General features: G+C 44.5%; 14 protein-coding genes across 14 annotated transcripts; 6 read left to right on the top strand and 8 right to left on the bottom strand.

The window, feature by feature from the left end:
- Positions 1 to 17,266: 17,266 nt before the first annotated feature.
- JN550_013306 (uncharacterized protein) lies at positions 17,267 to 18,497 on the bottom strand (the record flags this gene model as incomplete). Its single annotated transcript, XM_049311878.1, has 5 exons — positions 17,267 to 17,448; positions 17,520 to 17,699; positions 17,765 to 17,889; positions 17,945 to 18,017; positions 18,086 to 18,497. 5 exons carry the CDS (start codon positions 18,495 to 18,497, stop codon positions 17,267 to 17,269), a joined length of 972 nt encoding a protein of 323 aa, XP_049164744.1.
- A 919-nt stretch (positions 18,498 to 19,416) lies between these two features.
- JN550_013305 (uncharacterized protein) lies at positions 19,417 to 21,039 on the bottom strand (the record flags this gene model as incomplete). The annotated part of the gene is made up of 1 exon (XM_049311877.1): positions 19,417 to 21,039. One exon carries the CDS (start codon positions 21,037 to 21,039, stop codon positions 19,417 to 19,419), a length of 1,623 nt encoding a protein of 540 aa, XP_049164743.1.
- Positions 21,040 to 21,592: 553 nt separating this feature from the next.
- JN550_013304 (uncharacterized protein) lies at positions 21,593 to 22,429 on the bottom strand (the record flags this gene model as incomplete). The annotated part of the gene is made up of 1 exon (XM_049311876.1): positions 21,593 to 22,429. One exon carries the CDS (start codon positions 22,427 to 22,429, stop codon positions 21,593 to 21,595), a length of 837 nt encoding a protein of 278 aa, XP_049164742.1.
- A 1,338-nt stretch (positions 22,430 to 23,767) lies between these two features.
- JN550_013303 (uncharacterized protein) lies at positions 23,768 to 26,579 on the top strand (the record flags this gene model as incomplete). Its single annotated transcript, XM_049311875.1, has 6 exons — positions 23,768 to 23,834; positions 23,903 to 24,292; positions 24,341 to 24,465; positions 24,528 to 24,613; positions 24,699 to 24,938; positions 25,001 to 26,579. The coding sequence occupies 6 exons, from the start codon at positions 23,768 to 23,770 to the stop codon at positions 26,577 to 26,579; spliced, it is 2,487 nt and encodes an 828-aa protein (XP_049164741.1).
- A 2,132-nt stretch (positions 26,580 to 28,711) lies between these two features.
- Positions 28,712 to 32,747, top strand: JN550_013302 (uncharacterized protein; the record flags this gene model as incomplete). The annotated part of the gene is made up of 3 exons (XM_049311874.1): positions 28,712 to 28,747; positions 28,858 to 29,368; positions 29,455 to 32,747. The coding sequence occupies 3 exons, from the start codon at positions 28,712 to 28,714 to the stop codon at positions 32,745 to 32,747; spliced, it is 3,840 nt and encodes a 1,279-aa protein (XP_049164740.1).
- A 1,811-nt stretch (positions 32,748 to 34,558) lies between these two features.
- On the top strand, positions 34,559 to 37,656 carry JN550_013301 (uncharacterized protein; the record flags this gene model as incomplete). The annotated part of the gene is made up of 3 exons (XM_049311873.1): positions 34,559 to 34,809; positions 34,888 to 37,396; positions 37,528 to 37,656. The coding sequence occupies 3 exons, from the start codon at positions 34,559 to 34,561 to the stop codon at positions 37,654 to 37,656; spliced, it is 2,889 nt and encodes a 962-aa protein (XP_049164739.1).
- Positions 37,657 to 38,000: 344 nt separating this feature from the next.
- JN550_013300 (uncharacterized protein) lies at positions 38,001 to 40,802 on the bottom strand (the record flags this gene model as incomplete). The annotated part of the gene is made up of 1 exon (XM_049311872.1): positions 38,001 to 40,802. One exon carries the CDS (start codon positions 40,800 to 40,802, stop codon positions 38,001 to 38,003), a length of 2,802 nt encoding a protein of 933 aa, XP_049164738.1.
- An 851-nt stretch (positions 40,803 to 41,653) lies between these two features.
- JN550_013299 (uncharacterized protein) lies at positions 41,654 to 44,287 on the bottom strand (the record flags this gene model as incomplete). The annotated part of the gene is made up of 1 exon (XM_049311871.1): positions 41,654 to 44,287. One exon carries the CDS (start codon positions 44,285 to 44,287, stop codon positions 41,654 to 41,656), a length of 2,634 nt encoding a protein of 877 aa, XP_049164737.1.
- Positions 44,288 to 46,026: 1,739 nt separating this feature from the next.
- On the bottom strand, positions 46,027 to 46,808 carry JN550_013298 (uncharacterized protein; the record flags this gene model as incomplete). The annotated part of the gene is made up of 3 exons (XM_049311869.1): positions 46,027 to 46,095; positions 46,171 to 46,341; positions 46,410 to 46,808. 3 exons carry the CDS (start codon positions 46,806 to 46,808, stop codon positions 46,027 to 46,029), a joined length of 639 nt encoding a protein of 212 aa, XP_049164736.1.
- Positions 46,809 to 49,692: 2,884 nt separating this feature from the next.
- JN550_013297 (uncharacterized protein) lies at positions 49,693 to 51,068 on the bottom strand (the record flags this gene model as incomplete). The annotated part of the gene is made up of 2 exons (XM_049311868.1): positions 49,693 to 49,817; positions 49,874 to 51,068. The coding sequence occupies 2 exons, from the start codon at positions 51,066 to 51,068 to the stop codon at positions 49,693 to 49,695; spliced, it is 1,320 nt and encodes a 439-aa protein (XP_049164735.1).
- A 3,728-nt stretch (positions 51,069 to 54,796) lies between these two features.
- JN550_013296 (uncharacterized protein) lies at positions 54,797 to 56,162 on the top strand (the record flags this gene model as incomplete). Its single annotated transcript, XM_049311867.1, has 2 exons — positions 54,797 to 55,135; positions 55,203 to 56,162. The coding sequence occupies 2 exons, from the start codon at positions 54,797 to 54,799 to the stop codon at positions 56,160 to 56,162; spliced, it is 1,299 nt and encodes a 432-aa protein (XP_049164734.1).
- A 2,326-nt stretch (positions 56,163 to 58,488) lies between these two features.
- On the top strand, positions 58,489 to 63,834 carry JN550_013295 (uncharacterized protein; the record flags this gene model as incomplete). The annotated part of the gene is made up of 1 exon (XM_049311866.1): positions 58,489 to 63,834. The coding sequence occupies one exon, from the start codon at positions 58,489 to 58,491 to the stop codon at positions 63,832 to 63,834; it is 5,346 nt and encodes a 1,781-aa protein (XP_049164733.1).
- A 732-nt stretch (positions 63,835 to 64,566) lies between these two features.
- JN550_013294 (uncharacterized protein) lies at positions 64,567 to 69,162 on the bottom strand (the record flags this gene model as incomplete). The annotated part of the gene is made up of 2 exons (XM_049311865.1): positions 64,567 to 68,658; positions 68,722 to 69,162. 2 exons carry the CDS (start codon positions 69,160 to 69,162, stop codon positions 64,567 to 64,569), a joined length of 4,533 nt encoding a protein of 1,510 aa, XP_049164732.1.
- A 491-nt stretch (positions 69,163 to 69,653) lies between these two features.
- JN550_013293 (uncharacterized protein) lies at positions 69,654 to 69,995 on the top strand (the record flags this gene model as incomplete). The annotated part of the gene is made up of 1 exon (XM_049311864.1): positions 69,654 to 69,995. One exon carries the CDS (start codon positions 69,654 to 69,656, stop codon positions 69,993 to 69,995), a length of 342 nt encoding a protein of 113 aa, XP_049164731.1.
- Positions 69,996 to 70,452: the final 457 nt, after the last annotated feature.

Here is a 70,452-nt window from a genome sequence, read left to right as displayed (position 1 = left end):
GTATCTTTATCTTTACGACCCTTATCGTATCTAATCGCGTCGAGGTCTATTAATCCGTTATAATGTCCGTAAAAGGTTCTATTCTACCATTTTTAATTATGTGGGTGTCGGTTATCGTTACCCCGGTAGTGGTTTTATCGCGGTTTCCCGGTATTTATTTTAATACGTAGGGTGTGTGGCTCGCTCTTAAATCCTCGTTTCTCTTATCTTCTTTTATATAAACGGTTATCGATTTTAACGATTCTTTCGATATAGTTATCGAATTCGTCGGGTTTATCTTCCTTTAAAACTTCGTTTTTTACGTTTTTTCGTAATCCCGCGTAGAAGAGCGTTATGAATATATTGTCGTCGCTCTATTCGGTTTTAAATACGATTTATTTAAATTCGGATACGTATTTAACGGCCGATTTACGTTATTTAAGTTATATAAATCTTCGTTTAATAATACGGATTTCGTCCGGGTTACCGAAGGTTATTTGTAAACGTCTTTTAAATTCGCCGTAATCGTTAAACACTTTTTATATATCGTTTTTTTATCGGTCCTCGTTATTATTAAAGTAATCCTTTATAGTTAATTTAAATTAATTAAGGGCGTCTTCTTTAAAGAATCCGGCGATATATAGGATTTTATCGGGTTCGGTAATAATAATCCCGTTATAAAAGCGTAGATAGGTTCGTGTTTAAATAAGGAATCTTTAAATACCTCCGTCCTTCCCGTTATAAGATTAGGGAGGTGCGAATTTATAACCTCCGTTACCGCCTCCTCGTTACGTATTATTAACGGCGATGAGTTACGTAGTAAATTATTCGTTATCACTTTTAACGGTATCGAGGGCTTTTTATAATTACCGTATTATTTTAAGGACGTCGGGTCCTCCCGTAGGGTTATCTACGGAGTTTCTATTAGGGGTGGATAGTACTATTTTACTTAATAAAGATATTATTTAATTAATTTAAAAGTAACGTATTTAAATAAGAGTAATTAAAATATAACGAATATACTTTTTAAAATAAACCGTAAAGAGATATAAATACGTAGGTTTATATTAATAAGGGACGTTAATTTCGAAAACGGTTATAATTTATAATTTACGTATTAAATAAGGTATAATAAAAGGGTTTATAAACGAAGTTATAAATATAGTCGTTAAGGTTTAATAGGTTTTATTTATAAGTAAAATAGATGTTTAAATTAATTATTAAGGTAATAATTATTTATATAGTTAAGAAATCCCTTTTATTATATATCTATTTATTCCTTTATTAATATTAATTAAATTATTATAATTATAACGATCTTTTATCCTGGATTATTTAAATCACCCTGATCCCGGTGATCCTCTATCCGGGCTCACCTACCAAAACCGTGATCTATGTTACGTGACCTTCTCTGTCTTATTAATCCCGTAGTCTTTTTGTCCTAGCGGTTATACGCCAACCGTTTAGTGGGTTTTAATTATTCCTTTCCGGGGTTAGGGTTCGTGAGGCTATGTTCGTAATATTTATAATTTACGTATTAATAAATTTAAATATAATTAAATTTATAAATTTAATATATTATTTTTCGTAAATTAACTAATTTATTTTAATTTTAATTTAAATCTCCGATGAATTAAATATAAATTATAAATATTAATTTATTTAAAATAAAAAAAATTAAATAATTAAAATAAAGTTTAAAAAATAAAAAATAAATCTGTTAATTTTTATTTTTATATATTTAAATTAATAAGATTGAATAGTAAATTATTCGTTTTTTAAAATATATAAAACAATTATTTATATTATAATGAATTTGATTTAAATGAATTATTTATAATTTAATTTAATATATATTTATTTAATTTATAAAGTTTGAAATATAATTAAATTAAATAGTAAATTAATGAATTTAATTTAAAACTTTTTAAAATTAATTAATTTAAATTAAAATTAAAATTAAATCCAAAATAAATAAATATAAATTAAATTAAATCAATCACAACTTTAACCGTAATTAAGGTTTTAATTAAATAACTTTAAATATATATTTAATAAATATAAATAATTATTTATTAAATTTAAATATAAATAAATATTTCTTAATTATTTCACTTTTAATATTTATATATAATAAATATATATTAATATTTATAAATATATTAAATATATTCACGATAATAACTTATATTCACGTTTAAATTAATTAAATTAATTATAATTAAATTTAAACAATTAAAAATAACCGAAACGGTTTATATTTTATAAAATATTAATTATTTAAATGATTATAATAGTTATAAATAAACTGTTTCATACGTTTTAAAGTGTAGTTAATGTTTGTATAAATATAATTTTTAATATAAATATAAGTATTAAATATAATAAATAAAACTTAAATAATTATAAATATCGTTAAGTATTTTAAAATCGAATATTTATATTAATTTAAATTTAATAAATATTCGAAAATTCGATATTAATATTTAATTTAATATTAAATACTTAATATTAATTTAATAAATATAAATATATATTTAAAGTTAATTAAGGAATTAAATATTTAATTTATATTTTATAAATTTATAAATTAAAAGTATTTTATATTATTATAATTAAAGTTATAATTGATTTAATTTAATTTATATTTATTTAATTTCGATTTTAACTACTTGAATTTAATTATATTTTTAAATTAATTAAACTTAATTTAATTAAATTTAAAATGTTTAAATTAAAATTAATAAATGTTAAATTAAATTATAAATAATTCATTTAAATTAAATTTATTATAATATAAATAATTATTTTATTTATTTTTAAAAACTAAATAATATATTACTAAGTTTTATTATTTTAAAGAAATAAAAATAAAATTATAATATTTATTTTTTAAACTTTATTTTAATTATTTAAGTTTTTTTATTTTAAATAAGTTAATATTTATAATTTATATTTAATTCATCGGAGATTTAAATTAAAATTAAAATAAATTAACTAATTTACGAAAAATAATACATTAAATTTATAAATTAATTTATATTTAAATTTATACTTAAAAATTATTATTTATTTTATAACTTTAATTATAATAAAAATAAAGTTTTTTATTAAATTTATTTTTTTAAAAGTTTAAATAAATGATTTTATTATTTATTTTAAATAAATAAATTTAATTATAATATATATTTAAATCATTTAAAATTAAAATTAAAATTTAATTTAATTAATTTATTTATCTATAAAAACCGGTAAATTATAATTATAAATTTAATTAAATTTAAATTTATATTTAAAAAATATTATTTATTTTATAATTTTAATAATGAAATGTTTAAAAAAATATTTTAAATTTAATTATATTATTTATTAATTCTTTTAAATTTTAAGTTTTTATTATTATAATTTTGAATTAAAAGTTTCGTTTTATATTATTTAAACGGTATATTTACTTAAATATAATAAAAAGGTAAATATAATAAAGAAGTAAATATAATAATATTCGATTTTAAACTTTTAAATTATTAAAAAAAAGTTAAATTATAAAACTTTATTAAATAAAGTTGTTTTTAATTTTATATATAAAAGAATTATTAATAAAATTATAATAAAATTAATATATAAATTATAAAATTATAAAAATAATATATAAAAAGTTACTTTTATTAATTTTTTAAAAAAGTAAATTAATTTTAAATATTTTATTCTTATTTTATTTATAATAAATTATTTTAATATAATTTTAAAAATATATATTAAAAAATAAATTTTATAAAAGTTATTATAAAACGTTTTATTTTTAAATATCACGGTATTATAAAAAGGATTAAAATTATATTATAAATATTATAATATTATAAAAAATTAAAAATTAAAAAAAAATTAAAAAACTCTTTTTATAATTATAACGTTTATTATTTATAAATAAAATGGATTATATTTTATTTTTATTATAATAAATATTTATATTAATTAACTCGTAATATTACTCTTTTTAAAAAAAAATAAACTCTTTTTAAAACTTTTAAAAAATCGGGGGTTAATTATTTTAAATGTAATACTTTTTAAACAAAAAAAGGTTATTTTCGGATTTATATTATTAATTATTACGTTATTAAATTTTAATATTAATATTTTTTAATTATATATTTTATATATTAATAATTAAAGTTACTTTATTATCATTTATACCCGTTTTTTAAACCGTCCCTTTTTATTTTTTATTTTTGATATATTAATCGTTTTATCGTTATTTTTATAATTTTTATTAAATTAATCCCTTTTCACCGCCTTTTTTATTATTATAATTATATTAAAAATCCCGTTTATTTTATTATAATACCGTTATAATATTATCGTATTATTTTTAAAACTATTAATATTATATTTTTTAAAATTAAAATTTTAACTTTTTTAATTTATTTAATAATAAAAACGGTTATAATAAAATCGTAAATTAAAAATCTTATTAACTTTTTATTCTTCGTTATTATTTAATTTTACGGTTTTATTTTTAAAAATTTTTATAATTTATTTTAATAACGGATTAAAATATTAAAAAATCAATTAATATTTAAATTATAAATAAAAAAAGTTTAAATTTAATTTAACCGTTAAATAATTACATTTATATTTAAAACGATATATAGAATAAAAAACATATTAATTATAAAATTAATTTTAATAAAAAAAACGTTAAAAAGAAAAGTAATTAAATAGTAAACGGAAATTAAATTAAATTAAAAATTAAAATTTAAATCGCGATAAAAATAAGTTTTATATTTTATAATAAAATATTATAAAATAATATAAAAGTCGTATATTTTTTTATTAAAAAGTTTAAAAAATCGATAAACCGTTTATAAATTTAATTAAAAAATCAACCTTTTAATTTTTTAAATAAATATAAAACTACGTTTAAAAAATTAAAATATTAATTAATATATACTCCGATTTTAATTTATTTTTTATATAAACGGGATATTAAAATAAAACTAAACGTATTAAATAATATATTAATAAATATAATATTTTAATAAAATAAAACGACGGATATATAATATCCCGTCGTATATTATTTAAAAATATATATTAAGTTTTAAATATAATTATAAAATTTACGATAAAAAGTTTATAATAATAATTAAACTTTTATAATATTAACGAACGGAATTAATTAAGTTATAAAGCCTAAAACTTTTTTTTTAATAATTATCGATTATTAAATATTAAAATATTTTAATAATTATCGATTATTAAATATTAAAATATTTTAATATAAAACGATTATTTAATTTTTAATAAATAAAATAAATAAAATTATTATCGTAATATAACGTTTAAATTAAAAAATATAATCGTAAATATATTTTTACGTTTAAAAAAGGGTAAATAAATATAAAAAGTTAAAATAAAAAAGTTACGTATTATAACCGTCTTTAAAATAACGAATATAAACGAAGTATTTTTATTAAAATTTAAAAAAAAAACGTTAAATAATACTTATATTTTAAACGAAGATTTACTTTTTTTAAAAAAGTTAAAATACTTTTTATTAAATTAGTTATTTAAAATTAACGTTAAAGGTAAAGATTTAAAAATGTATAAAAAAGGGTTAAAAATTAAATCAAAAATTAATCTTTTTAAATAAATAAATAATTAATAATATATTAAAATAAATTTATTATACCGAAAATAAATAATTTACGTATTAAAATAATATAAAAAATATATAAACGTTTTATTATAAATTACTTAAAAAATGAAACGCGTAAATTATTAATTATTTATTATTAATAATTTAAATAAAATATAAAAATAAATACGTTTATAATAAATTACGATTATAAACCTTTTAAAACTTTTATTTATATTATTATAAATTTAATAATATATTATATTAAATTTTAAAACGATGTTTAAAAAATAAATATAAATATAATAACGCGTTAATTATAATTTATCGGTTAAAAAGGCGTTTTTAATTAATATTATATTTAAAAAAACGCGATGGTGAAAAACGTAATTTAAATATATTATAAAAGCTTATATAAAATTTTTAATTTACTTTTAATTATCGGTTATAATTAAAGATTTTAATTTATTTTTTAAATAACCGATAAATTATTTAAAGTTTTTAATATTAAAATTAAATTATTATTAATTAAATATTTATAAATTATAAAATAATTAAATATTATAAATAAATATTATAAATAAATATATTAATTAAAAATTACGTTTATTTATTAACCACTTTTAAAATAATTAATCGTTCGCGATATCCGTTTTAAACATTATTTAAGCCTTTTTAATTTATAAATTTACCGGTTTCGTATTATATCAAGTGAAACGCGGGTTTTTAATTAAAATACTAAAATTACGGATTTTACGGATATATTATTTAAAGAACGGTTTAATAAAAAGGAAATTTAAATTATCGCGAAAAAGATTTAAAAATAATTAAAAAAAAAAAGTAAAGAAAATTATAAAATTAACGTAAAAACGAATATATAAATACTTTACGATTTATCGCGTAAAAAATAAACTTATAAAAAATAATTATTAACTTTTATATTATTAAAAACGAATTTTATATTTAAAAACAATTTATTATTTATTATTATATAAAAAAATAAAAAAGGTTTACTTTTTAATATAAAATTAAAAAATTAAAAAATATTTAAATATATTCACGATTTTTAAATAATGTTAATTTTAAAAAAAAGGTTAATTTTTTAAAGTTTTTTATTTAAATTTCTTTTCTTTTTTAAAAGTTTAAAATAATTTACATTAATTTTTTTATATTTATTTATAATAACCGCGACGCGAATTAATTTAATTTTTAATAAAGTTCCGTCGGTTTTTTTATCAAAAACTTTTAAGTATTAAAAAGTTTTATATCCCGCTTTTTTATAAATAAAATATCGGTTTTATTTAATTAACTTTTAAAGTTTTTTTAATAAATATTTTAAGTATTAAATCGCGTTTCCGGTAAATTTATTCGTATAATACATAAATATTAAAAGTTAAAATAATAATATATAAAATAATAAATTTTAAACTTTTTAAATTTACGTAAAAAAGTTAATTTATATTATAAATAAAAAAAATAAATTTATTAATATATTTTATCTTTTATTTATTAATATATTTTATATTTTATTTATACGTAATATTTTATAATTTATATTATATTTTATAATTCACGTAATATCGTAATTCGTAAAATTTTAATTAAAACTCGTTTTAATAAAATAAACGGTGTTTTATTTATTTTTTAAATTTAAACGTATATTTATTTTAAATTTAACGACGTTTTAATAATTTAAATAATATATTTATAAAAAGTTATACTTTTATTTATATATATTTTAATAAATATTAATTAAAATTTAATAATTAATTTATATTTAATTTTTTTAAAAATATTTTTAATAATTTAACCTTTTTAATAAAACGAATAATTTTATTTTCATTATATATTTATAATTCTCGGAAAGCGGTATTTAACTCTTTTTTAATTTAAATTATAATATTTTTATTATAAATATTTTATAAATACCTCCGAAGTTTTAATTTAATTAAAATAATTTATTTTTAAATAAAATTTAAAATTTAAAAACGTGTCGTTTTTTAAACGTAATTTAATTTTAATTAATTTTATAAGATCGTTAATAAAGTAATTAACGTTAACGATAAATTTATTTTTTATTTAATAATATTAATATTTGAAAATAACGGTATCGTTTTTATTATTATAAAAATCGGGGACGTTAATCTTTTTAAATTTACCGTTAAAGTTTGATAACGTTTAAATAAAATTAATATTAATAATCGTAATTTTAAATCGTTTTTTTAATAACGTAAGTTTTTATTATTAAATTTCGATTATTTTTATAAATATATTAAAATCGTTATTATTTATCGCGGAAGTAATTTTAATTATATAAATAATTTATTCGGTTTATTAACGGTAAGTTTTTAATAAATAAATTTTTAATTTAACTTCGTTAAAAAATACCTTTAAATTTATATTTATTATCGTTTTATTTTTCAATTTCGATTATGTTATTAAATTAAAATTATATTTAACGTTTTATTTTTAAAATAAATGTTAATTTAATAATAAATAAATAAAGTTAATTATTATAATACGCGGTAAAATGTTTAACCTTTTCTTTAATATTTTATTTAATAAAGGTTTATATAATATAAAAACCGTATATTTTTAATACGTTTATAAAAGAATATTTTTTTAAAAAAATATCTTTTAAAAAATAAATATCTTTATCGTTATTTTTATTTTATTAAATAATAATTAATTCCGTTAAATAAAACGCGAACGTAACGTGAATTCGCTTTTTTAACGTCGATTTAATATATTTATTATTAATAAATGTGATTAATTAAATCTTTCACGAATATAATATATTACGTTTTAAAAAGAATTAAATTTTAAATTTTATACGTAAAACTATGAAATGAATAACGATTTTTAAATATAAATTTAAATATAATTAAATTTATAATTTTAATTTACCGGTTTTTTATAAATCAATTAATTTAATTTAACTTTTATTTTAATTTTAAATGATTTAAATATAAATTATAAACATTAATTTATATTTAAATAAATTAATTAAATTAAAAGAATTATAATTATTTTTAATAATTAATTTTTTTTAAATTTAATTAAAGTTTATTAAAACTTTATAAATTAGTAATTTAAAATAATAATTATTAATTTATAAAAATTTAATATTATAAAACTTTAATTGTTAATAAATTAATTAATAATGTTTTTTAATCAAGTTTTAATAATATAAATTACCTTTAATTTTTAAATTTATAAAACGTAATTTAAAGTTATTATAATATAAATAATTAAAAAATTATTAATTGTTTTAAAGTGGGCGATTTATATAAATAATAAAGTGATAATTTTTAAAGTCGTAAAACTTTAATTGTTAATAAATAAATTAATATAATTCTTTTTAAATAAGTTTTAATAATATAAATTACTTTTAATCTTTAACTTTATAAAATAAAAATTAAATATTTAATAAATAAATTAATTAATTTATAAAAATAAATAAAAATAAATAAAATAAAAATAATAAGAACAATAATAAATATATAATAAAAAGATAAGTAAATTAAAATTAAATTAAAAAGGTAAGACATCGTAAATATATAAAACAAACTATATAATAAATTATAAAAAGTTAATTTTAAATTATCGGACTTAAAACATTGAAATCCATTTATAAAATAAATACCGTAAATTTAAACTTTTACCCTTTATTTTAAAACCGGTATAAATAATACACGGTATTTAAAAACAATTAATTAAATTTATTATATTAATTTATCGGGTTTTAAATCCGGTGTTAAATTTTTAAATCTTGTTTTATAATTAAAAATTAAGTTTAATTTTAAATTACGGTAATTGTAATAATTAATTAAATTTATTATATTAATTTATCGAGTTTTAAATCCGGTTTTATAATTATAAATTAAGTTTGATTTTATATTACGGTAATTATAATAATTAATTAAATTAAATTACGTAATTTTTAAATTTTTAAATAACGGATTTAATTTTAATTTCATTCGGACGATATTTTATATAAATTACGATTCCTCGTAATTAATTTCCTTTCCTTTTTTATTTTATATTTAATATTTAATATTTAATTACTTTAATTAATTAATATGTATTATTGTTGTTTAATTTATTTATACGATTTACGTGTGTTTTATTTTTATTTACACAATTTAAATGCGTTTTATTTTTATTTATTAGGGTTGTGAAATGAATAATGATTTTTAAATATAAATTTAAATATAATTAAATTCATGATTTTAATTTACCGTTTTTTATAAATCAATTAGTTTAATTTAATTTCAATTTGGACCTCCGATAAATCAAATATAAATCATAAATATTGATTTATATTTAAATAAATGAAAATAAAGAAAATAAATAATTAAAATAATTAAATTAAATGTTTAAAAATATAAATTTAATTTTAAAATTTAAATTATTATTTATTTATTTTTATTTATTTATCATTTAATTTAGTCCTTTATTTATAAATTATAAAATAAATTGTTTATATTATAATGAATTTAATTTATTTATAAATTCATTTATTATTCATTGATTTTGATTTGATTTTTTAAAATTAATTAATTTAAATAATAAATCAATGAATTTAATTTAAGATTTTTAAAAATTAAATGATTTAAAAATCAAATCAAGTTTAATTCAATTAAATCAAAATCGAATAAATATAAACCAAAATAAATTAATTATAACCTTGTTATTTATACTTATTTAAAATACGGAAAAGCCTTTTTAAAATGGATTTTAATTTATATTCGGATTCTATTTTTATTTTTAAAGAAACAACCTTTACAATTTTAATATCTTAATCCAATTCAATTTTTAATAAATTTAAAGATTCACTTTTTAATAAAGATTCTTTTAAATTAAAACCCGACGATAAAGATTTTTGTATTTTTAAAAGTAAATTGTTTACCCGTACTTTATTACTTATTAATTATAATAAAAACCGGGGAATGGAATTATAATATATAATATAAATAATTTATCTATTTATTATTATTATTTATTAATTTATTAAAGGTCTATTAATAAAAAAATAGATTATTATAATTAAAAACTACCGATTTTTTAATTAAAATGTTTATTATAAAATTACGTGGTTAAAAATAACGTATAATTAACAAATTAAAAAGGAAGGAAACATTAAAAGTAAGTTATTTAAATATTTAAATATTTAATTATTTATTAATTTATTAAATAAAAACCGATATTCCTATTATAATTATTATTAACTTTTTCGATTTATCTTTTCGAAAAAGGTAACGAATTAATACTTTATAAACTCTCGAATTCGAAACCGATGAGTTTTATAATAAAATTTTACATTTTATTATTAAAAACAATTTACCTTTTAATATTTTAAATTTTAAATCGTTTAAAATTTTAATTACTTATCTATATAAGTAAATTATTTAATTAATTATATTTAATTAATTATTTAAAATAATACATATTAAATCGATCGTTAAAAAATTAAAACCATTTTATCTTTAACTTTTTCAAATTTATTATTAACTTTTAATTTAATATTAAAATTTAATTTTAAAAATAATGTGAAATTTTCCTTTATTATCGATACTTAAAAATTTAATAATTAAACCTTGTATTTAAAGGTGATTATTTATTTTATCGATTTTAATTTTAATTTAAATTATAAATTAATCGGATCTCACCCTTTATCGGAATTTCACACCGGAGTTTATTTATATAAGAAATTTTTTAAAACGTTAAAAGAGTACTTTATAATTAAACTCGAAAATATTATAAAGTATTTATTTTAATTTAATTAATATTAATTCTTTTATTTTATTTTTATTTTATTATTTAAATATTTATTAACCTTTAAATTTATTAATATTTAATAGTATTACTCGAGATAATATATAAAATAACGATACTTTTTTAAAAGTCTTATATAATAAATTTTATAATTTATTACGATTAGATTTTTTAAGAGATATACGTTATATTTCTCACATTATTAATATTATAATTAAGATATATTTAAATAATAAGGTTATAATTAAGTAACTTTAAATATATATTTAATAAGTATAAGTAATTACTTATTAAGTTTAAATATAAGTAAATATTCATTAATTATTTCACCTTTAATACTTATACTTAATGAGTATATATATTAATACTTATAAATATATTAAATATACCCACGATAATAACTTATATTTAATATTATATTAATTAATTTAATTTTAATTTAAATTATATAATTAAAAATAATTAAAAGGTTTTATATTTTATAAAACATTAATTATTTAAATAATTATAATAGTTATAAATAAACGGTTTTATACGCTTTAACGTTAAATAAAGGGAAATATAAATATAATTTTAATTATATTTTAAGTATTAAGTATAATGAATAATACTTAAATATTTATGAGTATCGTTAAGTATTTAAAAATTTAATATTAATATTTATAAATAAGGTTGTGATTGATTTGATTCGATTTATATTCATTTAATTTTGATTTAATTCAATTGAATTTGATTTGATTTTTAAAAATCTTAAATCAAATTCATTAATTTATTATTTAAATTGATTGATTTTAAAAAATCAAATCAAAATCAATGAATAATAAATCAATTCATGAATAATTCATTTAAATCAAATTTATTATAATATAAATAATTTATTTTATAATTTATGAATAAAGGATTAAATTAAATGAAAAATTAATAAAAAGAAATAAATAATAATTAAATTTTTAAAATTAAATTTATATTTTTAAACATTTAATTTACTTATTTCAATTATTCATTTTATTTATTTTGATTTATTTAAATATAAATTAATATTTATAATTTATATTTAATTTATCGGAGGTCAAAATTAAAATCAAATCAAATTAATTAATTTATAAAAAACGGTAAATTAAAATTATAAATTTAATTATATTTAAATTTATATTTAAAAATCATTATTCATTTCATAGCCTTATTTATAAGTTAAGTAAATACTCAACTTAATATTAAATACTTAATACTAATTTAACAACCCTATTAAATAGTATATTTTAACCGATTTAAAAGAGAATACGATTAATTAATATATTAATCTTATAGTTTTTAATTTAAACTATACGGATTTAATTTAAATTATTAAAATAAAGATTTTTTAAGTAAATTAAATTTAATTAATCGAGTTTAAAAAACTATAATATTAATTAAATATACTCGCGAAATTAAAAGTTTATTAATAAATGGGATTAATAAAACGATAATAAAATTATAATATTATTAAAATTCTAAACGGTATGTTTTATATTATTTTTAATTATTTAATTATTTAATTATTTAATTATTTAATTATTTAATTATTTAATTATTTAATTATTTGATTATTTAATTATTTAACTATTTAATTATATTAACGTTATAATAATTAACTTTTTATATTCGTTAAAATTTAACGTATAAAATGATTAAAATTGTTTTAAAATTAAAACAACCGTTATTTTATATAAATTAGAATAGCGACCACCGTGAATTTTAAAAGATCTTTTTTTTCTAACGTTGATTGATTTTTATTAACCTTATTAAAACGAATATTTAAAGTATTTATTAAACCCTTTATTAAATTATAAAAAGAGGTGTGTACCATTTTATTTAAAGATTTAATAAATTAAAATATATACGGTTAAATTATTATAAATAAATTTAAAACCATCTAACTTTAATAAATAATTTTATTTTTATTAAATTTTTAATTATAAAATCCATTATTAATTCCTTTAATTAATGTAATTAAAAATGGAGTTAAAAAACTAAACTATTATTTCCCTTTAAAATTAAAATGGGATAATATTTAAGAATATAAATTATTCTTTTTAAGTTTAATTTTAAATCCTCGATTTAAATTTTCACACTTTAAAAATAATCGTTTATTATTATATTATAAAGGTATTTATAACGATGTTAAATTATTATTTCGAAGGGAATTTAATAAATAAGTTAATTTAATTTATTAATTACTTAATATAATTAAATTGGAAATAAATAACGATTTATTTACGGGATCTTTTAACGAATCACACGATAAAAACTAAGTTTTAAAGAGTTTACCGGAACCCGATTTTAACGATGAATTATTTTTAAATCAAAAATTAATTTAAATATAAAATAAAATAAAATTTTATATAATAAAACTTATTATTTCTTAAAAAGTAAGTTAATTAATTAATTAATATATTAATAAGTTTATAAAAAAACTATTAAATTATTAAAAAAATAATCGATTAAAATATCTAATTTTAAGTATAATAATATAAAGATATTTATAAATCTTTACCATTTTAGTTTTTTTAAAACGGACTTTTTTTATTTTTAATTATATTATAATTAAATCGAGGAATAGCCTTTTATTAAAAACGGTGAAATAATTAACGTTATTAAAAATCAGGGAATTAAAATCAATATAAAATATTTAAAAACGGTATAATAAAGAAAATCGGTTATTTAATAACGATAAAAAGAATTAATTAAAAAGATTGTTTTAAAACGTTATTATTTATTTAAATTTAATAAATAAATCTATAAAACTTTTTAATATTTATATTTATAAACTTTGATAATTAATATATATAAATTTATATTAATTTAATTAAATTATTTAAATTATTTATAAATTGATTTATTATTTAATAATTTTAATTTAATTTTTTAAAAAATAATTAGTTTAAATAATAAATTAATAAATTTAATTTAGGATTTTTAAAAATTAAATCAAATTTAATTAATTTAAATCAAAATCAAATAAATATAGATTAAATCTAATTAATCACAACCTTAATTAATTTAATTTAATTTTAATTTAAATTTCGGATAGTTTAAATATAAATTATAAATATAAATTTATATTTTAATAAATTAATTAAATTAAAACCATTATAATTATTAATACTAATTATTAATATTAAAGTTTATTAAAGTTTATTAAAACTTTATAAATTAATAATTTAAATTAATAATTAATCATTTATAAAGTTTTAATAATTATTACGGTATTATATACGAAATATTTAAAGTTAAAAAAAGGAAAAAAGAGTTTTTTTATAATTATAACGTTTATAATTTATAAATAAAATGAATTAATATAATAACTATTTGTATTAATTTATTTATAATAATAATTAATAAAGTTTTAAAATTATAAAACTTTAATTACTTATTAATTAATTAATTAATTAATATAACTCTTTTTAAATAAATTTTAATAATATAAAATACTTTAAATTTTTAAATTTATAAAACATTAATTAAACGTATTATAACGTAGATAATTAAAAGATTATTAAACCTTTAATTATTAATAAATTAATTAATATAATTCTTTTTAAATTAATTTTAATAATATAAATTACTTTTAATTTTTAAATTTTTAAAATATAAATTAAGTTTATTTTAATATAATTAATTAAAAAGTTATTAATTATTTAAAATTAAACGATTTATATAAATAAAATGATAATTTTTAAAGTTATAAAACTTAAATTATTAATAAACTAATTAATATAATTTTTTTAAATAAATGTTAATAAAATAAATTACTTTTAATCTTTAAATTTATAAATTATAAAATAAAAATATAATAATAATAATAGTAATAATAAATATATAATAAATTATAAAACATTAATTTTAATAAATTTAAAAAATTTAAATTTAATTATAAAATAAATACCGTAAATTTTAATTTTTACCCTTCATTTTACTATTAATATAAATAATACACGGTATTTAAAAATAATTAATTAAATTTATTATATTAATTTATTTAATTTTAAATCCGGTTTTAAATTTTTAAATTTTTAATTTTTATTTTATAATTAAGAATTAATTAAATTAAATTACGTAATTTTTAAATTTTAAATAAAGAATTTAATTTTAATTCATTCGGATAATATTTTATACCGATTTATTTTATATAAATTACGATTTTTTATAATTAATTTCTTTTTTTATTATATATTTAATATTTAATATTTAATTACTTTAATTAATATATATTATTATTATTTAATTTATTTTTACGATTTATATATATTTCATTTTTATTTATATTTATTTAAAATACGGAAAAAATCTTTTAAATTAAACTTTAATTTATAATCGGATTTTATTTTTATTTTTAAAAAAAAAACTTTTATAATTTTAATATTTTAACCTTTAATAAATTTAAAGAGTCTTTTAAATTAAAACCCGAGGAAAACGAAAATATTTATATTTTTAAAAATAAATTGATTTCAACGTACTTTATTATTAATATATTATAATAAAAAACGTTAAATAGAATTATATTATATAATATAATTCATTATTATTTATTCATTAACTTTAAATAAATATATTAAAAAATATTTTATTTTTATTAAAAGATATTGTCTTTAAAATTATTTTAAATATTATAAAATTATATATTTAAAATTATAATAAATAAATAAAACAAAAAAATTAAAAGTAAATTATTAAAATATTTAATTATTAATTTATTAATTTATTAAATAAAAACCAATATTTTTATTATAATTAATATTAACTTTTTCGATTTATCTTTTCGAAAAAAGTACCGATAAGTTTTATAATAAAATTTTACATTTTATTTTTTTAAAAAAACAATTAAATTTTTAATATTTTAAATGTTAAATCGTTTTAAAATTTAATTATTTATTTTTATAAACACGTTGTTTATTTTATTTGAATTTAATTAATTATATTTAATTAATTATTTTAAAGGATGTATTATAAATATATAAAAAAATTAATAATTTTAAATTTATTTACGGTAATTTAACCGTATATTTTTTTATTATATCTAATATTATTAAATATATAATAAACCTTTAAATAAAATAATATAAACCTTTATTTATAATTTAATAAAAGCTTTAACGAATATTTTGAATATTTATTTTAATTTAATTAATAAAAATTAATTAACGTCGGAAAAAAAGATTTTTTAAAATTCGTAATAATTAATATTTTAATTTATATAAAATAACGGTTATTTTAATTTTAAAACAACTTTAATTATTATATACTTTAAATGTTTATATTTATTAAAATTTAAAGTAATATAACGTTAATATAATTAATTAATTAAATAAAGAATATATAAAATATATTATTTTAATTTTTAATAATATTATAATTTTATTAAATATTTTTACTTCTTTTTACTTTATTAATATTATAATTCTTTAAACTTAATTAATTAAATTAAATCTTTATTATTTAAGTTAAAAACCATAAGATTAATATATTAATTAATTATATTTTTTAAATTAATGAACATATATTTTTAAATATAAATTTTATTTAATTAATTAAATAAATTAAATAATTTTTTAAATTAAAATTAAATTTTAAATTTTTTTAATATATTTAAATAATTAAATTTATTATATTGTTTTTAATTAATTTAATTTAATTTATTTAAAATTTATATTTAATATTATTATAATAATTTGATTTTAACGTTAATAATAAAGCTTTAATTAAATAGTATTTATAAAGCCGTTATAAAATTAATAATGTTATAAATCTGTAACTATAATTTGCATTCAGTTCTGGCGCCGCGACAAAATCCCTCCCTCTCTGTATTTCACCCACTTCGGTAACTTAGGTACTTGTTTACCATCTTCCCAAGTCAATCGGCCCAGTACAAGTCCAGTGCTTCCAATTCAGCTGGTTCTTTTCAACCTCGTCAACAATTGCAACCGCCATATCTTCGTTGTATATTCCTCGCTCAGTGGCTTCCACTGCAGGGTCCTCTGCGGTATCGACGTACACACGGTACTGTCCGGTTCTGACTCCTGCTCAGTTCCCATGGTTGTCAGTCTTTAAGGCACTTTATCGTCTGAGTAGATGGCAGGTTATCTCGCACCTTTGTCGCGAAGTTGGCCTGGTGGTGACAAGAACGTCCACGGCTTTTCCGTAACGCCTTGCCACAGGCGAAGAGCAATTCTGGACTGTGTAATGAGCGAGATGGTTTCGTTGCTGGTTAGGAATTTCTTAGCCCATCGCAAATACAGCCGTGCGAAAGGACGCAGAACTGTAGAAAGCACTGCGACGTATGCAACCATTAGCAAACCATGTGTAGTATTGTTGACCTCTTCCGGGTATTCTTACAGCCAGTCTTCTCCACGGTTTGTCTGGCCCAAGCAAAGCCCCCTATGAACCGCGAGAAGAAAGACGCGCCATGGTCTGAGGCACGCACACGCATATACTCAACGTGTTGGCTTGGCCAGGTGTACCTATGAATGCATCAGTGCCCAATGATATCTGTCCAGCTCCCAGTGACTATCTTACCACCAGCCAAAGGCAAAGTCCGGCTGGTCGACCAGCTGACGTCTGTCGGCGCAGTGAAGCGACCCAGCGCCCCCTATTCCAAGGTCAGCTTAACCGGCAGAACAAGGCCGAAGGCGGTGTTGCGTTTCCTGCGAGCCATACCAATTACCACGAAAGGCCCCTTGTGGTCAGAGGCAAGCAGAGCTGTCTTGATCTTTGCATGGCCCTCGACACCAAGCTGGTACAATTTCGAAAAGTCGCCGAGGGGCGGTGCGTACGAGCATACTATAGCATCATAGCCCTTCGAAAAGGCTCGGGCAAGGCTTGAGTCATCGAAAACATCAACAGATTCGGCTGTGTAGGAGCCAGTGTTGGTTGTTGAGGTCCAAGTTTTTGGTGGGTTGCGAGATAGTCCGACAACATCATGGTTGCGAGATAGAAGCTCGTTGACCACACTCTGGCCACATTGGCCTGATGGGCCCAAGACCGCAACTTTGAGCTTCTTAGGGGTCGCCATGGCTGTGAAGCAGGACTTGCGGGATAGCGAAAGGAGAATGCTGGAGAAGTTTTTCATGATGGATTGACTGTGTCTTCGGCAGCACTCCCGTTGTTAGTCAGCGGAACACACAATATTCTCAGTCCTCCGCGCTCCGACGACAGGGGTCCTAACTATAACTGCCGCGTCGACGTTGGTACCACAGTAGATCCAGAGGGAGCCGTCACGGCCCCACAAGCCTGCGCCAGGCTATCTCCAGGGATCTGCATCTACGGGGAATTGCAGTTACGGGCTGGCTCCCCCAACGCGGGGTCCCGGCTTGGCTTGGAACCCAGAGAGGTATAGGGCCCAAGAACTCGGCCTTCGCGACTCGCGTGACCCCTCATCGCGAATCCGATCCCAATGATGGATGCCCGTGCTCCCGCTCGTCCACCAGTGTGACGGACAATGCACACGAAAACTCTCCCAGTTCCGGAGGTTAGCTGTGATCCAATGAGTATGAACTCTGGGCGTCCTGAGAACCCGCCTACATGGCTTAGCATAGTTACCTGATTCATATCACGCTTACTGGGGCCTCTATAAGAGATCAGACCCCTGTCTATTGCTTTGCAAGGTAATAATATACAAGAAACCTCACACAAAAGATACTATCCCAAACCCCTCAAGCTGCAAACCTTGCATGTCGTTTGCGATTTCGCGAACTTGGCTGGCTTTTACGGATTCTTAATTTGACCTGCCAAAGGGTGCTCATTATCCACCATTGCAGCAAGAAACCTGTTGTCGCCCTTATGGACTTTGGACAACCGTGGAAGACTTGTTACAGAACCCCTGCACACACATCAGGGGCCCACATGGAATATTTCCCTACCTGTACGTCTTGGGCCATAGCAAGGCAACACTTCTGTCCCGTCTATCTGGAGATAGATCAATCGTGGATTAAGGGGCGAATATATCTCATTCAATACGGCGAGAGGTACATGTTCAGACTGCAAGGGACTCACAGTCGAGAAGACTTCTTCACAAACTCAGCATCGAAATCTAGACCCAAGTCCTCCATAACACGCCGCGCCACCGGACGACCTCCACCCCAGACCCCCCCACCGGGATGCATAAAGGGACCACAGAGGTATAGACCAGCGAGGCCAGGGACTCGGTACTGAGCAAGAGCAGGCGTCGGCCGGTTCAAACCCAACTGATCGCCCCCCATGCTAATGCCACATATGTCACCCATGCGAAAACTAGGACTGTCATTCATGTGGTCTGCGGGGGTTACGACCACGTAGGACCGGACGAGCTCCGGGGTGAGGTTCTTTACAAAGCGGGTGAGATAGTGGAAGATCCTCTGGACATAGTCTTCCTTGACTTCTTCCCAGGCCTCGAACTCCTTGCCAGGGAGCCTGGGGCGCACCATGACTACAGCATGAAGCAACGCCTTCCCCGCCGGCGCACGCGTAGGGTCGCCCAAGGAAATGGTTGATGCCCCAATCATGATGTTTTCAGGCAGCTCACCCCGAGCCATCGTGTCATAACTTGTGATCAGCTCTTCTAGGCTGTTCGGACAGACGGTGTTCATGATGGTGTAGTTCGCTGCACCGCCAGCATTGAAGTCGAGTGGTCTTTCCAAAGCAGCGTGGATCACGAACAAAGTGAACTCGCTAATCTTTGTCTTCTCAGCATCCGAGATGATCTGGGCATCTAGACCTTTGACCATATGGCCGAGGTTGTGGGGGTGGATTTGGGCAACAACGCCGTCTTTGGCACGTAGTTGCCCTCGACGAGTGCCAACCCCGACAGCCCGGCCGTTCTCCGTGATGATCCGGGTGACCTCTGTGTTCAACCGCACCTCCCCGCCGTGCGCCTCTATGCACTTGATGACAGAGTTGGTAAAAGCTGTCCCGCCGCCCTCTGGCACCCACTGACCAAACTTTTCGAGTGCTCCAAGAGCTACGTAGGCTAGCAACCCCGTTCCCTTGGTCGTCGGGTGAGCAAGCTGAATCTCGGTGATATAGCGAAGTAGAGCCACTGTAATCGTTTCGTCTTTGAAGTATTTTTGTACGATATCCATGGGACTACTAGCAGCAGCGGCTTGGATTTCGGCCGCATATGGGCTCGCCGCGATGGCGGCGGTCATGTCTGCTGGCGGTTCGTACATGCTGGGCATTAGGAGATCCACGATCCCGACAGAGACTGACATCAGCCGATCGTAGTTTGCGGCCTCTTCTGGTGCGATCTTTCTTATCTCCGCCATCGTCTTCTCCCTGTCCCTGTACAGGACGAGCGCGCCGTTTTCAAAAATGATCGCGTAGGTTGGGTGCAGTTCGCGGTATTGCAGCCCGAAATGAGACAAAAGGTCAAGCTCGTCATTCAGGATCAAAGGGTTCCCTTGAATAAGGCTGTGGATGGCACTGTGTCTCTCGCTTTTGAACCCTGGCTCAGCCATCTCGAGGCTCGCTACGCCACCGCCAGCATAATATTGGCGTTCCAGTACCAGCACACGCTTGCCTGCTTTGGCCAGGTAGGCCGCGGCAGTTAGCCCATTGTGGCCAGAGCCAACGACGATAATGTCCCACTCGTTGTCATGATCCTGTGTCAGGTAACCAATTTTTGTGAAGTCTGCCATTGTGTTGTCACGATGGCTAGCTAGGATGTGCATGGAATCCTCAAGGAGTGACGATGAGCCGGATGGGGAAGTTAGCAATGTGAACCGGTTGAAGCCTTTTGAGATAAAACCGCCGACTTTTGAGCCCTCCTGAAATAAATAGGCCTCAAGCTCAGAGACGACAAGACCGGGTATAATAGCCGAGGGCAGACCTGGAGGAGATATCGGTCATACGGGAGTTGCACTTTTCAAAAGCACCATCGACCGGCACACAAACAAGCAAGGGTGGCTCACAGTTCTCATTCCTCCGCTTACTCATCGTATGCGGGGTTCGACAGCATCGTTGTTGTTGTTACATTGAAACCAAAAGCATGGCCAGAGTCATGTGTGTACGGCAACACGGAACGGGAGACGCTCATCGGACAGATCCCTTGCACGAGGCGAGCTTAGGATGTTGACAAGGTCAATTGACATGAAGACTCGACTGCAAGGAAGTCATGCTTAAAAAAGGTGGGAATTCTAGAACCTTATGTTCCTGACTCTATACTCACGATACTATAGATCTTCACATGGACTAGGCCAACGTCTTCTGGGTCTCTGTTATCCAGTCAACCGTTGGGTCCAGCCCGCCATTGATCCAAGCCAACAAGGACTGCTCGTAGCCATTGAAAAAGCCGTTGACGAAGAATTTCTGTGTCTTTACGCCTTCTACAAGTCTCTTGGCCGCAGATTCTGCTGGTACACTACTCGTCCGGATAAAGTGTCTAAAACCCTGAGTGAACTCCGGAGAAGCGGTTCCTTGAAGCTCTTCAACCGATTCCGTATAAGCCACGTCTGGGATGAGCACACACACTTTGACGCCAGTGTTTTGTAGTGATACAGCCAGGCATTGGCTAAGGGAGATGATGCTGGCCTTGGAGAGACAATATGCCAACATATTGCCAGCGACCATTGGCGGGGGAGCAAGGCCGTTGGGCGAAGCTGTATTTGCAATCACGCCGCTGCCGCGCTTTTTCATATCTGGCAGGAAAGCCCTGGCAACACGCAGGTACCCTAGGACATTGATGTCCCACTGCCTCCGGACGCTCTCGATGTCGGCGTCTTGGGCAGAACCTGTCTGTACCGTAACGGCATTATTGACCACAATGTCGGGCACACCGACTTGTTCAACCACCGCCTTCGCGACGGCTGCCACTTCCGTGTCATTGGAGACATCACATTTGAAAGCCCAAGCTGAGTACCCTTCACTTTGGATCTGGGCTACGATTGCCCGTTGGGGCTCCATTCGAATGTCTAGGAGGGCGACTCGTGCTCCTTGTCTTGAATATTCCTTCGCCGAGGCCTCTCCAATTCCCCGAGCCGCGCCGGTAATCACGACGATTTTGTTCGTGAGGTTCAATGGAGTAGCCATTATGGGTCGAGGACTCTCGGTGTTCCCTAGGTGAGAATAGGGGCAGGGTGGCTCAGGAGAATCAGCTCCTGGGTGAGATGGTCTCGAGTGGCCAGGGGAATGTTCGTCGTTGGGTACAGAGATAAATATCTACCGCAATGACGAGGAACCGACTTGATATCCCACATAACAAAGCCGAAGGCTCTTGTTATGCACTTGCTGCCCTGCTCGCTAGTGGGCTTCCCCCACCGTCCGACGTGCCACGGACAGGGTGCCCTTGGGAGCATCATTCCACGGGGCCCACCCAAAGCGTCACACCCGCGGGATCCCCCGCAACCTAGGCGATCACTTAAGTAAGCGGCCTTGGTAAATCCGCATAATGGGCCTGCTGGGCCCGCGACATCACGACGAAACACATTACAAATAACGCCACCTCGGGACTGTACTCGGTACATACTGCCTGGTATATGCTGCTCGGAAATCTAACGCACTTCCAGGTTTGCTAGAAATAAAGGAGAGCGCACAAGGGACTCTCGCCAAATGAAGTTATAGACAACTTATCACAAAGTATAGTCCTGCGTGTTCAATTTTCTTCCAAGTATCATATTTGGGTAGCCAGGGATAGGCGAGCCACTCGGTCTCGTGGACAGCTCTATGTGCAAATTGAAATAAATGTCTATACCACTGCCTGTACTGCTACTGCGACGGTGTTATAATGTTGGGTACGGTACGGGCATGCCCTGGCGTATTAAGTCCCTCTTCCCCCTTTCCCCCACCCCAGCCCCCGAATAGTGGCCGCATCGATACTGAGACCAAAAGGAGGTGACTATGTGTAACCATCTAAAGCTGAAGTTCTTTACCAGGATGTGGCATGGCGCCCCCATGCGTCATTCTCCAACGATAAGAAGTACTTCTCATCATTCATCAAACTTCGAGTAGTGGTACCATGTGGGAAAATAGACTGAATGGCCACCACAAAGCTAACCGACACGCATATCAGGCTGAAGGAACATCGACCAGAATTTGACTAAGCGGCAGTAGCAAAGCTGTTACCATGAAAGCTGGGTTTCGATGTAACACCGGTGCCATACCGCGCGGGTCGGGCTTTTAAACATGGATCAGAGCAAATCTTTCGGTACAAGCTATTTGTAATGTTTGACACGAATCGTCAAATCCGCTCGGCACAATCACTCGGCTTGTAGACCCCGGCGTGAGGCTTGTCCCACGCGCTGTATATTCCCTTGTGCCCAGGACAGCGATCCGTACTTCCTCAACCCCCGTCCATTGCCCTACGAAGTGTACTGCACTACACCTCGACTGTTGGGGGTCATCAACCTAGAAATCGTGAATGAATAGACCATGTCGAGCATTGCTGCACTCGAGGCTGCGCAGTCTGAGACACGTCGGTTGGGCAAGTTTATCAGAGGTAAGATCTATTTCCTTCTTACAGTAAACGCTTCGTTCAATGCCATGGTAACTTGACATGATATACAGCTTGGGATCCTAAGATACAGGGGGCCAAGGATGCGTCGCCAAGGATCATTACGGAGGGCGGCCTTATCAAAGAACTTGATGTGCCTATCCGCCTGCGTGACGGGGTTCTTGTTTACGGTAATATTTCGCGGCACGAGAGCTGGGCCACAACGAAGTTGCCTGTCATATTTAACTATTCCGTGTACGGAAAAGACGGGGGGACGGACATCTCAATATTTCCAGCAGCTGCCGGCCTAGACCCATCCCGAGTGACCAAGGACTACTTGTTTGAAGCAGCCGATGCTGGATGGTGGTGTCCTAGGGGTTACGCCGTTGCCAGTATTGATGGCAGAGGTTCGTACCAGTCAGATGGCAACAAAAGCTACTACTCCAGAGACGTAGGGATGGATGGTATGTTTGGAAGTTTTTGTGACAGATTATCTACTAAGTAAAAACCAGGATACGACATGGTTGAATGGCTCTCTGTTCAAGGGTGGTCAAATGGGAAAGTTGCACTCTACGGCTCAAGCGGATACGCGATGCTCCAGTGGCTCACTGCCGCGGAGAAGCCGCCATCCCTGGCAGTGAGTTCTACCTGCTCGTCGAGCTCCATCTTCCACCCAGTGACTAATTTGGCCAAATGCAGGCGATTATACCTATCGATGGTATGACGGACATTTATCGGGAGATGGCTCGGAAAGGTGGCATTCCGGAGATTCAGTTCAATACATTGTAAGCTTCGAAAATAACGGGAATCCTGGTGTGCCAATGGCACTGGTAACAAGCTGTCTCACTATGTTGGATTGACTATCCGCAGGTATCCATTCTTCTTCAATTGGGGCCGTGGAATGGTGGAGGATCCTATGGACGGCCCATCTAACCACGCCTACTTTGACGAGTACTGGCAAAGTAAGGTCGTGGCGCTGGATAAGATCGAGTGTCCGGCCTACATCATATGCAGCTGGGGCGATCACGGTATCCACACAAGAGGCACTATTAACGGCTACTACGGCATACGTTCGAAAGTGAAATACCTCGAGCTTCACCAGCATCAGAAGTAAGTTTAGAGTGCCCGAGGGCTTTGGAGTGTGGAAGTAAACGCGACCGGCTGACCAAAAGTTGCGGATGGGAGTGGTCTGTGACAGAGGAATCACTACTGCGACAGAAAGCATTCCTGGATACCTACCTCATGGGTAAGCAGACCGAGGTCCAATTTTGGCCACCCGTCAGGTATGTGGTACGTGAGCGATACTATGTTGGAGAATGGCGCTTTGCCGACAGGTTCCCGCTCCCGGAGACACAGTACACCAAGTTTTTCCCCGTAGCTTCGAGAGGACTGAGCCGTATCGCTACGCCGATAGCAAGTTCAATCTCGTACGACGCCAGGGAAGATGAACTGTCCCTGGATCTCCCCATCGTCCAACCTCTTGAATTTGTTGGGCATGCCAAACTAAAGCTCTGGGTGGAGGCTAAGGGCGCCGAAAATATGGATCTATTTATAACATTGCGGAAGACAGATTCCAACGGCAACGAGGTATTCTTTCCGTGGCTTACTATCGTAGATACGGGGCCCATTGCATTCGGCTGGCTACGGGTATCCCGACGCGAGTTGGATGAAAAGAAATCAAAGCCGTGGCAGCCTTATCACACACACCAGCGAGATTTACCGCCGCTCAAGCCAGGAGAGGTGGTTCCCGTGGAAATCGAGATCCAGCCGACTTCGTGCCGGCTCCGTCGGGGGGAGCGCCTCCATCTGGTTATCTCTGGGCATGACTACCGCGAAAATGCATATCCGAAGATGGCACCAATCGCACGCCATCCGGAAACCGTCAATAGTGGTACGCACGTCGTTCATTTCGGTGGCCAGTATGACAGTCACCTGCTTCTCCCAGTTCTACCCCATGTGCCGAGATCCTATCTCCGAGAAAAGGGGCCCATTAAGATGTCCTTGCTTGCCAGAAGACTCGAGGGTTGGTCAGATGAGAAGTTCATGGATGAGTACACGGGAAAACACGCTAAGATGACGAACGAGGTTGCGGCGGCTGTGCCAGCATTACGGAACTACACACAGGTGGTCGCATTCCCTCAGTCAGAAAAGAAGGGGGCTCAAATCGGGATTCACTCGTCGTGGGATTGCTGCACCACCTTGGGTTGGACCTCCCTGGGCGCCCTCTGGGGCTCTTTCCAGCATCCTCAATACAAAGCCACGGCTGGGACTCACGTTTTCGTCGACGAAGAAGACACGATTGGAATTCTCAGCCAGCCATTTTTAGACCTCAACTTCGATCCCGTCTCATATGAGAATCGAAGACATGGGGTGCTCCTCGTGCGCTTCTTGGCCAAATCTGCCCAATACAGCGAAGGCGAGGATTATTTGCGTGACTTGCGAGCTAGAGCTCTCGCTCTTGAGGAGAAGGGTGCTGGAACCTCTCTTTTACGATACGTGCTGAATCGTACGGTAACTCCCGACGACGTGGGATCATTCTTCGCCGGCACACCTTTCAACACTGCCGACTGGACCACCATCGTGGCAATGGAGCAGTTTTGGTTCTCGTCGTGGGCGGCAGTTCTGGAATTTTTCCGTGGTCAAGGGGTCAGGGAGGCAATTTTGACCCTACCTGGCTCGTTCGATGGGGGGAAATCCCTTGAACTGATCGGCAACGAAAATATCGTCGTCCACAAAGATATTGAGTTTTGAACAATCCCTGAAAAAATTGCAATAAGCTCTAGCGGCCGTGGTACCAGCAAGTTTCATATATCAGCCATGGTCTTTGTAGATAATTATATCAAGTGAAGAGCCTAGCGGTCTGGTAAATCTACTGTGCAGTGCGTGATGTGATTCTTCAAGTAAGTCCATGTACACCAGAAAACACACCAAACATCTTACTTGTTCATCTTGATCTCTCTGGGGGTTTTTTTTTTCTTTCTTTCTGTTCTGCTCTCCTTTCCCTTCTTGATAGTGGGTCGGGGCCCGGGCGGGTGGGCCGTTTGGCCGGACATACTTTGTTCATCCACTACCGTGTTTAGTTTTTGAATAGACGATATCCTCCTGGTGGCTGAAAGCAGCCTTCAAGTGGAACAAAGGTGGTCCCTATTTGTAAGGCTGATCAATACCCGAGCCGATAGTGGCATGATTTGCTCGGTTGGGGTGGGCTAGGGAATATACATCGAATATGGCTTTAATATAAAATTATTATATTTGTCGCCTACCGAAGCGCTGCGGGGATCGATACTAACAGAAGTGTCGTATTCGACCAAGCATAACTGTGGCAAGAAATTCGAGCAGCAAAACCACATACGCATTATAATGTAGAATCAGTGGAGTGTGTGCTGGGACAAAGCTGGATAATTAAGGAGGATGTCCTCCGTCCAATGTGGCGGACATGGGAGACGATTCATTGACATGACCACACTGCGTCTTATTTTTAGTTATTTCCTTCCTCCTCCTTGAACGTATCTCTTTGCTCCTCCCTGCATCGCAGCTCGGTCCATCAAATTCATGAATCAAGTATAAAAATTTGAGCCCGTGGCATTTAAGACTCGTAAGGGCTGGTGACCATTTGTGGTCTTGCCAAGTGGAAAACACCGCCTCTATGCGGACCTACTTGCCCCAGGTGATCCAATGAGTAATTAGGCATATATGGAAGGTGGATTGCAGTGTAGCTCTGGGATAGTCTTACCGTTACATACCCGAGTGCTTATTTGTCTCACATGCTCACCATCGGCCCAGTTGCTTGGGGCCTGCAGCTCAACATGCCGTGATCTATCGGAACTGGATACTGAACGAACGATATCACCGTGAGACTTGGCTGAGGCCAGCGTTGCACCCGACCAGGTCTGATCTCAGCGCTGGCCGGGAGCCTGGAAGCTGCAGATAAAGATGACAAGAACAGCCGATAGGGAGGGGATAATGTAGATTCGCGGCAGTACAGGCGTCTCGCAGTGCATGTTTTATTTCCCATCCACGTAGGAAACTTACATAGCTAGGTACTGATGCGCCTAATGACATGCCTCCCTTTGATTTTGATTTTGATTTCTTCTTAAATAACGTCTTTGTACCTTTCTCTTGTCTGGCTCAATACCAGGCCGTGGCAATCGCCTTTGATAGTATGCTTTGCAGCTTCCACTGGACCTGGGGCATCCATTCCTCTCTGCCGTGCCGTTCGGGTCGTCTACCCTGCCCCGGGTGAGGTATGTGAATATGGGTGCTCACATGGGTACATAGGTATGTAGCTTAATCAACCTGGCCCAAATATTTCTTGACTTGCCGCCGACCTGCGTGCCTGTCTTCCTCCCAACCTGGAAGGTTGTCTGTCACCACAGAAAGGGCCGTGTCCAGTGTCTTGATGTCCTGGGTCTCGGCGCAGGCCGGACTGGGCCCTTGGGGGGCACTCTTAAGTTAAGCCTCTCCGAGTACTAGTTACGCACCGTACTAAGTCCCCCCGGGGCCTAGGTACTTTGCTGCTGTGGCAGAGAGGCCCCACCCGCTAGCCCGAGGCCGCTGATTCGCTAGCGGCCGACCAGGGTGCTGAAAGTTTGGAAGTGAACACTGCGACGGGACCACGACGACGACGACACACCACGTACATACCACACCACACACCATCTCAACCCCCATCACCCAGACAGACAGACCGACCGACGTCCTGATCTGAACCCGCCCCGTCTTCATCGTCCATCGGCAGCGCCTCAACTGCCACCTCCTCCGGCGACCTTGGATCATCACCCCGTCGCATCCCACCGCACCCGCGTCGCATCCCCCCCCAGCCACCGACCGCCGGCTTGATTGCCCCCACGCCACCCCGAATCGACGCACCGTCAGAGTGGATGATGGCTACTGAGGCCACCGGTGAGAAGCCTGTAGATGTCTCTATAACCGAAGCTTCGCTCGTACGTCCCCTGCCTCCTGCCCTGCTTTCCCCTGCGAGCCCTCCCCTCCCCCAGGCCAGCCAGCCCGACCCGTCTAACTTTCTCAGCCTCAGACTGCTACGCCCGCCGATCCCGAACCTCAACATGCCGACTCGGCCAGCGCGCCGCCCGCTGTGAACGGCACCGCCGCCTACAATGCCCCCGACACGGACAAGAACAGGCAGATCGCCGACATCGTCGACGATCTGGTCCACTCGGCCGAGGTCAGCGTGAGCGGCGGCTCGGATACCGAAGCATCTGCCTCCCGGGTCAAGCTCCTGCCCGACGGCCATGCGCGCTCCTCCTCGACGGCCAAGAAGCCCTCGGGCTTCAAGTCCGTCTCGGTCAACAGGACCTTTCTCGGTGCAAAGAATGCCGCAAACGCCACCTCCCGTTCCGAGTCCACATCGCCCTCGGTTGCCCCAGCCGTGCCCTCTGCCGCCCCAGGTTCCTCCGGCTCCAAACTGAAGCTCGTGGCCAAGTCGGGCTCCAGCCTGGGCGGCTCGACCAAGACCCTCACCACCAACGGCAAGGCCCCGCCCGCCCCGGACGCCAGCTCCGTCTGGAACAAGAACCGACGTAAGCCTTGCTTGAACTGACCTGCCCTGACCCCCTGCCCTGACTGTGAGACGCGGACCTCGACTGACACGCAATCGCGACTGCAGCTGTGCCCGTCCCCGAACCCAAGAAACTGTCGGACGAGGAGCTGATGAGCAAATACGGCATTCACATGGCAGACCGCCTTCGACCCGAGGACGACAAGGGCCAGTCCAATTGGGCCGACATCGACGACGACGAAGAATGGGCGCCCGACACCATAACGTGGACCGACGGGACCAAGATCACCCTGCCCCAAGTTGACGATAATCCGCCCCTCGCTGCTCCTGCCGCCGTTCTCGCCACTTCCTCGCAACTACCTCCTCCCGCCGCCTCGAGCTCTTCGTCTGGACCACCCAAGAGCCTGGGTCAGGCCGAGAAGCCCAAGTCGCCTGCGCCCGTGCCGACGCCCGCGCCGGCGCCCGCACCCGCGCCCACGACTGGTGCCACGACCGGAAGTGCTCGAGCCTCGCCATCGGTCAAGGCTGGTGTGCTCGCGTCTGGCAAGAGCCTTGTTCTCAAGGGCGCGCCAGAGAAGCCCACGCTAGTTGCCAAGGCTCCCGCGCCCCCCACGCCCGTCAAGTCCCCTTGGGCACCTCTACCGCCCATCGAAAAGGCCTCGCCTGTGTTGATGGATCTGCCACTTCATCAGCAACAGCCACCCCCGCCGACCCGTGGCTACCCTCCCCGAGACCCTTCGTTTGCCAACAGCGGCCCACCGCCCGCCAAAGAGATTGCCGCCGACGACTTCACCAGAGCACCGTGGCGCGACGGCCAGCCGGGAGCTGGCGGCAACCGCGAGCTGTTCAACTCGCAGTCGGGCAGATACGAACCCGTACATGACCGCAGAGGCTCGCGACATGATCCGGCCCATCGCCAACCCCACCTCCTCCAGCGCCCTTCGCTACATGAGCAACAGGGCCCCGCCGAACCCTCCGCTGCCTTCCAGACGAGCAGAACGAGCCACGACGCCATGCCCTACGGTCGCCGCCGCACGTCATCCAACGTCAGTGGTGTCAGCGCCGGTTTTCTGCAGCGCCTACCCAGGCCCAGCGACACGCCGTCCCTCGATGGCCAGCAGAGCATGACCGGCCCCGGCCAACCCTCGCCCGCGCGCTCCCAACCAGCGCAGCCCTGGCAGGCCCGCCCTTCACCCGCCCAGACGCATGCGGTGCCGCAGTTGCCGGTGCACGATGTCCCGCCGGCGGCCCAGCTGGAGGATGACATTGAGCTCCAAAAGAAGCTGATGCGGGAGCGCCGAGAACTGGCTATCAAGCGCAGACTGGAGGAGGAGGCCCGTGAAGAGGCGGCCAAGCAGGAGCGTATCCGTCTGAAGCTCGAGGCCATGGGTCCGCCCCCCGAACGCAAGAGCAGCAAGAAGGAGGAGCCAAAGGAGGCTACCTACAAGCGCGATGGCCCTCCTGCTGGCATCTTCTCCAAGGAAGATCTGGCTGCTGCCGCAGCCGAGCGCGCCCAGCCGCACCCGCCTGCCACCTCGCCCAACAAGCGGGATGTCTCGCCAGCCAAGGCCGAGGCGCAAGCTAGTGACCCCAAACGGCCTGGGAAAGCATCGCAACCCCAACGGCCGAGCCCGCCGCCCGGCGCGCAGCCTGCAGCATCCTGGCCCGATGCGGCTCCTCAGCCCGCGGAGCGTCTTGCTTCCTGGGGAGGGGGCAGCGCGCACTCGGGATCCAGGAATGTCTGGGCTGCCCCCGGGAACGATCGGTCTCTGGGTAACGGCACATTCAACGCCGACATTGGTCATCTAGCTGGCTCACAGCCGACGGAGCCGGCGAGCTTGACGGCCAGGCCGACACCCATTGGGCCGCCCCGTAGCATATCGCAGAATCAGACCCAACGAGCAGACCCGCCGCCTGGTCGCCTCCCGCCCATTGGACCGCCGGCCGGCAGTCGTCCAGGCCCCAACCAGGCCCAGGCTTCCCCTGCACGTCGCAATCTTTGGGCTACGGCGGATATCGCCGCCGACGACCGTGCTATTCGCGAACGGAAATTGCAGCAGCTGGGCGAACACAAGGCAATCCTGGAGAGCCAGGGCGTCAACACCAACGAAGCTCATCAACCGGTGAGAGACACCTGGCGCGGCGTCAACGTCGGACAGGATGGAAAACGAGCTGCGGCTGAAGCCTTGACCACTGTCCATGTCCCGTCCAGGGAGCAGCCCTCACAGCGGCAGGATTACCGCCAGCACCAAGGTCCAGATGGGGGTTACAACAACCGTCGTTCCCTTGTCGGTCCTGCGGGCACCGTTGCACCCGGCGGCCAGCCCGGCGCCCAACCACGTGCTGGCTCGCGCTTCTTCCCCCACGAATCTCGGGATATCCGACAAGAAGAAACTCAACTTCCCTCGAGGTCCAAGTCCCCCACACCGCCTCCTCCGACGATGGACGACCACCCCGCGTACGACGGTGATGCGGGGCGTCCTCACGTTGCCCTCCCCCCAGCCCGGCCTGTCGTGAAACTGCCCCCGGCGATGGCAGCGAGAATCCAGCCCACTCAACAGCCGCCCGCTCCCATTGCACCCTCGCGCCCTGCCTCATTCGCCGCGGCGGTGGCTACGGTGCCTCGCCCTGCCGTCCCCGTGGCGGCTGCTCCACTGTCTAGCCGTGGGGTGAACTACGGCGGTAGCGTGCAGAAACCACACGAAATCCGCAAGCAGGAGAACTGGCAGGAAAAGATTAACAGTCTGGTCCGCAACTCCGGGGCGCCGGCCAAGCCGACAACGGTCGACTCATCGAGCAAATCTGCCTTTGATGCTCATACTAACCTGTCGGCCACGGTCTCGTTGCCGGCCCTGTCCCCGACAGGTTCCTCGACCAGCGAGAGCAGCAACATGACGACCAAGGAGATGGCCGAGGAGTGCTTTGACGAACAGGAGATGGGGTCACTCCCGCAGGTCAGCCTGCCCAACGTTGCGCCGCGGGCGCTGTGGCCGTCGCGAGCGGTCGAGCCCAACTGGCACCCGCTGCAGGTCAAGCACCGCGTCGATGCTGTGTCGTCGGAATCGGTACGGTTCGCCTGGGAGACGCTCAACCACAAGAGCGTGTACCGCATCTGCGCGCCCGGTATGGGTGAGGCCAAGACGGTCTTGGCACCTTTTGGACCCCGAAATAGAAGTAACCCAAAGCGACAGGGCCGTGGCGGACGACACGCCTCACGGGGTGGCCAACGCGGCGGCGGCAGCGGGGGCCGAGATCCTGGAGACACGGCCACGACGTCAACGTCTGAACGCCCAGAGCGTGCATCATCCGGCCGGGGACGTGGTGGTAGTGGCTATCGGGCGCGGTCCGAGAACTGGAATAACCGCAACGCGTCGACACTGGCTCAGGCTACCCAATCCTAAGAGGAAGAAAAAGGGCGACGGGGTCCTTTTGGGAGACAGTCTGGAGTGCTCTTCTCGCGTTGCCAGTACCCATTGTTCGCAATTCGACCTACTTGATTGACTCCGAGGCGAGAGAGAGAGAGAGAGAGAGAGAGAGAGAGAGAGAGAGAGAGAGAGAGATGCTCTCCTGTCTACCTACGACTCAGCCAGACACTGTACTTCCTGTTCACTCGGCAAGACGAAGTTCGACCGTGTGTACAGTGACACAACTACACTATATCCTCTTTCTGTCGTGGCGGAAGACTACCGACGCCCGACTATTTACTTTTCTGTTTTCTCGTTGATCCGCCATGACAGCGTGTACAAGTACTAGGAAGCAAAGCTGTGATTTACCGATTTCGCGCATTTTCGACGGGCGGGCGAGCACTTGAGGAGGCGACGGTGGTGTTTCATGCACACAAGACGTCGCCTCTTGATTCCCAGCCTACTCCCATCACCATAGGGGCGCGGCTTCCAATGATATTGTGGGCTCGCCATGAGGGGAGGGCCACGCTTGATCATGCGTACTCGTTTTTAATTCTTTCAGACCTGTGTCTGTCTTTTCTTCTTCTGCTGCGACTCCACACGACTGTAAAACGAAAAGACGGCCTGGCATGAGTTTGATGATGCCACTTCGGCCGGAATGTATATGTCATTGGAGCACAGAATAGGCAAGGACTGGACTGGACTGGACTGGACTGGACCGGACCGACTGGACAAGGGATGTTTGCCAGGCGTTGCAAGGAATGATAGGGATGATGAATAACCTTTTTTTCTTTCAAGAAAAGCAACGTCTACCCGAGGGACGATATGAAATGAAACAAGAAACGCCTAGCCTTGGCCAGGGACAAGTAACTGTCCTGTCCAGGGCGTCCTGAGAGGAGGCGGATGCGACATTCATGGCAGGGGCGCGTGGCAAGACAGGAAGCATCCAGCTCAGCGAGGTACAGAACCAGCAGACGTTGAGTCTAGAAGGAGACGCGCAAGACCAATGAGCTCTCCAGCTAGCGAAGCAGTAGCTCCGATGAGATGACGGCGTAATAGACCAGAGAGACCATGCCTTGTGAAGCAGTCTTGTGTGTTGCGATGCGTATATCAAACGATCTGACGATTGTCAAGTGTCCCTGTTTGACCCGTAGAATCTAATCTGCCTCTCGCTCGGGGAGGACGGCCGAGATTCTGGTTCGTGCCGTCGGAAAAGGGTTCTGGCCGCTCTATCCTCGGGACATGCAAAATCAGCAAGTCAGATAGACAATCTGTTGAAGATGCAGTCTGAGGTAGGTAGGTACCGGTAGATGGACGGATAGATCGTTGCCCCTGTAACTACATAAGTTTACCATGTAACCGAGTTGCCATATACAAGCCAAGCCGACCATGCCGCATGCAGTTTAGCGCCATGCAATCAATTAAAACAGCGTTGGGGAGGAACGCGGGGACGCGCCTGGCCCGCGTCGGCGGACGCGTCTCAGGAGAAAAAAAGACGCGAAACTCCCATTCTCTTTCCCCCCCCCTTGAGCCCCTCCTCATCACCCAGCACCAGCACCAGCACCAGCACCATCACCATCACCACCATCATCCTCCTCTGCCCCCATCCGAAAGCCGGTATTTCCAGGGTACGACACCACCGCCGTCGTGTGATACACGCACATTTACGTATATTCCTCGCTGCGGCTCGGTCCGTTGCTGCTGACTGACTGACTGACTGACTGACCCCTCCCCAACGAACGAAGCCCAGCCCATCCCCCCTTCCCCCAGGGCCTGGCCGACACCAGACTCTGCAGCACATTGTCGCAATGGCAACCTCGAGCGATGCCGGCATGATCATGTCGGATGCCCCATCGCGGCCCGGCCGGAGGAACTCGCGCCCCCGCGCGCCCCCTTCCGAGAGCCTGGCTGCCCCGAGCGACGACGAGGCCGAGGGCTTCGCCGACGACCAGATCCCCGGCCGCGCGCGCCGCGTTGGTGGTGCTGCGCAGGACGTGCCGCGCGTCGAGGACAGGATCGGCATCACGGTGCAGGAGCACTTTGAGAACTTTATCGAGGAGTGAGTCTGCCCGACTTCTCTCTCCTGGGCGTCCCGTCCCGTCCCGTCCCGTCCAAGGCTTAACCCGACCGTCTACAGGTTCATTGAGGATCCCTCATCGTCGGGCGCCCCGACGTCCAGCGCCGTGACCACGGACAAGTACTACGTCGCCCAGATCCACGCCATGCGTGTCTACCAGCTGTCGACCTTCTACGTCAACTACGACCACATCGCCGCCTACCAGAACGGCGGCCTGTCCAACGCCATCAACAGCCAGTACTACCGCTTCCTGCCCTTCCTCACCAACGGCCTGCACAACATGATCGCCAAGCACGAGCCCCAGTACTTCCGTGAGCATCGCCAGCCCACCGCCTCCAGTAACCAGACCACCTCGGCCGCCAGCAACGCCGGCTCCGGCTCCGGCTCCGGCTCTGCCAGCCAGTCCGAGGCCGCCCAGGGCAGCAAGACGGCCAACCAGCAGACGGACAAGCTGTTCGCCATCGCCTTCTACAACCTGCCCCTGGTCTCGCGCGTCCGCGCCCTGCGCGCCAAGAACATCGGCCAGCTGCTCTCCATCTCGGGCACCGTCACCAGGACCTCCGAGGTACGCCCCGAGCTCTCGCTGGCCACCTTCGCCTGCGAGGCCTGCCGCGCCGTCGTGCCCAACGTCGAGCAGACCTTCCGCTACACCGAGCCCACCCAGTGCCCCAACATGCAGTGCAACAACCGCCTCGCCTGGCAGCTCGACATCCGCCAGAGCACCTTTGTCGACTGGCAGAAGGTCCGCATCCAGGAGAACAGCGCCGAGATCCCCACCGGCAGCATGCCTCGCACCATGGACGTCATCCTTCGTGGCGAGATGGTCGACCGCGCCAAGGCCGGCGAGAAGTGCATCTTCACCGGCGCCCTGATCGTCGTGCCCGACGTCTCCCAGCTCGGCCTACCCGGCGTGCGCCCCACGGCCATCCGCGATGACCGCAACGCCCCCCGCGGCAACGACGTGGGCGGCAGTGGCGTCTCGGGCCTCAAGGCCCTGGGCGTGCGCGACCTGACCTACCACTTGGCCTTCCTCGCCAACATGGTCAACTCGGACACCTCAACCCCGGGCTCCAATGCCCAACGGCCCGTCCAGGACATCATCGGCTCCCTCACCCAGGCCAACGCCGAGAACGCCGAGACGGTCGAGGAGGCCCAGTCGGCCGTCCTGAGCTCCATGACCCCCGCCGAGATCGACGAGCTGCGTGACATGGTGCACAGCAGCCACATCTACAGCCGCCTCGTGCAGTCCATCGCCCCCATGGTCTACGGCCACGAGATCGTCAAGAAGGGTATCCTGCTGCAGCTCATGTCCGGCGTCCACAAGACCACCGCCGAGGGCATGCAGCTCCGTGGCGACATCAACATCTGCGTCGTCGGCGATCCGTCCACCTCCAAGTCCCAGTTCCTCAAGTACGTGTGCTCCTTCGCGCCCCGTGCCGTCTACACGTCTGGCAAGGCCTCGTCGGCCGCCGGTCTCACGGCCGCCGTCATCAAAGACGAGGAGACGGGCGAGTTCACCATCGAGGCCGGCGCCCTCATGCTGGCCGACAACGGCATCTGTGCCATTGACGAGTTCGACAAGATGGACATTGCCGACCAGGTCGCCATCCACGAGGCCATGGAGCAGCAGACCATCTCCATCGCCAAGGCCGGCATCCAGGCCACCCTCAACGCCCGCACCTCGATCCTGGCGGCCGCCAACCCCGTCGGTGGGCGGTACAACCGCAAGACGACCCTCCGTGCCAACATTCAGATGTCGGCCCCCATCATGTCCCGTTTCGATCTCTTCTTTGTCATTCTCGACGAGTGCAACGACCAGATCGACAGGCATCTTGCCGAGCACATCGTGGGCATCCACCAGCTCCGCGACAGCGCCATAGAACCCGAGTTCAGCACCGAATGTCTACAGCGCTACATCCGCTTCGCCCGAACCTTCCGCCCCGAGTTCACAGACGAGGCGAGGGAGCAGCTCGTGAAGCGGTACAAGGAGCTGCGTGCCGACGACTCCCAGGGAGGCATCGGCAAGAACAGCTACCGGATCACCGTCCGGCAGCTCGAGAGTCTGATCCGCCTGTCCGAGGCCATTGCCAAGGCCAACTGTGTCGAGGGGATCAGCGCAGAGTTCGTCGATGAGGCTTTTGGACTTCTGCGCCAGAGTATCATCAGCGTCGAGCACGACGACGTGGAGATGGACGAGGACGAGGACGAGACCCCAGAAGATGCTGCCGAGCTGATCGCTGCCGCGGATGCCGCTTCTGGAGCTCAGCGGCCCGCCGAGGACGAGGAGGGCGACGCCGCCATGGCCAACGCCGACGGCTCGCCCTCTCAAGCCCAGGCGAGCGGAGCGCAGAAGAAGAAGACGGCCATCACCTACGAGAATTACATTGCCATGGTGAATCTTTTCGTTAGCCGTGTGAACGAGAATGAGTCAGCAGGCGAAGGCGAGGGCGTCGAGGCAGAGGATCTCTTGCAGTGGTACTTGGAACAGAAGGAGGAGGAGCTCGAAGGCGAGGAGGATTACCATCGCGAACTGGCCCTGTCGAAGATGGTATTGAAGAAAATGGTGAAGGTATGTTTTGGGTCTTCTTTTTTTTTTTCTTTTCTTTTTTTCTTCCCCTTCTTCCTATAATGTCGAATTTCTTGCTCTCTGTGCCACGGCATGAAGATTAAAGATTACCGAGACTGACTGCTTGAAAATAGGACAACATTCTTATGGCCGTGCGCGGCGAAGGCCTAGCTTCAGGCGATGGCGATGATGACAGCGGCGAAGCGGCTGAGCAGAAGATCGTCTACGTCTTGCACCCCAATTGTGCTGTCGAAGAGTACTGAGCGAGTAGAGGAGGAGTTTATTGAGCGTGTATGCTTGGAGACATGAGGCGTCTGGAGTTTGGGAACTTATTCCTCACCAAAGAGTGTGTGGATGTGTTTGATGAAGGACATTGGATTATTAGGTCTGACTTTGACCGTGGTCTTGGAAACCATACAAGAAAGACCCAGCACAAGTAGATAGAAAGGGCATGAGGTACGGCACGCTAATGGCACAAGTGCATAGCGCACATGTAATATATGAATCCAAGATATATGTATATCATTATATATAATGCCAGCGGCTGAGGTCATACTGTGAAGGGATAGCGAGGAGCATATCCCAATCGCCATGATTCCCAAGCGCCTTACCAACCTTGATACTGAGAACCAGTCATGCCACCCCGCAATGGCAACGTCTCGGTCCTATGCTCAAGCGGGTCCTTTGATATGACGACCCTCGCTTCACCTTGTCCGTCTTCATGAAAGCATATCCTCCGCTCCAGGCAGCGCGCTAGGTGATGGTTATACTGATGTCCTGTAGGATCCAGTAGAGCCAGGTATAATTCGCGGCTGGAACGTTCATTTGCCGGTCGGTGCGACCAGGCTGCACCGGACCGGGTGCAGTACTCCAGCCAGTCAATGACATGATCAACGGAACGGATGTCCAGGTCGCCGAGTGGAGGCTTTGAACATATTGCTGCCAACTGCTCAACCTTCGAGTGCAGCTGATCGCCTGCCACCCTTTCTCTGAATACGCTCCCAGCGCCAGCGTTCACAAGCATCTCCAAGAGTTTTGGGGACTTGGACTGACAGGCGTACCGCAAATACGTTTCCCGGGTTTGCTCTGTCCAGCTGAGAACAGAAGGGGCGGCCAATAATGTTTCAATAATCCCTCTGCTGTTGTCGCGCATTCGCTCAATGGGCCCTTTTCCGTTGCGCGCCCACCCGGGGGTATCTCTGTCGCGGTGCAGCCGTTGTTGAACTGCCCGGAGCAGCGGCGTAGACTCGGCCTGGCCGGCACACGGCTCGTGGACCATCAGGTTGACATCGCTTCCCTTTTCAAGCAGCAACTTGACGTAGTCGTGTTCTCTGTACCGCACCGCTTCCAGGAGGGCGCACGATCGCTGTTGCCCGGACACATATAGCTGGTTGGGGTTCGCACCAGCGTCGAGGAGTCTCCGAGCGAAAGCTGTGTCGCGGCGATGGGCGACTGCCCAGTACAAGGCACTACCGTCTTTCTCAGACCAATAGACACATTGCGCGCCGCGGTCCAACAGTAGCGATGCCGCCTCTGTGCTGCTCGCCTTGTAGCGGACAAGACGCAAAAGCGAAAGGTCACCCTTGACTATGCCATTCTCCTTGTCCAGGTCGAGAACCGTTCTGAGACAAGTGGTGTCCACCGTCCAGACAGATCGGAAAAGCCTCTGGTAGTCGGCCGCGTTGCTGATCTCGAGGTCCAACCTGGAGAGTAGCAGTCTGGCAATGGCTAGGTTAGAATATCCCATTGCCAGATACAGGTCATCGCCAAGTGACTTCACGGTTGGCCTGGGGCCATGACGGAGCAGAATTTTGACCACCTCGAGCCCCATCTCGTGCTTGGATTGATCCGCCCTCGGCCCAAGATACGTTTGGCAAGCCTTACCTATCGGCCCATAGGACTGGCCTTGACGTTCAGGGTTGGCTCCGTACTTGAGCAGCAATTCAATGACTTCTGAACTTCGGGTCCAAACGCAGGCCAGGAACAAAGCCGTACGACCTTTAACGTCAGTGGCGTTTACCGAGGCCCCTGCTTCCAGCAGCATCTTAAGAACCTCAATCGGGGCGTGGCGGACGGCAACGGCCAGAGGCGTCGCGTCCTCCATGCCACGCCCGTTCACGTCTTCCCCGCTTTGCAGGAGATATCTCAAACACTCCAGTCCATCTTTTAGTATGGAGGCTTCAGGTGGTGTCTCGTAACGTTTCGCCCTGGCGTACCGTCGCGAGTTGAATTCGGCGCGGCGGCCGCGCGGGGGGGACCCCCAAGGCCGCGATAAACTTGCGTGGATCAAGGGAGCGGTAGGCAAATCATTGTGAAGTTCTCCTGCGCCGGTCTTGGTGGTGCCTGACCGGAGGCCGTTACCCAACAGTCGGGACGCGCTCTTGAACGAGTGGCCGTGTATCGGGTGTGCGAGCAAGTCATAACGGCCGTCCCGCCTGGCTCCTCTCTGCAGCAGGTACTCGAGACACGGCCATTGGCCGTAAAGATACGCATAGTCCAGCGCTGTCTCGCCGAGGGCATCCTCAACGTCCAGATCAGTCTGGAAGGAGTTCTCTACTATGTATCGCACAGTATCAAGGCGGCCATGCTGGCAAGCAGTATGCAATGCAGTAGTGCCTCGAAATAGGCGGCCACCTCTAAACGGCAACTTTGGTCCATCCACAATTCTGGATGCGCCAGCATCCATGAGGATAGATGCCACGTTGTCATGTCCGTGGCAGATCGCCAGGTGGAGGGCAGACCACGGGAGATAGGGGATGACGTCCTGGGCGCGACCACCAACAAGGGGCCTTTCGTGCACGGCAAGACGCTTGGGGTCACGGCACGCACAAACATTGTAAGAGGACAAGCTTGGGTCTGCCCCGTGCCCCAGGAGGAGCTTGACGATTTTTGCGTGGCCCTCCCGTGCTGCGAGATGTAAAGGAGTCCAGGTGGAAGACCCGGCCTGTCGATTACCCCCATCGATCTCGTCGGTGCTTTTCCCCAGCATGAAACGCACATGGGGGTTCTGCGTCTTTACGTACTCTCGCCATCGCGAGTTCAGGACTCTTCCGTACCGGTCCTGAAGAGTGTCAAAAGATGGATCTTTGCACTCTCCACAGGCCAGGGGTGTTGACCTGGTTCCGCCGTAAAAGTCGTTGGACCACGGGCCGCCGCGTACCGTACACCAGTACCAGTTGGGATCGGCGCCGTTCTTGAGAAACAGCTCCACGGTCTCGGGCCGGCCCAGGAAGGCTGCCCAGTGAAGACCACGCCTGCTCTCCAGAGTTTTCCTCCCGTAGAGCTCCGGGTTTGTCATGCGATAGAGCCGGCGGTCTGTGAGTGCGAGACTCCACAGGTCGCCAACCTCGGTGAGGAGGTCCAGCACCATCCGGATAACATCGAAGGGGCATTCGGATAGCGAGGCCATGGTGATATGATAGTGGACGAGATCGGGTCTCGAGGTATCCGCAACAAGGATAAAGCTTCTGTTTAGATCGACTTGGGGGAACTGAGGGCGCAGTACGGCTGGGCTAGGCAGGCTGTTGGACAGTGGCTATGCGTGGACGAGGCGCGAAAGGCGCGTGAGTCACAGTACAGCTGGCCAAGCATGACTCCTTCTTGGAGGACCAAATCGGCAGACGGGTGAGACCGCATCGAACGGCACCAGCTATCCACAAAATCAACTGGTGACTCTCGCATATTCCCTCCGACAAGCACGTAGGTACGGGCCGGATCCAATCTGGTTGGCCGTCTCCCCACATAAAATATTACACGCAACGGCGGCGCCAAGACTGGGGAGGCGGCCGGCGGCCCACGAACACCGAAGATAGCTGGCCGTGGATCGTGAGGGGTCGCACCAGTCCCTTCAACTCAACTCGGTCCTTGCCTAGGTCAGCCGGCGGCCCCTTTACACTCGATGGTCTCGAGAGCCACTGTGTCCAAGTACACGGGATTCTACCATATCTGCATACGGACCCTAGTCTAGACGAACAGGTTCGTGATACATTGCCAAATGACATGGCGTACAAGCTAACCCGATGGCTACCTAATGTGCAACGTTCTTCGTCGGGAATGACAATGACAATCATGTTTGGTATATCAATGCAAGCAGTGTACAATACGGGCCTGGTTTTTGCAAATTTGTCTTGTAACCTGAAGCGCTAAGTTGCAAGTAAGAAACAGCCACCTGAAAATGCTGTCCTGGATAGGCGACGAAAATCATGACCTCGTGAAAACCAATGTCCCATATGGATAAACCGTTATCGTATGCAGTCCATGCTATACCACAGGGGCTGCATCTGCAGCACGCTGCTCCAACCTCCTGAGCCCTGTCTCGATATCCTGACCCATGACTTGCGTCGGCAGAGGAGCACCCTCGCCTCTGAAAAAACACCCCTCACGGTGTCCGTCTGTTGTAAGAAACCCACCATCATCATCCGGTACGAATATACCCTGCCAGTCTGCAAGACACTCCCAGCAGAACTCATGTCGACACCGAGAACAAGTCATGTGGAAGCATCCATCGCCTTTTTGAACCTGCACACCACAACTTTCCCCGGGACATGGTTTCGTATGCTCCTGTAGCCATGTTTGTGTCTCGGTAAACGAAGCCTCACGCTGTGAGGTATACTGTGCACACGTCAAGCCGGCATGCCAGGGGCTCTGGCAGGCGTAGCACATTGTAAAGCCGCAGTCGGAGCACTCTATACAGTTTGTGTCGATCTCGGCAACCTGGGAAAGGGAATAGGGAGCCGGCTCGTCGTATAAACTTCCCGAGGTGCACCCCTCTCGTAAGCACCAGCGAAAGTTCGGCAGCGATGAGATGGAGTTGAGAACCGTGTAGCGATCATAGGTAGCGAAAGCCTCGGGGCTTGCAAGGTGCCGCACCTCGGGGTGCGTATACTTGTGGGTGCATTCAGGAGTTGGGCAGGCGATATTATCTACCACACTATGTCCTTGTGTCTCTATTTGCGTCGCGATGTACTGGCACAAGCACTTCCTGCAAATATCGAGATCATGATGACAAGCGGGTAGAATAGAGGCTGCCGGGAAACGCAGCACGCGCCAGGTCCACTCGCCATCGAAGCCCCTTATTGCCCGCATCCAGGCCTGAGTATGACCTGTGTCAAACTCCTCGTACCTCTCATCGCACACCAGGCAGGTTCGAGGGGTGCGGCCCCGAAGTAAGTGTGTGAAGATCGGTACTGTCAGAGTGCCTCGTCCGTCAGCCGTGTCCACGGCAAAGCAGTCAGGCGTGGGCACCTCCCCACCACCACCACCGGCGTCACTGGGGTCTTCGTCTAGCAGCGGCCGCATTCGATTGTGGCGCTCAAGTCGATCGTGTAAAGCCTTGGCTCGTCGGAGTTCGTCCTTGCTGGGCAACTGATCTAGGTTCTGGAGTGCCGCGCGAAGCTTGGCGGCATGCTCGAAGCGCTCAACATGTGAGATCGTAGGATGCACTCCTAGCTTCTGCAGCGCGCCTGCGACTTCGGGACTTGAATAAAGAGGCAAGCTTCGCCCGCAGCATGGCACAGGACATTTGAGCCAATTGCCCGCGAGGTTTGACAGGTCAAACCACCACTGGGTGCCGATTCCTGAGATAATGGCTGCACTGAGACACGTCTTACATACAAACCTTCGGCAGCATCTAGAGGTGCCCCATATCGGGTCAAAGTCTTCAAAGGCCGAAGAAGAGACGGTTGGTAACTGTGCCAGGACCTCTGAGACATAAGAGCTCTGAAGCGAGCCTTTTACGCCTTTGAACTTTGGAAGGTGGCAAACAGCACACAGGGCTATTGGTTGTTTGAGGTGGCTTCCCGACGTGATGATATCGTTCATGATCCTGGTGAAGTCGTGGACCTGTGCTGGTGTCAAGGGCGTATCGAGGGTTACGGGCTGTTCTTGGTCGTGAATGATCCCATCGACTATGACGTGTGGTGTAAATAGTCGCTTGAGGACCAGATCTCGCAATGTTGTGGTCTCGAACAGAGTCACATCTTGGCGTTTCTTCTGCCTAGAGCGCCTCAGCCTACTCGCTGGTCGGGCAGAGGGTGATTGCTCAGGAGTGGGCATCTCTGTATGATATGGTCCATTATGCCTGGATGGCGGCGACATTGTAGCCTTCATTTCCTCGATTTGCTCCCGGAGACGGGCATTTTCCTCCAGCAGCTCGTGCCGCTCGTCGTGCCAGGCTTCGTTACTCTCGAGCACTGCCCAAGGGTTTCTGGCCGAACTCCACTCGGATCCTTTGTCGACACTTTTCCCCTTGCCATGAGTCCAACTGCTTCCACCGGCGGTTTCCCGTGGCCGTTCCAGGTTGCTCTGCTGGGATGCAAGATAGCTTGTAGAAAAGGGGTCAATTCCATCCATCCGCTCAATCCTGGTGATTGATTTCATGTCCGGGTTCTGCGCCAAGTAGGTGTCAAGGTGATGAGAAAGACCCTCGACACTGACGACGTCGTTGTCATCCCTTGTCCCGTCTGCCGTCGTACCTGTGTTTGCGTTACGGGCGTTGCCCGACACCCCTGGCTGGGACGCGGAGGGCACGACATGGTTTGACAGACTGTCGCGCGCGTCCGCGTGGAGCAGTTCGCTAAATGCCAGCGAAATGGCGTCCTCACGGTTCGTGATGGGGTGCTCCCAGGTGGAATGGGCATCTGAGTACTGAGACTCGGAGCACGCCGACCTCGCATCTGCATCGTCATCGTCATCGTCATCGTTGATGAGGATGGACTCAGATCTGTCCGAGTCCTGAAAGAAGGGGCTGTCAATGCCGCGAGGTTGCACCTCATCCGCATTATCTGCAGAGTCCCGTCTTCCACGCTGCGCAAAGCGACGGGATGAGATGAATCGCCAGATGGTCGGGCGTCGTTGTTCATCGGGCTGACGCTTCTTGGTCAAGTGAGGGGCCATGACGACAGCCAATCCCGAGCGCCGCGCAGACGCTTAATACTCGACGCAGATCCCAGATACTTTGGCAAACATTACCAAACTCGATCTTCTTGTGTTCCTCCAGGCAGTCGTGTGAGGAAATGGTAAGTTAGTTATTTATTTGGCGACGTGTCTCCACGGGTGTGAATCGGAAGAGATGTCTGTCTGTCCTACGCCCAACAACTACAGACGCTCGCCATCCCTTATCACACTAGGTTTTAAGGGTAATGCACCGTTGGGCAGGCTTGATTGACATGGCCGCGGAAGCACACATGTCGCATGCCGATTGTCGAATCGCCGTGTCGCCCACACTGAAACGGTGGCAAACAAGCCCTCCGCCGAGAGGGGCATCTGACACACCATCCCGGCCGTCGATTCATGCTAGCCGCATCATTAGCTGACCCATCCTCTCCCTGACAGGTCTTCAGGTGTCGCCTGCCCAGATTTCCCCCAGGGATTGGACAAGGTTTGAGTGATCCGCAGTCTTGGGTCCCGAAAGTCTGACCTGGGCCGATCCTCCGTGGGAGGGTTCAAGGGATACAGTAGAAAATAGGTCCCATGACGCCCGCTACCGCTCCTCTATCAGCAAATTGAGCTAAGATAATCCAGACCACTTTATAGACGCCTGATCTCCCTGGTGGTAACTGCGCTCTATCTGCAAAACTATAAAGTCGCATCCAAAGAACATCCCCCACGGGCAGCGTTGCGGGAATTGCTACGGTTCGGAGAGGGTGATGCGACTTGCGAAGATGTCAGCGGCGGACACGAGTGCTCAGGGTGATGACCAATATATAGCCGAAGGCCTCGCATATGTGCCAACCTTGGTCACAGCCGCTCGTTTTGTTCTGTTTATGGCTGTCGAGTCCATGCCTTCATTTAACTACATTTCCAAAGTGCACGTTATGAGCACCAGCTGACACCAAGCTTTCAGAAGGGTCTCCAGTCAGGCTGCCCCTCTGGTTTGCCCGTGCACGTATTTACTAGATATTAAAGCATTCCTTGCGAGGGTCACATAGTCTCAACGGCTCTTGTCACATCGAAATGACCTTCTTGCCTGCCCTAGGCTTAGTCTGGCCATTGACCGATCCCATTATCAAGTTTAGTACTTCAAACTCAATGGGCCATGAGTTCATCGGGAAGTTCTGGTATGATTTGATGTACAAAATGTTGGTACCATGTGATCTCTGGCCGTGGTTGGCTGGGTCACCCATATGGGTCTCCCTTTTTAGCGATAGCGATTATTCTGAATCGGTATGACTGTCCTAGGTCCCACCTTGGTTCAGCCGAATGGGACAAGGATCGTTTCCTCATATATGTTGTATGCCTACTGCTGCTATACTCGTTATACGCACAACAATGCTTGTATAAACTTACATGCCCTACAGTGTGGTACGAACTCGAGACATAGTTTAGAAGTATCTCGCGGTTTAAAGCTTTCGCCGCGCTTAGGTTTACGGCGGGGTACGGCAGGTTGCAAGAAGTTGCGAGGAAGTCAAGATTTCGCTCTCGTATATGTTATGTGCCCTCTGGCGAAGTGGTATTTCTTGTGGAACTGGCACGGACTGACAAAGTACAAGACGGCCTCCATGGGCCTACTCAACAAAGGTGGAACATAAAGTCATGCCTTGCCCATATCGTCGAGAAAACAAGCAGCCTCTCACATCACCCTCACCAAACGTGGCATTTGCCACTACATCCAGGGATACCTCAGGAAGCCCGGCCTACTTCCGAACACACTGCTGCCACTGCAAATAGTGAATCTGGGTGAACTTGAAGTCAGTCGAGTCAACCTGCGGGACTTTTGTCAGCAACATTGTACTTACACTACTTGACGAGGTAATTTTTCTGTAGTGGGTTGGTCTTACCGTCAAAAGAGCCGAGTTATTGGTATTCAAGGGTGTGACGCGGACTTCCGAATTGACGTTCAGGAGGCCTTCCTCTCCACAAGGCGACCATACGGTACTCTGCAGACCGAATTGATCCGTCTTCAGGTAGTTGTCATCATACGGGCCTGTGAGTGTCTGCGTTGAGGATACCTGTAGAGTGGAGATATATGAGCAATCATCCTGAGACCACGGAAATCGACTTCGGAAGGGGTAGTTACCTGACTGGAATCACCGCTGAAGTAGTAAGTCGACTTGACGACGCCTTTGTCACCTTTTTGAAGGAAACCGTAACCACGGTAGTCGGCTTTGAATACGCTGAACTGCCAGCCCTGAGGAAGTCTGAGCTGGAGGTTGAGTTGGCAGTTCTTCCGGGCCTCGGCAGGTTTGATTCCAGAGCCTGCCTGGGCAACGAAGCTGTCGTACAAGAGAGTGATTGTACTGAGATCTTTGGAGATGGCGCCAGCCACAGTACCGGCGTTGCAGCCAGAGCCCGCGTAGGAAATTCCCTCGATGACGACCCCGGTGGGAGGGACCGCACCTGTGGGGACGTTGATAGAGCCCGACGGCGCAGCGAACGCAGTAGGGAGCGCGGCGAGGAGAAGTCCCTTGAAGAGCATTCTGACTATATGGAGGCTAATTATAGGGGATGAGAAGACTTAGATGGTAACTGGCGGCTAGATAACTTTGGCGCTTTTGGTGATGGCAGACTGCAAACAGCGAGCGGATTGTCCCTTTTATATTCGTATCTCACCCGTTGGAATGGAGTAACTGCTCTCACTAGAACCTCATGACCTAGATAACCTAGCCTTGGCCGGGAATGGTAATCGGGGTGTACTCTCCTGCCTGAGGGGTTGAATCACACCCTGTGGCGTACATCGTGAGTCTGGATCACCCACCGTAGAGTTGATTCTGGTTGTGATGCATCCAGAGAAAAGCGAGCAATATAGTAAAACTTGGACACCAGGACCTGCCAAGCGGCTAGGGTGATGAACGTTGTGTTTTTGGCTGAGTCTAGACCGTTGTGCTTTCCGTTGGGCGGAAGGCAAGATCTTCTAGCTAGAGGCTGGTCAGTTTGGGTACCACCCATAGCATGAGTATATGTCACAATATTTTACTTTCTATTTGTTTGAATTTAGCTCTATGTTTGACACTTCTTGCTTGAGGTATGGCCCATAAGCGGCAAGAGACCACTTCGAAAACAGCGATAGGGGCAGCCCCCCCAAAAAGAGGAAATAAGTAAAGTAAGAGAAAAAGGGCCGAGTATCATAGTTGCCCTACAATTCTTCATAACTCGGCCGATGGCCCTATGCAGCTAAGACCATGTAACACAATAGTCCAGGTCCAGCCGAGTGCCATCTGCATGCCTCTGATCCTGGTAGGTTACAATTTTTACCCTTCCATGGATATGCAACTCTAGCTTTCCTTCGTGTTCATTCTGCGGGGTTGGGACAATCGCCAACCTCTGGACAATTCGATGGTCCGATAAGTAGAAACGCACCCACCAATACGAGAAGTACGACGTTCTTTTTTTTTTTTTTTTTTTTTTTTTTTTTTTTTTTTTTTTTCGCAAGACTGAACTAAAGGATCGGATTCGGGCTGTAGATATTGTGTTAACACATGCCCACGAAGCTAGGTGGCCCTTTACTTCTGTAGGCATATAATAATAGGGGTCCTAAGATACGTTCGCAACCTTTGGTGTCTTCACTTCGACGCGGGGTTAGCCCTGCTCTGACTTGCGGGAAACGATGTAACATCATTATTAAAAGTATGTATGGTACTATTCGTGGTTTCTTGGCTTTGCCTGAAAACTAATAATAGATTTGATGTGCGCCAAACATGCGTTCCCAGACTACTTCGACTGACATGAGCACAGTGAGACATAAAGTTTTCTGGCAACTAAGTTTGATCGTATGCCATTCGCCAGGGCCGGACTGTGAGGCTATAAATCAGCTTCTTATGAAATCCGATTAATATATGCCTGCGGCGAGGCAAACCGGAGCTGCCCAATGAAGCCAAGTCCCACGGCTGGCACCCACAGCTGGACAGTCAAATCGGAAAATTTCCGGAAGTTGACAATGCAGGTGAATCTCGCATAGTCGACACTAGGCCGAAAATAGCAGTTTATATGCAGATCAGGTGGTCCCGCGATAGATTAATGCGTTCAGCTCCGCACGGATCTCAGTGTCTAGAACATCTCGCAAGAGTTCAGTGCCAGCATAGCAAACTCCACGGCTGCCAGCTCAGCGGTCCGAACCCAGCTCAATGGCGTGTGTTATTGGCGCCAAAGTCGGAGCGAGCCTACCTGAGGAACTTTATTTTTAGAATTAAGCTTAAAGGTCAGAACCCAGACCCCTCATGCACAGGATGCGATTCGGCCGGTTGACTCATTGGGCTGCTCCATTCGGCTTGCTACAGTACGAAAACAGAAGCATTCCAGGCAATGGAACAAAACAAGCAGGGTTTGCACTAGCACTTGAACAGCGGACACCTGTGCTATGGTAATCTTTGATATGGCAGTCATGGTGGACCAAGACATGGGCAAATATTGGCCGAGGTCCCATATGAAAGTACCTAGGCAGGTCCATGTAGTCGCGACTTTTCAATTTCCGTGTGTAATAAATCATGTATAGCGTGCATTAATCATTGAGTTTACTACAGTCTTGTATGGATTTATCCAGTTGTCGCAAGTTGCACCTTTTCCGGGGTAAACTGAATTGTTTACAGTTTTGTGGCTGTATGCGAACATACTTCGGCTTGGAGGAAAAAGGAACTGACTGGCGCTCAACGATCTGTGTCAATCAATGCTTTGGATTGATTTTTTCCACAAATGAGCTTGATCGGGCCGCATGTGAGCCTTTGAAAACAATAGAATTTACAACAAGGTGGATCGGAAACGCGAGATGATCACGCAGAGTTCTTTCGGAACTTCGCAAATTGAGGTTAGCAGAACGACCAAGACTGTTATATCAAATTCTGGCCTAGCCTGCACGACTAGTATCACCATGGTTTGTTGCTCGATAACCCACTAGTTTTTACTCTACGTTACTCTAGTAATGTAGAAGCTCAATGAAACTCAACGTACGAATAGAATTCCGATGACGAGCGGGGTCAGATGAAACGACGAAGTCAAATTTGAGACTGTGCGGCGTCCAATAGTTTCCGTGAATTGTCCGATTTGCGGACCAGTCGCGGCATAAATTTTTTTTCCTTTCGGGGGGTTTTTCAACCGGGTTGTGGTTTACTACCCGCCTCAATTTGATGATCGAGATTGTGGTCAGCTACAGTACACCGGTAGTGACATGACTGAAAACAGTAGGCCGTATATTTGATCCAATGGTAGGTTTATTCTCCTTGCATGATATATAACAGATAGTAACGCTTTGTACACTCAAGGGCACCTGAGCTCTATACTGGCCCTTGAAGTTTTTCCTTCCAATGCATGGTATGATCCAGCAACCTCAATCTTTTGTGCCGCTATATTACGTACGCCCGGCTGACTTTCTAAACATGCTGGGCGAATCCGAGGGAGTTGTTGCCACCGTTAAAAGCAACGAATTGACTCTTGAAGAAGATATCACCGAAGATCTGCAGATTGGCGGGAGAGGCCTGAACACCGCCAAAGCAATCTGAGTTTTGAGCTGTTAGTATAGTAAAACCACCGTGTATAGTAGGTGAAACTCACTCTGTGCGTCGACCTGGGCAAAGTTGATATCAGACCCCTTGACTGTCGCCATGGTACCACCAACATCGAGCTGCAGGTCAGGCATCTGGGTGTTGCACGGGAACACAAAGCCTCCGGCCTGCTGGTCATTCACGGCTCCCTTGACCTGAGCATAGTATGCGGTCGCAACGGCTGGGTCCGCGAGGATGAGGGTGGTGCCAGTGTCAGCGATGGCCTGACCGCCAGCAGTCGATGCTTGAGGGGCCCCACCGTTGACGGCAAATTTCTCGCTGGTGAATTGCCAGAACCCCTGGGTGGTATTGACAGGAACCCAAGTCATCGCACCAGTGAACTTGGTGTTATCGACGCGACCGAATTCGTAAGCACCGGTGGCATTGGCGCGAAGGTCAGCGGTGAACAGTGGCTCTGCGAGTGAAGCCTTCACATTGTCGAAGAAGGTCTTCTGGCCCTGCGGCTGCACCGTGTTAAGCTCGGAGAAGGCAAGACCCAGAAGACCGTTGTTGTTGGTGTCCTGTACGAAGGACTTGGAAACGGCAGTTGCCAACTCAACAGCCTGCGCAGTAACTGTAGCGCCACCAATGTCAACGGTGTCTGTGCCGACATTCCCAGCAGCTCCAGAGCCGTCACCATAGCTGATCTGGAAGGAGGCCCCTTTCATGAGCGCGAAAGTCTTGGACTTTGTCGGATCGAATGTCGTATGTCCAGTCGTTGCTGCTGTGCTTAGCTGGGTGTTGAAAACCCACAAGTCAGAGGAGCCCGAGTCAAAGTCTAGATTCAACGTTTGACCTCCAATCTTGACGGGCGAGAGGTACTCGACGTCATTTGTCTCCGGGGTGGCTGTCACCAAGCCAGTGCCCGCAGCAGCCGCCGTGTTATTGGCAGCGGCAGCAACGGCAGTCGAGTTGTTTGCCGTGGCACCCCCGTTCTTGCCGCCCTTCTTGCCTCCCTTCTTCTTGCCCTGTTGTCTCTTGGTGATCATCTCATTCGACTCGACCGACTCCATCAGGCCGGCCGGGATCGGCATGCGGTACTTTCGAAGTGTCTTCAACAAAGCCCTGGGACCATTCTTGCCGGTGTAGTTTGGGTTTGGCACACGTTCCACCTTGTAGATGCCTCGCTTCTGGATATGTGCTGGCGAAGCAGCAACAAGGGCTACTAAGCCCAAGAACAAGATGACATTCATAAAAGACTGCATCGTGACGGAAGGAATAACAGATACAAGCTGGAAAATCCCACACCAGGTGGAGAGAGGAACAAGGAGCGTGAACAGAAGGAGCTCGACTCCTCTGGTTGAATAAGTCACCCAACGTCTCCCCTAAGGAAACAATCTATAACAATACAAAGAACGGAATCGGTAAAGTGAAGGCTCGAAGAAAGGCAACGAGAAGGACGAGACGGACAAGATGGACGAGAAGAGACAGAGCCAAGACTCGAAACCAACGGACCCATCCATGCTTTAAAGAGGCAAGGCTCGCAGGATGCCAGACCCATCAAGGAAGTGCGTTCACAAAAACAGAAGTCGAGGATCGGCCCACTGGGACTCAGAGATTTTGGCACCTACAAGGGGGACAGGCTCGATGTCTATGGATGAGCCGGGGTTCACATCCTGTCGGGACCGCAGATAATACAAGCTCTAGCCAAGCTAGCCAAGACGGGCGACGGAGATCGTGAAAGCTGTTGCACGTCATGCCGAGCGCTGGCACACGAGTTGCGTACCACTGTCTCGATCCGGATCTGCTTGGATGATCGCCAAACACGCACAGGCTACGTCGATCCACCACCCAGGCAGTTCCCAGACACAGAGTGCGCCAAGATGGTGGGGTGAATCACGAATCTGACCAGCACGCAGGGCACGTTGTAGTTTGTAGCAACAGCGGCGGCGGTAGTCAGAAACGGGGGAGGGAGGGTCTGCAACGCGCATGGAGGGCGGTCCCGTCGGGTCTTACCACCACCACCACCACCACATGAAGAGAAAGGTAGCAGCTGCACCGGTCTCAGGGGGATCCCAGGAAGCTCGTCAGGCTAGCGCAGGGGCTCGTGTTGCGGTGCCCGCCATATCTCGGATATGTTCCTGGACCGCCACCCCAGGGCCAATCGCATCCTTGCTCCACGGGCGCTGCGATCATCTTCTTGGCATTAGCTGTCAGAGCCTCAATCCGCTCACATCATCTGCGGCGCCCAAACACGCACGAATACATGTACTGTGTAGTAACAGCACGGAGGGCAGTATTGAGCTCCTGCGACCTGCGACCTGCGCGGCGAATGCAACAGCGACTGGATTATTTCCAAGCTCGCCTCGCGAGGATTTCATGACCCAGGCTGGGTACACGTCGTCCTATAGAAACCAGCCTTGGTCTTGCTGGACAAGAGTACCAATTCGTGTAACCTTGACAAAGAGGCAAATGCGTGTGACAAATCATCCTTCAAGGAAATTGAGGCGTAGACTACGACGGTGGCTCGGGGAAAGACATCTGTGCCATGATACATAGCAACTACTGAGGAAACGGGAGGTGTTTGCATGTTTCGAAGCGAAGAACGGCGCAGGGAGGCAGGCGGCAGCAGGGGCCCTGCAGAAATTGGATGCACCTTGGGGAGATCGACAAAATGGGTTGACACACTCTTGAAGGCTGGCCTGGCTGGTGCCCATTGCAGCGAGAGTGACGGGGGAAAAGTTGAGATGGTGGAAGTCGGGTCAAATGTAGCAGCCTGGCAGCGTCGCAGTCCAATGATTCTGTCCTGCCTCAGGGCTGTTTCGCTCTTGTGATGGTGAAGGAGATGAGGGGAGAAAAGACCCATTCCAATGCATTCCGATACGGTGCCCTTGCAGCAGACTTCCCAATGGCCAAACCAGCAACGAATTACGAGTAATGACATGCCAGCCGCTACCAAACATCAAACCCTTTGCGACGGGTGGACGGTGGGGAGTGGGCACACTGCAGGAAACAAGCCTTTCTGACTCTTGGGTTGGCCGGCATTCCACGGGCCCTTGGCTAGATCGAGCGCCTAACTGGTCCGCGGTAGCTCAGTTAACGGGCTAGGTAACTAACTGGGCAGTGAGTAGGCGTCGGCGCGTCGGCAGTTGGAGCTTGGCTTCGTCTTCGTCTTGGGGGCCGTTCTTAGACGGGCAGTCGGGCCATCGCTGAAACAGCGCCCCCAGCTTGCCCCCCAACAACGGTGAAGCAGTCGTTTCAAAGGGATCCCGTCCACCAATTGACTGCTACCAAATGGGCATCTTCTCTTTCCAGAACCTTGGAGGGAGATGACAGTGGGCGAGATTCCCATATGATCTCTGTTAACCATCTTGGCCGGGCTCCGTTTCAAGAGAAAGCCCGCCTCGCTCGAAGCCAGTGACTCCACTCGGCCTTCCGAGCTTTGGAAATGAGATGAAGCTTGATGCGAACAAGCATTTCTGTCTTATGAAGCCATCCACTTTTCATCGCTTTCCCGAGGCCACCCGCCGTGGAGATGGGTTCCTCTGCCAGTGGATAGACGGCTTTGGTGACCGAAAGGCTTGATTTGCTTGATCGATTTGACACCAGCAGACTGCTACAAGGGTACATGAACCTGGCCTGACACACACTAATAACTTACGGACCTTTCCCTCGTGTCTGTTCTTGAGCGCCCGTTTTGTCGTCCAAGCCGAGGCTTTTGCCTGGCGGTCGAAGAGGACCTGAGCTTGTTTGCGCGCCGCTCATTACTATACGCAGTCCAGAAAATACACCAGACGGGGATCGGCAGCTTGAGAGCCTTGACAACGTGACTGGGATAACTACAGGCGAGGGTGAATCCTGTTGTCGTTCAAGCAGGAAGTCCCTCTTTTCGCATGCAACCGCACCGGCTATTCTCGAGGCTCTGACATGCAACAGAGATGCGGTAAGAGCACCGTTCCTCGGCGGCAAGCCAAGTCGGTGTCCTGGCACCCAAGTTCGGTACATGTGTCTGCCATTGGTTCGACCGCGATGCCCACCGGCCTTGGAGACGAGCAACGTGTATCTGGCACATCAGATGCGGATGCCTTGGCTGTGACCCTGTGAGTTTACTTCAAAATCCAAACTCTGGCCACCTTGATCCTTGTCGATAGATGGAAGACCGGATGCATGACCGATGACTGATGTACGTGCCTATGAGTTTGGGAAGTGGTACAGCTTTTAGTGGGGATTAGATTGGTTAGCAAGCTACGGCCCTTCCCGAGGGTATCTATGTAGGTGTTGGGTGTGGGCACCTTAGGTACCTAGGTAGGTAGGTAGGTAGGTAGGTAGGTATAGTAGGTATACTACCTATAGTAGACATACATAGTAGGTACCTACATCCATGGATTACCGTGGCCTACTAGGTAACGCAGGTACTCCAGAATAGGCGACAAACATCGGATCACGTGGCTCCTTGGCAGCCGCCCCGCCGCTCACATTTCTGGCTGGTGCTCAAGGCTTCAAGGGTCAGAGAACGGCATGGATTGGAGGACCCTGATCTGATCGGTATCAAGACTCAGAGCAGAAAGGTGTGTGGACTCTGCCCGCCCTGCCCGCCCTGCCCGCCCCCGTCTGGCCGCTCCCGTCTGGCCGCTGAGACCGGTCCCAACCTTGCCAACCTCCATCGGCGCTAGCCTTTCCTCACGACGGGACACGATAAGTAAAGTCGCGCCGCCGATAAGTGGATTGGATGTGACGTGACGTGACGTGGACGGGCACGGCGGCATATACCTGGATCCATAAATTGCATTCCTATTTGCGATCCCTTCCCTACCCCCGGGCGCGCGGCAACGGCAAGAAAGATCAGGTCAATCGGATTTCCTGGCTCTGGCTGTTGCGACCAAGAGCCCTCCCCCGGGAGCCCCTCCGGGAGCCCTCCTCCTGCCGCGGAAGCGCGCCCCGTCCGCGGCCCTCGGTCCTCGGGGGCTTGCCATTGCTGGTGGCCGCTATCGCCATGTCTGAAGACGGCAGTCGCAATGCCGACAGGCGCACGCCGCGCTTCAGCTGGAACCTGGCCTACGAGGCCACCTTCTTCCGGTCGCTGTGCGAGTCCATCCAGCTGGGCTTCAAGGAGAACCACAGCTTCAAGGCCGGCGCCTGGGAGCGCGCCGCCATCGCCCTGCGCGACAAGCACGTCGCCTACCCCGAGAAGAGCCACCTGATCAACAAGGCCGACAATGCCCGCAAGAAGTTCCGCATGTGGAGGGGCTTGAGGGAGGATCCCGAGTTCCTGTACAACCCCAACACGCGCATGGTGACGGCGAGCGAGGAGGCATGGCAGAGACACTTCGAGGTACCTTGGAACCAGCGTATCGCCCGTCCTTGCTCCCACCACTAACCGTCGCTCTCTGCGTCTACAGAAAGAGCCGCTCTCCAAGGCCCTCAGGGGTCGCCCTTTCGACCACGAGGAGTACATGGAGATCCTGTTCCCCGACGTCATCGGCTCCGGCGGCGCCCCGAAGCGCATCATGAAGAAGCGCAAGGGCCCCGATGGCACGCCTCTCGCTGCCGACGCCTCCGGCACCAGCAATCCCGGCCAGCAGGTCATGGACCTGACCATCGAGCCCAGTCTGTACACGCAGACCCCTACACACAGCTCTACTCAACAGATCTCACAGACGCCCGCATCGGCGCAGTCAGTTTCTCATCAGCAGCAACAGCAGCAACAGCAGCAGCAACAGCAGCAACAGCAACATCAACATCAACAGCATCAACATCAGCAGCACCAGCAAACACAGCCGCATCCACAACCGCACCCACCATCCCAGCCTCACCACCACCCAACCGCTGCTGGCATCCCGCCCCCGTCTACGGTCCCGACCTCTAGCGCCCTCACGCCCCCCGACGAGACCCCCAACGCTGCAAATCCGCGAAAGCGCTTTGCCCCCGATACAGACAAACGTCGCGGCCGACCGTCAAGGTTCTCTTCCAACATCTATAGTGGCTCTCCAGCTGCTTCAAGCTCCGCATCACTCCCTGCGGCGGCTCCTGCTACAACTCCCTTGCGGGCCCAACCCATCCATCCGTCCTTCAACACCACTGCCCTCTTCGAGGACGGCTTGTACATGCTGGCCGAGGCCCTGAGGTCTCGCGCCCCCGCCAAGTGGCCCGAGCAGGCAATGGAGATACTGTTCCGCGACTTCTCGGACGAGGACGCAGATCTGCAGCTCAAGATTGCCGAGAAGGCTTTGACCGATGAGAACAAGGCTATGATGTTTGTCAAGTCAACCCCGGAACTGAGAAGACACTGGGTCGGAAGATTGCGAGAGGTCCACCTGCGCGGCCTTGGCCTGGGAAGAGTCGGCGAGGAAGCCTCATAGGCAGGTGTAGAAAGAGGGACCATCACGTTGAAGACGTGTGCTCAACCGCTAGGTGTTTTTCTGTCTTGCAGCAAGCATCCCATTTGTAGTCAAGTGGATTCGCGTATGCTGATGGCACCAAAACGTTGGCAAAGGATCCAGGATGTCTGCATGTATATATCACGACGGCGTCTGCGTTCCCAGTGAAGGGCACGCCGATGCATCATATAAGGCTGGGCCAAACCGGCAACGACGTTACGACGCAGCGCTTCACGAGAAATAGGGGGTTTTCGAGTTCCGGTCGCACCATTCAAAGAATAGATGAAACCCAAGGCCATCACATCCGTTGGCCTACCACAACGTCCGCAACATCCAAATAGCATGGATGGCTGCTTCTGTCGCGACTGGCGACTCATGATAGTCCTGTGTCAGCTCATGTTTTCACTATCCCTGGTCCTTGAACTACCTAGGTAATCATAGATACACATCATTCGCGGTGCCGTAGGAGAAAGAACGCAACAGCATTGCCCACTCATCAGCCCACTGTAAACAGGTGTCCATCGGCATGGGACACGCTATGGACAAGCGCGATGCATGGCCGTGCGAAATAGTCCTTGGTTGGTCGCCGAGGCAGCAGAAGCACGGCAGCGCAGCGGAAACGTCCAGCAAATATGATAGCTGGGCGGTGCGAATTGTTCTCCCCAAATAGAATGGAAAAGTTCGCTCTGACCGTCTCTGTCTGGGTCTGATTCCGGTACCCCCTTATGTCCTGTTTCCCTTGGTCTACGGGCGCAGGCTTGTTCGCCAGCAATCTATGCACGAGTTACCCAGACAGTGTTTCTTCTATCACCTAGATTCTGCACTGCAGGACCACGTCGAGGGCGAGAAGCCAAGATTCCTGCAAGGGGGACGCGTGCTGAGTCTTTGCATGACCAGGTTGGGTACCATTTAAAATCTTGATCCATGTAGTTGGTAAAGGGCCTCGATCACGCAACGCATGTTTCACGCACGCTGCCCAGAATTCCCAGCTGGCCGGGAGGGCACGATGTCGCCAGCCAACCTAGCAAAAGGCAAACGTAACGTGTTTGCAGACGAGAACGGTCGAGTGCCGAGATCGGAAATTCAGAAGCCGGACACAACCCCGGGCGCCTCGGCACATTATCTTATCTGATCCGAGTGACCCCATCTCCTGGCCGCCCTAGAGCTTCGTATCACCAATCATATCCCGGCCTCCCTCCAGATGTGACCCTGGGAAAACTCCACCGCGTAATGATCCATGAGGACGAAAATTTTCACAGGTTAATTAGTCTGTTCGCTTCTTTGCTACCACGAGGCAAAGCGTACGCCATTCGTCGCTCAAGGAAACCTTCGATCCCAGCTACTAACGCGAGCTGTGGGGGTCATGCAACTCCGCTTACTGTTGGCTGTCTGCTATGAATGCAAAGGCATTATATCCTTCCAGAAGACCCGAACAGGTAACCAGCTCATCCAGCAACCTTCTTCCATATGTGATCACACGCTTCAAAGTGGCACGCCATTTTGTCGGACCAACTCATGAACCGTCGGCTCTTTTGACCTTGATGGCAACGCCGCTGCCCGTGATCACCATGGATGGCCAGGCTTGGCTTCATGCCATGCGCTGGAGAATGTGACCTTCTCGTTTCCCCGACTTTCGCCGTAGCACCCACAAATTCGCTCAGAGACCCTGAGGACCCGGAGCTTCTAAGCATGGTAAAGCCTCGCTGGCGAGGTCCGTCTAATGACGCATCGCGCCGGCTCCACGGCGCAGAAGCGAGGGAATCGCGGCTTGGCCCCGAGGCCGTCTTTCCCCCTTTGGTTATCAGATCCGCTTAAAGTTATCTGATCCGAGCCCGTTGGCACCCCTGGACATGCATCTGCCACCAGCACGTTCCAAACGCCCTGCCCATGTTTTCCCACTGCATTGCGTAGTTAGCAGCTTAGCATGCATGTACCCAAGTACCACTGCGACTGTATGTACTATGCAACAATGGACCTCTCGGAGACGATGGTTGGACGGGGCCACTTCGCTCGCAGTGGCCCCCGGTTGATCGCCTCAGAAGAGTGCCGCTGTCGGCAGGGCCCAGGCCAGGGCGATGATGGCAAATTTCCCCCGTCGCTTTCGCAGGCATCGTTGAATGTAGTTGGATAATAGTACTGTTGATCCGCAAAGTTGCAGGATTCCACATCCAGGTGCAGTGTTTCCCATCGTTTCTGGTCCTCCTTGAAGTACAGGCCGTCTCTTTCTGTGTCTCCCTCTCTTGCGCAGGTTGACAGGAAAGAAGGCTATATCCGAGTGGAGAAACGCTGCATCCCAAGAAATACCTCGATGTCCCAAGAGTCCCCGTCGTCCAAGGTAGGTCTGTCTTGCAAGGCGCAAGACGACCATGCCGGCGACAATGACTCTGTCCACTCGGGAGACGATGGCGTGCACACACCCAACTCAACACCGCCGACCGAATTACACGAGACTGCCTTGACTGCGAAGGGCTTGGGACAGATATGGCGTTGGAACTCGCCAGTCCCTCCGACGTTGACGACATGTATGCATGAGCTGGTTACACAACAGGCCAGGAAGAATCCAGGTCGCCCAGCTGTAGAATCATGGGACGGCAACTTCACCTACCACGAGGTCGATGAATACTCGAATCGTCTCGCGGCGCGCCTGCAGGCGACCGGTGTCGGCATTGGCGGCAACGTCCCAGTTCTTTTTGAAAAATCAAGATGGACCTGTATTGCCGTATTGGCTATAATGAAGGCAGGAGGTACATTTGCCTTGATGGATCCGAGCCAACCGGAAGGACGATTGCGCACCATTGTTGAACAGACTGGCGCAAGGCATATCGTGACCTCGAAGACCCAGGAGCTCCTCGGTCGCAGAGCTGCCCCGAACGCCGCCCTAATTGTCGTCGCGGAAGACTGCTTCGACTCAAAGGATGGCTCACCTGATGCCACGCAGTTTCCACCAGTACCCCCGGAGACCAATCTTTATATCCAGTTCACTTCGGGTAGTACTGGTAGACCGAAGGGATGTTTGGTCACCCATGGAAACTATACCAGCGGCGCAGTGCCACGCGCAGACCTCGTAGGGTATAGGGAGCATTCACGTGTTCTCGATTTCGCGTCCTATGCATTCGACGTCTGCATTGACTGCATGCTGTGCACGCTTGCCAATGGCGGTTGCCTCTGCATCCCGACCGAAGCAGACCGGGTCAACGACCTTAGCGGTGCCATACGAAAGATGAATGTCAACATGGCGCACATGACACCTTCGGTTGCCCGTGTCTTGGAACCTGATATCATCCCCTCTTTGGAGGTTTTAGGGCTGGGTGGCGAAGCGATATCGAATGGAGATGCACTGAAATGGAGCCAGACAACTCAAGTTGTGAACGCCTACGGGCCATCGGAGTGCACTGTCGGCTGCACTATCAACAACCAGGTTGGCCGAGACGGAAAGAAGCAGATTACCATCGGAAAGGGGTGTGGTGGATCAATCTGGATCGTCGACCCGACCGATCACAACCATCTTGTACCACTGGGTGCTGTTGGGGAACTTCTCGTTGAGGGAGCCATTGTTGGTCCTGGCTACCTCGGGGATGCAGAGAAGACATCGGCCGTCTTCATCAACGATCCCGAATTTCTGGTGGCTGGATGCAACGAGTACCCTGGACGCCGTGGTAGATTATACAAGACAGGCGATTTGGTGAAATACGACACGGACGGATCCATTATCTTCGTCGGTCGTGGCGATCAGCAAGTCAAGCTAAGAGGCCAGCGCATCGAGCTGGCAGAGATCGAGCATCACATGCGCGATAAGTTACCCTCCGAGACCCGAGTTGCCGCTGAAGTCATCAAACCTGGCAGCGCTTCTGGCGAACCAATGCTCGTGGCGTTCGTATCAGACAAGGCGGGACTCGTGTCAGGAGTGGACAGTCTTCTTGGATCCTTTTCCCCCGAAGTTTTGGCCTGTCTCGCGGACATGAACAAAAACCTGTCAGAGTACCTACCAATATACATGCTGCCAGCGGCGTATATACCGTTGCATACCATGCCACTGCTGGTCTCGGCGAAAACGGACCGCAAGCAGCTACGCGAGATAGGCACATCGATGAACAGAAGAGACATCGCTGCTTTCGCAGCTGCATTGGTGCAGAGGAGAGAACCGTCGAGCGATGTGGAGTGTCGTCTGGCCGACGTATGGGGTGAGGTACTGGGTCCAGATGGCGATTTCAGTGCAACTGATAACTTCTTTTCTGTGGGCGGTGACTCTTTGAGGGCAATGCGCTTAGTCGCTGCTGCTCGGCGCCGTGACATTTCTTTGTCAGTGGCCGCCATCTTTGCCAACCCGGTGCTCGAGGATATGGCTCTGATGGCTCAGCCCACTTCTTCAGTAGCGGATCTCGCCGTAGCTACTTTCTCCCTTCTCAACAAGACATGGCCGGAAGACACAGCGAGAGAAGGTACAGCGGTACTCTGCGGCCTGAGTCCGGATCTTGTCGAGGATGTTTACCCATGCACTCCGCTACAGGAAGCTTTGATGGCCCTCTCAGCAAAGGTGACAGAGGCATATGTTGCCCAGAGAGTCGTGCAGATGCGAGATCTTGACACTGCAAAGAGACTTGCAGACGCTTTCCAAACTGCAGCCAAGGACTGCCCGATCCTGCGAACAAGGATTGTGCAAATACCAGGACAAGGCTTGATGCAAGTAGTGGTCAGGGATGACTTTGCATGTCCAATTTTTGAAGGTTTAGGCTTGACCGAACTCCTGGCAAAGGATAGGGATGATCCGGTGGAATTGGGTAAGCCACTTGTGCGATATGCAATTGTTACAGACGAAGCACAGACTGGCAAGACTCACTTTGTCCTTACCATGCACCATGCGCTGTACGACGGCTGGTCCATGCCCCTGGTCGTCGAGCGAGTCAATAGAGCTTACCAAGGGCTTTCGACTGAGCGACCGGCAAACTTTAAGAACTTCATTAAATACCTCTGTGAGATGGACCGCGAAGAGTCGCAAAAGTACTGGAGAGAACGCTTGGAGGGTGCAGATGGTGAACAGTTCCCGACATTACCGTACCCTGGATACCAGCAGCAGGCTGACTCTCTGCTCGAACACTACGTCTCGCTCGGGAGGCGGGCTGGTGGCACGACTATAGCAACCGCAATACGAGGCGCATGGGCACTTCTTGTAGCGTCCTACATGGCGTCGAATGATGTTGTGTTCGGAGAGACCTTGACTGGTCGCAACGCTCCGATTCCCGGAGTTGAGCAGATTGAAGGGCCGATGATTGCGACAATCCCAGTGCGGGTGACCGTAAACACTGAATTAACTGTTTCCGAGTACTTGCAGGATGTCCACAATCAGTCAGTGTTGGGAATTCCCCACGAACATTTCGGCCTGCAGCATATTCGTCGTCTCAGCCCCGATGCGAGAGAAGCGTGCGAGCTCCGAACTGGCTTCGTATTGCACCCTAGCACCGAAGAGGACGGGGCCGGGCCATCAGAAGATCAACCTGCGAACGGTTTCGTCCCAGCTGGCGATGAAGAAGCAGCCCAAGAAGCCCTCAAGTTCAACACCTACGCGCTCATGCTTGTGTGCTCGCTTGACCCCAAAGGGTTCCTGATCATGGCTAGTTTCGATTCACAGACGGTGTCAAGCCCTCAGATGCAGAAGATGCTCTCGCAGCTTGGGCGGCTGACCCAACAGTTCTGTGAGAATCCCAACCAGCGCCTGGCCGAGTTGAACTTGCTTGATGCAACTGAAATGGCCGAGTTGCATCGACTGAGTCGGCTCAGTGCCGCCAGTGCTACTTGCCGCTCGTTGTTCTCGAGTGACGTCGAGGTGACAGATGCCTGGATCGTCGACCCATCCGATACTGAACGACTTTCTCCTGTTGGGGCCCTCGGCGAGCTTGTTGTGCACTGCCTGGGCAGCTCGACCTTCGAGACGATCGAATGCCCTAAGTGGTTGCCAGACACGCTCGTCGGAAAGGTGTATCGAACGCGGAAGCTTGCCAGATATAGTCCGGTGGGGTCGATCATTCTAGTGGATAAGTCAACCGAGAAGAAGGAACCGAAAGCCACGACGAAACGTTCTACCAAGATTTCCGTGTCCTCGACCAAGCAGCAAGGACTACGTTGTGCGTGGAGCCGTATCTTGGGCATTCCCGAAGACGAGATCGGCCTCGATGATAGCTTCTTCTTGCTGGGTGGCGACTCAATCGGCGCAATGAAGCTGGTGTCGGAAACCCGACTGGAAGGGTTCGAGCTCACCGTCAAAGAAATATTTAAGCATCGAACGCTTTATGAAATGGCAAATATTCTCAAAGAGGCTCGAAGCGTGACGCAGGAAAAGGTTGAAGCGGCCCCAAAGCCGTTCTCCCTGATGAAATTCGATGATTTCCATCAGTTCCTCGACATCCAGCGGTCACTCGCTAGGCCCGAATGGGTCATCAAGGACATCTACCCCACGAGACCACTCCAAGAAGTTGCAGTATACGGGACTGTAAAAATGCCACGGTACTCCGCACGATATGAGCTTTTCCACCTGGATGGGGAGGTAGACCGCGAGCGTCTCCTGAAGAGTTGCCAGGAACTTGTTGCTAGCAATGAGATACTTCGCACGGTCTTTGTTGAGAGCAACGGGCGATGTCTTGGTGTTGTTCTTGATTCGCTGACCGTCACCATTGATGAGTACAACATTGAGGGAGATATCAAATCTTTCGCGCACAAGCTGTGCGGGATGGATGTCCACACCAAGATGCCATTGGGCTCGGCATTCGTCAAATTCATGCTTGCCCGCGGGGAGTCGGGTAAGAGCTGTCTCATCATCAGAATATCGCACGCCCAGTATGACGAAATCTGCCTAGTTACGCTTCTCCGTCAACTCGGTGCTCTGTATGATGGACTGCCCACGAAGAATAATTCGCCTTTTTCGGCTTTCGTGTACCACACGGTAAACAGGAGCATACCACAGAGCATCCCGTATTGGAGGGAGCTCCTGAAGGGCTCGGAAATGTCTATTCTTCGCTCCGATCTGCCGCTGAGCTCCCGAATACCGGGTGATGTTACACGGACAGTCAGCATTGCTGCCCGCCTAAGGGATGTCACAGTCGCGACCCTCCCCACTGCAGCTTGGGCGATTTGTCTCGCGCGACGGCTGAACCGGCGCGATGTAGTTTTTGGCGAAGTGGTCAGCGGTCGAAACACTGACCTGCCCAACGTCGACTCTGTTATGGGCCCGACTTGGCAATACGTCCCCGTCCGCGTCAAGTTCGAGCAAGACTGGACTGGCCTCGATCTGCTCAACTATGTCCAGCACCAGCACATCGCCAGTGCTCAACATGAGGGTATGGGCCTGCGTGAGATCGTGCCGCAGTGCACTGACTGGCCCGCAACTGTCGACTGGTTCGACACCGTCGTCCACCAGGACGTGTATCACGTCGAGGAGATGAAGTTTGGCAAGGCGAGCTGTACGATGGAAACAGTTTACCCGCATTGGGAACCATTGAGAGAGTGGAAGATCCAGGCATTTGTGAAGGGTGACGAGCTGATGTTCGAGGTCGTCACGTTCGCCGACTGGCTACCTATGGCCCGAGAGCTGCTGGACGAGCTTGAGGAGATCATGGACATGCTGGTGCGCACACCGAAGAACCCTTTACCATGGAAGTTGTAGCGCTTGAGATATTGAGGTTGGGAAGGGAATAATGGTTTTTATGTGTACATGTTTCAGCTGTAAGTGGTGCCCAAGTTATAAATATTAGATTTCTCTTGTGCACTTGGAGTTACGTAATTAGAACACTATATAAAGCCTACATTTGTCGCTGTCTTTAAATAATATAACCCTAATGCGATCAGCAGACCTGGAGAATTACGTGCACGACCGTATAGAGATAGGCACGAGGATAGTTTCTACACGAGATCATATTTTGGTGCCGCATGGCTGCTATTGAGTAGTGTCGAAGCATCTTTGTTTGAATACCACAAGCAGCGCAAAGAATTGTCACCAGCTACTAGGTTTCAATCCAAGCAAGACCGATATCGGTCAGGAGCGAAACCGTGCGCGTTCTATTGATTGTCACAAGGCCCAATGAACTGACTTCTTCTTCTTCGCTCGTCCTATAGCCGGCCTGGCCTTAGAAACTTCTCCTAAAGCACCCACCGAGGATGTAGCAAGAGACAATCTCGGAGTATCAAGCATGTCCTCCATGTGCCATTCCCACCTTTTCCTCTCTATTATGTCACTGGCAGTTTTCAAGCGCGTTCGCCAACCTTTCACAAACATCCAAGCAAGCCGAAAGTCGCCCTTCGCACCTGGGTTTAGATCAGAGTCATCACACTGCCCGCCATCACTATAATTATTTTCATTTCCAACGTAATGTCCAGCACCCGCCGTCACCGAGCGTGGTCAATTTCGGTCGAACCCATTGGAACTTTGAAGTAATGCACTGTGCTCATCAACCTCATCCTCGTGCTCGTTGAGGAATCCTGCCCTTCGCGGGGAGTCGTCTGTGTCCGATAAATTGAAAGACTTGTGCAATGATGAACTTCTATCCCGCCCAACCGGCTGAAAGTTACCAGAAGCAGACCGTGAGGGGGGAGAACTAGACTCTACGCCGGTTGGAACCTCGAACATATTGCGCAGCTTCTGAAACATGGGCGACCCGGCAAGCGAACTGCGGCTCGACTGCGGTTGAGGTTGCTGCATCTCTACATTACGAATTGGAGAATTCGCGTTGTAAGAAAACGAGCTCCCTGAGTCGTATTTGAAAGGATCAAAATCCCCAGTGTCGTTTCGATCGGTAAGTTGCGTGCCAGCGCGAGAACGCATACCATTGCCTAGCGGGCCATGCCACGAGTCTCGGATCACCGGCTCGTGTTTATCAATCGGCAGAGCGGAGTGTACAGGAGAAGAGGGTGCTGATGAGAGCGTGCTCTGACTGTGTAGGGACTGAGGAATCGAATCATTTCGCTCATGCCAGGGAACATTAGTAACATCTCGAGGAGTAAACGCTGCAGGAGAGGTTTCTGACTCTGCATTCGTCTCGGTCTGGTGAGGTGGGGTCTGAGGACTGTTCCACGGAGCATGCCTGCTCGCTGCGAGCCCTCCTCGCTTAGGCGTCGTGGGTGTATCGCTCTGAAGCACCAAAGGACTGATCTCCGGGACGCTTTGATGGCTTATAGGCACAATATTTGGCGTCTTGGCGATATCATGCGATTCTGGATATCCCAATTTGGAGGCTCCCTTTGACAAGTATTCTGTCCCTTGATCATCGGTGCTCTGATTTGACGGTCTAACTGTGTCTTGACCATGCTTCCAGATCCCTTCCCCAGAGGTGAGACTGTCTGTGATGCCATCACTATCTCTCGCAGCATGCACCGTGTTCTGTTGCGAAACGGTATGATGCGTTGCAATTTCAGCTGCGGAGTCATCGTCTTGGTCTGTCTCGATGTCTTGGTAGGACGAAGTATTGTCGTCGTCAAACAGATCCTCATGGCCGTGAACGGTGTCATTTTCTACAGGTAATGGCGAGCTTGTTGTCTGTCTCGTGGGAGGATCAACCGAAAGGTGGTTATCCCCGTTTCCATCGGTTACCAACATGGTAGTAGTGCCTGCTGCTTCTTCCGAGGCTCCGAGGTCTATTGTATTATCAGAAGCAAGTCGTTCTGTGCGGTCATCATATATCTCATTAGTTGACTGATCTGAGGTGGCTTCATCTTTCGGCACCTTTCCAAACATTAGCGTCGGTACAACCTGTGTGACTACCGACGAAAGGCTTCCAACTGCTGAACCGGGCATTTGAAGAGGTCCTTGATTTACTTGCTCGGATATAACGCTCTCTGAATGTGATTTGGTGCTGGGCTCAACATGCAGTTCACTGTTCACCGGAGTCTCTTCTAAAGAGCCGTGCCTCTGAGCTGGATTCGAATTCGCTTCCTGCTGGCGGTCCACTCCATTGTCCTGGCTGAGGTAGTTTCCGGGGTCCTGCTTTGCAAGTGAAGCCGGACACTCGTTGGGCTCCTCGGGCTCTCCGGCTGGCTCTTGTCCCCATTTGACGCCTAGGATCTCATTAGGACGTGGCTCATCATCCATGTGCGGATGAGGTTCGTTGGAGCTACGAACTTGATCGTGTCCTAAACTCGGACTTTCAGCTTCAGCAGTTCCAAAGTCAACCAAATGGCCTCGCCTCTCGTTATCCATTCCGAGGTGGTCATCTGTTTCCTGAGGACTCGATTGTGAATGTGGAAGATCTGTGCTTGTGCTTAGGGCGAAGGGTTGGCGATCAGTCGACCCGCAGGTACTTGATCTTGTGTCGTCTGGACTGGTGACCGCTGGTTCTGGAGCCTCTTTCCCAATCCGTTTACCCAGTAGCGGGTTGAACTTGTCCCTGTCTTCATCCGGGACTGGGAGATTATCGTGTGACCCATCGACGTCCAGGTTGCGGCTCGGTAAGTCCCCCGCCATATATCTAGCCTTCTCAGCATCACAGTCATCTACCATATCGACGTCGTGTCCCGGGCAAGCCATCTCGCCGACAGCTTCGGGAACTTCATGCTGGTATTGACCCTCATCTGATGCGTTTGGTTCTGTCACATCGCCCATGCCGCTGGGTTGTTCCAATCTATCGAGGCCCAAGCTACCGCTTCCGGGCTCGACTGGGAGTCTCGGCTGGCCGTCTCCATAATGGGGTCGTGAAATAGGGATGTCAGTGCCCTCGGTGATTGCACATTCGCTGTGACTGTCGACCGGTTTCCCTGCTGTGTGAACCACTTCAACGGCGCCTTGGTCGCAGCCAGCATCTTCCACAACGTTACCCCCTTGGGATTCTCGCTCATGCGTGTGATTAGCTTCACGAAAGGGCACACCTGCAGGTTCTGAGTGCCGTTCCGGAGCAGTGGTGCTTTCTCCTCTGCTTTCTCCGTCACCACCTGGCGCTGATCCACCTTCATCGTCGTTGGGTGGTGAGCCCAGACTTGTGTTTTCGTTTATTCGGTCCAAATCTGAGGCAATCGCCCCCGTATTTGCTGACTGTTCTTCGATGACGGCGGTTGGAACTGGCTGGGAAGGTTCATGGTCTCCAAGGTCCTGATTTCTTCCCCGATACAATCCAGGGCCCGTCGCAACATACGCTTCGCAACCACCCACGTCTGAATTGCTGTCAGGTAGACTTTCGGCGAGTTCAACCGGGGGATTCTGTTGCTTCGTGTCTGGGGTAGTCGTTAGACCTCTGGTTGTATCTGTGCCGGCTTCGGTTGGAGTTTCTGGTCGACTTTTCATTGGGGAGCTAAGGTTATCTTGAGGAATATCTGCCCAAGCCAGGGCCGAATCGTGTGCTTCATCATGGCTTTTCTCAAATCCGTCGCCGACATTTAGGATAGTAGGTGAACCAGGAGTGATGTCGCAATCATCGGCATCCTGCTCATGTGACGCCGTGTTCGACGTCCTCAGTCTCTCTTCAATAGCTTTGGGCTGGCCTGGATTAGGGCGTATATTGCCAGCATCCTCATCAGGGCGATCGGATGAGTCATCCTTGGATCCAAACTCACATTGGGCCCCTGTTGAGTCTTCAGTGTCTTCTTTAGCATAACCCTTAGCAAGATCATATTCCTCTCTTGGAATGGAGTGGATGGAGTTGGGTTTTGGAGTATCCAACTCTACTCCTTTGGGAGAGTCACTTGAACCCCGTATTGCGCGAGAAGGCATTGCCGCCTCCCCAGAAGCTGATGTTTGGATGGATGTGTCAGTCCTCAGTGGTTCCGCCTTGGTGCCTAACAACAGTGGCTCATCATCACTTATGCCGATGGATGAATTTGACCAGGAGCTGTTCAATACTTCATTGGTGTCGCCCGCAGACTCTGAGGTAAGGATCGGTCCCACGGAGGATCGAGGCACTTGATGGATTTCAGTGACTACTTGGATGCCCCCGCTTTCCTCCTTCTCGAATTCATCTTTGGGGGGGTGCGACTCTTCAGTTGGATCCAGACTGTGAGACTCGCTCCCAGAAAGCGAGGCGTGCCGCGAATATGTCTTGTCTGCCTCCACTGCTGGATCTAGGCCGATAGCTGAATCTTCCGTTTGAGGTGCCAATCGTCCCTCCAACCCTTCCACTCCTTCTTCCTGAGAGTCGGCTTGGTCTTGGTGTGGGGCTAGTGAAGGTGATTTTGTAACTTCCGGAGCTTCTGTTCGGGCTTGACTTTCCTCGGGAGCAACTGAGTCTCTTAGCTCTGTACGGACATCTTCGTGTTGGCCGTCCTTCTTAAGGACCTCGTCTGAAACTAAAGCCGATGACTCTCCTGACTCTACGGTGGGAGTCGGTACCGTTTCAGGCGTCTTGTCACTGTTACCGAGGAGTCCTACTTCCAACTTGGAAGGGCTTGGCATACTGACTGGAGCACCATGTTTAGTACCATTGACCGACTTTTCGCCACGCGCCCTCTTCCTTGTTGGAACGCTTGGAAGCGGCATTTGGAGTTGCTCGTCAATGAGGCGGTTGATTTCCTAGAGATTTCCAAAGTCAGCAAAATCAAAATAGGAATACCACGTTCTGCATAACGTGCTTACTCGTCTCTTCTCCTCCAACTCATCCAGTCTTTTTCTGCCCTGATCGACCGTTCGTCTGGCGGCTTCCTCAATCTCATCCATTCTCTGATCTGTATCTTCATCTACCTGTTTGAGGTTTTCATCAAGCTTCTCGTGCCTTTGAAGGTCTTCGGTATCATTTCTCCCCTGAAGTTCCTCATCTTCCCGACGCCGACGTGCCTCTCGTTCTTCATCTTCCTTCCTCCGTTGTTCTGCAATCTCCTCACGTTCTGTTCTTCTCTTGGAATCCAGCTCCTGCTTTTCCTGGTCAAAGGCGGCTCGTAGAGAGTCCAGCAAATCGTTCCGCTTCTTCTCTAGTTCATCCAATTGGGCGTGATGGCTTTCAGTTGAGACGCCAGTAATAGTTGTGTGTATCTCGGACAGGTTGTCGTGCATCTGCTTGACGAGAGTAGCGACGTCCATCTTCGGTTATGTAGCAGTGAGTTGCACTTAATACACACACACAGGAGAACTCGTTTGCTTGCACCTTGGGAGCCGGACCTTGTGGGATGTTGTAAGTAGATAGGCAGTACCAGCTCCCTAGTTTCTTGCGAAACTAGACCACGGGAAGAGAATAACGAGGGAATACCAGACGTAACTATGAGATGTGAAACACGGAAAGTATTTGAACAAATTGAGGACACTGCGAGAAGTGAGAAAGAAGGGTGGGTTAGGTTGGTTTCCAGGAAGGAGATTCAGGATCTACAGAGCCTTGTTCTATTGTTTATGCGTCAAGTTTTCTGACACAGATAGAAGGGCAAAGTCGATCCCCATGACACCCCAGGCGGAACAGAGGCTCGCTTTGGAGTCTTATTGGCCTCTAGTAAGCACTGGTCGATTTCTACTTAGATTAACTTGATGAAACAGTTGTTCCACTGGAACTTGTCTACACCGGCGACGCGGCACAGGCGCGGATGTCATCGTTGACTGCAGAGACTGCCGTCTGGAACCAGCACAGCTCAGAGGCAAAGTCTCACAGTGTCGCCGTCCGAGTCTGGGGATCCTGGACTATCCTCCAGTCACCTCAGCCACACGGTCACCAACTTGCTGGTCGACAACTTCTCACCCTGCCCAGTGCTGCCGGTTGCGTCGATAAGCAGCGCCAGCTTCCCGGTCTCGTTATTCCCGAATCCACATCTTCGGTGTCGCGCAGATGGAACACGACCAAGAGGGGTGAGGGTCGGAAGATGAAGGCACGTCACCGCATTATGCGCTGGCCATGGCCTGTGCCTGCTGTCCAGTTAGCGGGCCGGTAGGTCGTTGGAAGCCGTCTCTCCTCGAGCCTGGCGAGCTTCTAATTCGACCACATTCGCCGCATGAAATTCCACCACTGCCGACATGGGTCAATTTAATGCTTTCAGCCTGGCTTGCTGCAATTGGTTGTCTCACAAAATAGGACCTGACCCAAGATCCCTGCAGTCGATCAAATTCATACGTCCTGTTACTACCGTTATCATGAAAGACAGGCTACGAACAAACGCGTCTTTCTGCAGGGCTCGAGATGGCCACGTCATAAATCTTTCGCGCAAAGGGTAGGTCAAAATAGTCGAGTGACTCATATTGATCTGTCCCCTGTTTAGAATCTATGTATGGAGTACTTGTCTAACTTAGGTATTGTACTGTGGAGGATGTCAAGCCATCCAACCCGCCAATGGGGTTGACGAGGAAAAGAAAAGCAAAATGATCTCTTGCCGCCAACAGAAAGCAGTGCGC

This window comes from Neoarthrinium moseri, assembly GCF_022829205.1.
Source record: "Neoarthrinium moseri strain CBS 164.80 chromosome Unknown scaffold110_Wmoseri_CBS_16480, whole genome shotgun sequence".
Classification (NCBI taxonomy): Eukaryota; Fungi; Ascomycota; class Sordariomycetes; order Amphisphaeriales; family Apiosporaceae; genus Neoarthrinium; species Neoarthrinium moseri.
This window is presented reverse-complemented; position numbering and strand designations above follow the sequence as displayed.